Source organism: Pristis pectinata, chromosome 4 (assembly GCF_009764475.1).
Source record: "Pristis pectinata isolate sPriPec2 chromosome 4, sPriPec2.1.pri, whole genome shotgun sequence".
Lineage (NCBI taxonomy): Eukaryota > Metazoa > Chordata > Chondrichthyes > Rhinopristiformes > Pristidae > Pristis > Pristis pectinata.
The window spans coordinates 40,323,249-40,391,134 of NC_067408.1; the positions used below are offsets into that span (position 1 = coordinate 40,323,249).

The 67,886-nt window shown below is 40.4% G+C and overlaps 1 protein-coding gene across 2 annotated transcripts; it reads right to left on the minus strand.

Annotated features, from left to right (window-relative positions):
- Positions 1–9,805: 9,805 nt before the first annotated feature.
- LOC127569848 (uncharacterized protein KIAA0232-like) lies at positions 9,806–57,570 on the minus strand. 2 transcript variants are annotated; one of them, XM_052014824.1, is made up of 6 exons: positions 57,373–57,570; positions 51,164–51,246; positions 22,717–25,753; positions 21,393–21,480; positions 14,921–14,991; positions 9,806–10,412 (listed from the first exon to the last, which is right to left on the minus strand). In XM_052014824.1, exons 3-6 carry the CDS (start codon positions 25,558–25,560, stop codon positions 10,326–10,328), a joined length of 3,090 nt encoding a protein of 1,029 aa, XP_051870784.1. In that variant the 5' UTR covers positions 25,561–25,753; positions 51,164–51,246; positions 57,373–57,570; the 3' UTR covers positions 9,806–10,325. The 2 variants fall into 2 exon arrangements, with proteins under 2 accessions (XP_051870784.1, XP_051870783.1); XM_052014823.1 differs by having other exon boundaries at positions 9,806–12,624.
- Positions 57,571–67,886: the final 10,316 nt, after the last annotated feature.

Sequence of the window (67,886 nt, forward strand, 5' to 3'; positions counted from 1 at the left end):
TATATAAAACAAAAGAATTAGGTGAAGTGCCTAAGCTTCATGTACCAGAAATGTGGAATTAGCTAATCTCAGTCTCTGCAGCTCTGAATGCTACTGTTTCCCTCAGCACAGCAGGGTTCCTGTTTCTGACTTGTGTGATGGTACCAAGCACCTACACATTAATGAAAAAAGGACATAAGTTGTGAGATTCTAGTGCAGGGTTCCTGAGTACGAGTATTGGTATTGGTTTATTACTGTCACTTGTACCGAGGTACAGTGAAAAACTTGTCTTGCATACCGATTGTACAGGTCAATTCATTACACAGTGCAGTTACATTGAGTTAGTACAGAGTGCATCGATGTAGTACAGTTAAAAACAATAACAATACAGAGTAAAGTGTCACAGCTACAGAGGAAGTGCAGTGCAGGTAGACAATAAGGTGCAAGGTCACAACAAGGTAGATTGTGAGGTCAGAGTCCATCTCATCGTATAAGGGAACCGTTCAATAGTCTTATCACAGTGGGATCGAAGCTGTCCTTGAGCCTGGTGGTATGTGTCCTTGGGCTCCTGTATCTTCTGCCTGATGGGAGAGGAGAGAAGAGAGAATGACCTGGGTGGGTGGGATCTTTGATTATGCTGGCGGCTTTGCCGAGGTATTGAGGTGTAGACGGAGTCCATGGAGGGGAGGCTAGCTTCCGTGATGTGCTGAGCTGTGTCTGCAACTCTCTGTAGTTTCTTGCATTCATGGGTAGAGCAGTTGCCATACCAAGCCCTGATGCATCCGGATAGGATGCTTTCTATGGTGCATCGATAAAAATTGGTAAGGGCCAAAGGGGACATGCCAAATTTCTCTGTTAACACATTGACTTGAATAGAAATTCAAGAAAGATCATTTTGTAAGAGCAGAGGTCTTTGAGAGATTTAAAAAATATCATTTCACTTAAATGGGTTTTTGTTCTTTGTATTTGGGACTGTCATTTATAAGGCAAATCAAACTGATATCTATCAAAAGTTAGATATGAACAGGATGGAGGGACTGCTGCAGGTAGCAGTACGTCAGGCAATGCAAACTCTTGGATTGACATCCCAGAGTCTGATATATTGCTGCATTTACTGTTCCCCTATCCTATTTTGCACTTTTAGTTCAGTTTCAATTCACTGCTCTATGCTTCAAAAACAAGTCCAGAAGCTTGATTAGCTGAAGTGAGTTTTCAGGGTAATTTTTGAAAAATAAGTATGCTACATTGGCTGTATTCATAAACTTTCTTTTGGTGATACTGATTAAATGACTCATTGAGAATAGCTGAAATGCTATTATTGGAGGGGAGCCATATATTTCACTAAATAATATTTCAAACTATAAATTTCATGGCATATATTCACAACATGAGTTGGATCTTAATCACACCCAAAAATTGTAACACTACAGCTATTTTCTTTGGGCAACTTCTGTGTATTTAGCAGGTAATAACATGCATTTTGTTATTGTTGAAATATGGTAATGAATGTTTGTATGGAGTGCTGCATATGGTACAATTATTGTCATGGAAGGTTATGTTGTCCAATAGTAAGATACTTTTATAATCACAAGCTTAAGTTATTTAATATAAAACAAAATACTTTGAAGCAATTTAATGCAATACCTAAACTGCATGGTACTTGTAAAGACCCATCAGGTTCATAGGTGTCCTTCAGGGGAGGAGATCTGTTACCCTCATCTGGCTGGTGTGACTCCAGATGCAAAATAATGTGGTTGACTCTTAAATGCCATCTAAAATGGCCTAACAAGCCACTCTGTTCAGGAACCATTCCAAAAGGGCAATAAATGCTGGCCTTGTCAACAATGTCCACTTCTGGAAAGATGAATATATAAGCTGTGGGGCAGGAATTCATGGTTTTGGGCAAGACATTCAGGGAAAGTAAGGAGAGACTTTTTAATGACAGAGTGGTAATGACTTGAACTTGCTGCCTGTGTGGGTGGTGGAAGGGGAGATGACCAATGATTTCTAAAAAAAAATAAAGTAGAAAAATAAATTTGCAAGGTTATTTGGACAGAGTAGGGGAATGGGACTGACTGGATTGCTTTCCAGAGAGCTGGCAGGGACTTAACGGGGCAAGTTTCATTGTACAGTGCTCCACCCAGTGTTTGTATACTTAAACCAGTTTCAAACATTAAGGCTTGTCTGAGGATTTGGATCACAGAGAACAAATATTTGTGGTAGATTGGACATGTCCAATCAAAATAATTGAACTGTTTCATGGTTAATAACTTTAAGCATGTTTCTTTTTAGTGATGCTCTACATTTGATTTAAAGGTTTCAAAAAACTGAAATACTTAATGCAGGAACTTATTATAAATAGGCTAGGCAGTCTTTCAAATATCCATAGAAGTCATGTGCATACACTAGACCTGCACTTGTGCACAATAAACAACATTTAAAAAGTTGATCAATTACAAGTGGAGTAAGTATCCAGATTTTCACAAGTAAGACAATCTGCAGGAAGGCTGTAGTTTGTAGCATGATGAAAATTGCTTCCTAAAGTGCATTTACTGTTTCTGAACAGGAAAGATCCATTATACAAAACAACAACGTTGAATTTGATTTTAGGTTTGTGGATCTTGACAATGTATTGCAATGTGGCTGGAGGAGTTGGGTTTTAAGCAGATTTGCATCAGTTCATGCTTTCTGAACAGTGTTGTTATATTTATAAACACTAAGTGGATGTAATTTGAACAGTCTATACAAAGTATCTCTTAACAAATCTAAAGTATATCAAGGTGTGGAGGTGGATTTCCTTGAAACATTATCCTTTGGGCCAGCAATCTGGTCTTTTCTCTCCTTTGCAGAATACAGAAGGCTTAAGGTCAGCTTACCAAGTTCTGCAATAGTCAGAGGGATGGATAAAGAACTGCAAATGGCAATGGAATTACACTGCTCTGTTTATAATTAACCAACAATGTCAGCTTACTTATTGATACTGAACTTGCATCTTGTACATTGTAGCCAATTATAAAGGAAATGTCCATCAAGTGATAGTGGAATTGTGGTTTATTTCTTAGTGTACAGCTTTTACAAATTGGGGAACAAATACTGTACAAGAAATTAGGAAAAACATTAATATTAATAAATCTGTTTAAAATAATATGTATCTATCTACCTGCCATCAAATCCGTCATGTAGGTTCCCCTCCAAGTCGCATCCCATCCTGGTCATTCATCCATGCTGAGTTTAAATCCTGGAACTACGGCACTATGGGAGTACATTCATCCAGGGACTGCAATGGTTCAAGAAGGTGGTTCATCACCAACTTCTTGAGGGCAGTTAGGGACAGGCTTTCATTCAAAGATATTGGGAACAACTGGTCTAGTCTATGCCAGTTTGGATTGGCATAGATTACCCTTATTAGAAGCTATATTCCTAGAGTATCATCAGTAACTATTAAACGCTATGCTAGAAAAAAAAGACTTACCGTTAAACTTCAGTGAAAGCCAATTTGAAATCATTCACTGGAAATTGTACAGGTTGAAATTGTCAGCTTTCATTAAGGGTTTCGACAATTGCAGATGACGATTCTGTTGTTCCCATTATACAACTTCTAGACCCATCTTTTGTTTCTTGTATCATTGCCACCACCCACTCCCACTTGCATCATCGACCCTTTTCGTCATTTCATCTCTACTGCCTTCCACACTTCCTTATGTCCTTCCATCTTGCCTCCCCACTCCACCAGTTACCTTCTCTGATCTGCAAACTTGTTTAACTTTATCCACTTTTGGTGAAAAGTCTGTGACCGGAAACATAGTTTCTGTTTTTCTCTGCAGATGCTGCCTAACCCGCAGAGCATTTCCAGCAGATTTTGTTTTTATTTTATTTGGATATAATTAATCCAATTATAAGTTTTAATATTTTCAAGTCACACCTCCTGAAAACTGGTTGAAGGTTTTAAATAAATGGCAACCTCTTCCTACAATCCCTAATATTTGGGCAAAAGGATTACAAAACATCAATAACTTTGGTAGTTGGCTCTTTTGGCTCATTTTCACTCATCACACCTCGTATTTACCAGTATATATTCTCTTTGAGCTCTGTCTAATTAATTTTAAAATATTATTGGAAGAATGATACTTGCCATTTTCTACCAGCCTCTGATTAACTGGATATCATTTTTGACATGGTTAGAATATTTGACTTCACGTTCTGGGGCTTTTTTTTCTGTAGGAATAGTCAATCTGCAAGGTTTCCACTTCAATCAGACTATTGATGTTTCATTTAAAATTAGCACAAGACTGCATTTATTTCAAAGGAGCAGAGCTATTTTTCCTGAAACTCTCAGAAGATAAAGCTTTGAAGTTTTGGAAGGAGCACGTAAGGCTTGTTTTCTTTGAAGAACAGATTTCTGCTACTATTGGTTATGTTATGATTTGGTCTAAGTCATAACAATGCCAACAACAGTGGTGCACTACTCAAAGAAATTTAATACTGTTCATGAAACTATAAAGCAAACTTTAAACTTATGACTGGAAATTTAAGAATCTTTCTCTCCACATGCTTTGCAAATGTACAACAGGCCCTCAGTGGAATTGGTTAAAATAATGGTAAAATAGGAAAAATAATTAGTTGTCAAAAATTTGAACCTACAACTAAATGATAAGACTCTTGATGGAATGATGTACTGGAACTTATCAACTCAAACAATCTATTTCCTTCTTTAGAAACTATTTACAGTTTCCATATCTTAATATTTTGGACTTGATTTGCCTTGGCTCTTCCAACAGATTGCTGATGTAACCCATGGCTCTGTCTGAAAACTTGCCCTTTGATTATGATGTGGAAGGCCTTTTAACTATTCTTTGCAAGGCCAGTGATATTCATAAAGGTCAAGGTGGTAATCAGGGTTGGACTAGGTTGTGAATTTATAGAACCTGGTGTAAAAGTTGCTGGCTAACACATTGTCAAAACACAAAATTGTTTGATCCCAATGTGGAAAATTAGCAATTTAATATTGAAGTACCAGAGGGGAACTAGGGTTCTGCAGTGGGTGGAAGGGTATAGGGACTAGGGGTAAACCATGAACATCAGATCCTGGATAGGTAGGGTATATCTGAGGTTCTGATGGTATGGAGCAGTTTTACACGTGTGTGGTAAGGTACCAGTAGAGATGCTCTTCCATTAATTCTCAGAGAACAGGTTCAACATTGATGCCTGTATTTGGATGAACTCATATGGATATTTGGCTGCTTTTATCTTTAGTGATTGAATGCTAATTGGACACTTTCAGTCTGTTCAGCAAAACCTTTGCAGTCATATTTGCCAAAATCCAAAAAAGCAGGGAGCCAAATGGATTCATAATGAGCCAGATTTAGTAAATGCTTGAAGCTTTTGTGAACATCTGTCTAAAAGCAATCATAATTGGGCTCAAAATACTACTTGAAAGGGAGAAAACTGAAATACTTACTAAGGTTTTAGATTCAGGAAATGGTGACTTCAACGTGATGAGATGGGGAGGGTTGAATTTTAACTTTGCAGTACGTTGGGAGGTAGGGATGGTTCACTAATGACCAGGCCCCCTGGGAGCTTCTGATATTTAGTGGTTGCTTTAAAGCCAACATTACCATACTCTCAGTTATGTTGACAGAGTATGAAAACAACCCTCGTGCACCCACTTCAACTCGAATATATAAAAGTGCTTGTCAAAACTAATACTTGAGAAAGCAAACAACTAAAAGGACGAATACCACTATTCCAAGGCAATTCATCACTGTTGCAACACCTTGCCTTAAGTGATAGCAGTAGCTATGTATACTATTATAATTTCCTATTTTAGTTCATCACTCCACCAAGCAACCTACCTTGCTGGTGAACACATCCCTTAGTAGGGTCTCAGAGGGATCAGTGCCAGGATCTCAACTATTTGTAATGTGCTGTATATTGATGATTTAGATTAAGGGACTGAGTGCACTGTAGCCAGATTTGTTGACGATGACACAATAGATGGGTTAACAAGTTGTTAGGCAAACACAAAAAGCCTGCAAAAGGATATGGAAAGGTTAAGTGGGTGGGCAAGAAGTTGGCAATGAAGTATACTATGGGAAAATGTGAGCTTATCCACTTTGGATGGAGGAATAAAAAGCAAATTATTAATTAACTTGAGCAAGACTGCAAAATGTGGTACAAGGTGATCTCGGAGTTGTAATACATAAGATATCTTTATTAGTCACATGTACATTGAAATACACGGTGAAATACATCTTTGTGTGCAGTGTTCTGGGGGCAGCCTGTAAGTGTCGCCACGCTTCTGGCACCAACATAGCATGCCCACAACTTCCTAATCTGTACGTCTTTGGAATGTGGGAGGAAACCGGAGCACCCGGAGGAAACCCACGCAGATACAGGAAGAACGTACAAACTCCTTACAGACAGTGGCTGGATTTGAAACCGGGTCGCTGGCGCTGTAAAGTGTTACGCTAACTGCTACACTACTGCACAGTACATGGAATATAAAAAGTCAGTCTGCAGGTGCAGCAAATAATTCCATTAGCCTTCCTGATTACTTGCTGTACTTGCATACTGCAAAGTGAATGGAGTATTGAAACTTTGCTGGAAGCTGGTAAGACTGCATTAGAACTACTGCATTTTGGTCTCTGTATTTAAGGGAGGATGTGCTTGTATTGGAGCCACTGAAGGTTCACTAGGATTCCTGGGATGAAAGGATTGAAATATAAAGAAATGCTAAGCACATTCCACCTATAGTCATTGGAGGGCAGAAGGAAGAGGTATAATCTTACTGAAAAATAAAGATACTGAGAGGATGTTTCCCATACCGGGAGTATCTAGAGCTTGTGGGCATAGTTTCAGAGATGAGGATAAATATCTTTTCTCAAAGAATCATGGAACTTTGGAATAGTCTATGCTGAAGAGCTGTGGAAGTGTAGTTACTGGATAAATCTAAGATATGGACTATCAGATGTTTAAACTACAAGGGAGTTAAGGTGTATGGGGAGAAACCAGGGAGGTTGCATTGAGGCCAAGACTAGATCAGTCTTCATCTCAATGAATGGTGCAACATGTTCAACTCAAACTGCATATTTATGCAATTACATTCCTCTTCCTCAGTCACCCTCAAGTCCTCCATCCATCCATAGACCACGTGTCATTGCTCTCACTTAAGTCTCTTTTGCTCCTCGGAGGAGAGCAAACAGAAAGAGATAACTGGAAATGCTTCTTCAGCTAACTCTTGGCTCCTAGTGCTGGAACTAAGAAGAGCTTCAGAATGTTTGGTCACTGGAGATCAGTAGTATTTGGTGCTGGATGGGGGAGGGAAGCATCACAGCTACTTAGTGAGAATTTGCAGATTGCAACCAGCAATAAGTAGTGACATCTTAGCAATGGTAATTCTAATCCTTTGTATTTAGCCTTCAAGCATCCCACTGCAGGTGGTGTAATACAAGTCAATGACCGCCTCCCCCCCCCCCCCCCCCCCCCCCCAGAGACCATTCACTTCCTCATTCTGAGCATGCTCAGATGCTCACACTTTAATAGGTGAGTGATGCTGTTACTTGCCCTGGCGAGATCACCAGCAGCTCCAAGTCCAAGGTTTCTGTTCCCAATAATATGGTACATTATGTAGCACAATCAACATATCCTAATCTGCTGTAATTGGTGTTCATTGGGGCAATCCAAAACTAATTCCTCTGTCATTTCTCTCATTGCATGGTGAGGACTCCATCCACTCTTCAAGTGATGGCTGATCTACCTCAGTGTCATTTTCATGCATAGCTCCCATATTTCTTAATGTCCATAAGTTTATTGTGCTGTTTTGAATGGACTCCACTGTGCATCTATGGCTCCCTGGAATTTATCTGACTTGTCTGTTTCCTGAACAGTCTATCATTTATTCTGAGATTCTGATCCCTGGTCTTGGACTCCTCAACCAAGGGAAACATCCTCCCTACCTCCACCCTGTCAAACCAACTGTAGCTCATTTAGTAGGCACTCTTGTCTTCAAGTCAGAAAACCCCAATCACAGAAACATTAGCTGACAACTTAGTGTAGTTTGCAGTGTTAAGGATGCTTTCTTTTAGATGTTAAACTGAACCCCTCCTCCCAATCTGCCATCAGGTGGTTGTAAAATATCCTAAAGCACTGCTTTAGGACTAAGGAAATTGTCCCTGGTATCCTGACCAATATTCATTCCTCAATGTTTATTTACTTATTACCACATTGCTTTTAGTGCAGAGTTTGTGTTCACATTGCCTACTATCCTTTGCATTATAAAATGACTGCACTTTACAAGTACTGGCTATAAAGAACTCTGAAGCAAGGCTATCAACTGGAATCATTCCCTCAGTTTCTTTCCCCTTGAAGATGCTACTTAAGCAACTTTATTTCCAGCATTTTGTTTTCAATTCAGTAAGGCAGAGGTCTGGGCAAATGCTCTGGGGACAGAAATCAAATTACATCACTGTAGTTAAGGTAATGTATTAATTAAAAAACTCTAGTATATTGGAAACTCATGTAGTTCATTAATGTGCTTTGGGAAGGAAATCTGCCATCTGTACCTAGTCCAGCCTGTATGTCATTTCCAGTGTGACATGGTAAGCCATGGTTAAAAGCAATAAATACTAAGCTAGCAATGCCATATCCCATGCTTTATTTTAAGAGTTCCATCTTCTGACAACTTTTAGCAATACAGGAAAAAAAACTTATGCTTAACATGTGCCCAGGACCCATCAGGTCTTTTGTTTTTTTTAAAAAAATGGTCTGAAACTTGCCAACAGTATTAAATAGTTGCAACTTAATTTATTTAGATCACTGGTCTTAAAGGCACAGCAGCTGACAAATTGTCAGTATGCTTCACACCTGACTACCACTGTAAGATGTTTAATGTCACTTCTTTAAAAATGTTCAAAAAGTTGCATTATTCTTTGCCACACCTCATCTGTTCTAGATTTTATACAATGATTGCTTTGAAAATTTTTCTCAGCACGTCCTGTAGTTAGACATAACTGAAGTGCATTGAAATAGAAATTAGCAAGTCTAAATTAGATGAGTGATTGTGAAGCTCTGGGAAGTATATACAAAACTTCCAAGCAATGTAATGTTGCATTTAAAGGACATTTCAATTACCTGTGATCCAAATACCCATGACAGTTTCTTTTGAAAACCTCTTTTGGATGTTGGGGTTGAAATGTCATTGTTGTACCAGCATGGTTGCATTAATTGCTATGGCTTCCACAGAAATTCAAAACATATGTTCCTAAGTGGGCACAAATTGAATACAGAGGATTGCTGATATAATACAGTAAAACACTGATAATCAATTATCTGATTTTTCAGAAATCCCAGTGATTTGACATCTGGCTTACTTGTTAGCTTCGGATACGAGCTGGGTGTGCAGTTGGGGTCCAGAAAGTGGGTAGGCTGGCAGCAGGAGTGGGAGTGCTTGTATGTTTCAGCTTGTTTTGTTTTTTCACTGAGAAAAATATACTATTGTGATATGTAACAAAAAAGTGCTGGGGTATTAATTGTGGTAACCTCCAGGCACCACCAAAGTCTCAAGAGTGCTGGATTATTACATTTTTAACTTAAGTAAAACTTCAAGGTGTATCAATCTCAACTATGAATAAATCAATCAATTATAGATTATACTCCTAGGTGTTTGTTTGTTTTAGGATATTTTCAGCCATATATAATTAGAAGGAAGTGGAAGGAACAGGAGTATTGAGAGATGTACAAAAGCACTTGAGCCAATAATTGTCACAAATACCTTCCAACATCAACTGTAATGAAACTAGTTGCAAATAAAAACAAGATTTACTGAACATTAGTTAACACTGATTTTATTTTGTTATGCAAAATGTTTGACAATGAAACAGTATCCAGTAAAAATGCATTTAATCAAAATTCCACAGAATACAATCAGCACATCCTCTGAAGATATAAAATCAAACACAGATATTGTATGTGCATAATAACTATTACTATAATGGATGATGCAGGTTTTGACTATATTCTGTGGCCCTAAATTACAAAACTAAATTCAGAAAATAACTTTTGGCAAACAAGTTCCTTAGTCAGAGCATTCAAAAGCAGCTAGAAGTTAAAGGAATTTTCTGTACGATGTTTATAAGTAACTTGCTTTATGAAGACTGTTACTATATACTTATGCTGCTTTGCTTAGCTAAGAAAATGCAAGATCAGCTCTATGTGTGTTCAAAAACATTCTGCCATTATTTACCAGCATCTATCTACAACCTTTAGTTACAGTTCTGCCAATATCACACTTATGCAGAATTAGTAAATGCAGATTTCTTGATTTTCCTTCAGATAAAATGCAAGGTCTATTAAGATTTCACTTGGAGATCTTTAAAGAAAACTTGCATCCAGATGTCTTTAATCAATTTAATCAGAAAATTGGTCAGTGATGAAACCTAATATAAATAGAAATGCAAATCAGTCAACTTTCACCATGTCATTTTATAAAGTACTCAAGTACATTGTTAACTACTTTTTATCTTTGAAAACATCTGAAAACTTCACTACCACTTAATCTTAGCACAGCCCCAATGTGTAAATAAATAACAGCTGGCAATTACAGTAAAACTGATACTGTTTAATAGAAATTTACCCTATCCAGACAGGCTCTCTGTTCAAGCCTGGCATTGTGCTGAACTATCTGACCTCTGTGAGGTGGTATAGTATAAATGCTCCAATTGGACTCAGCACCTCAGATCTTGGAAGTGAGAGGGAGGGAAAATAGGTAATCTTACTGACTGAGACTGGAAAGTGCATGTGTGTGCATGTTAGGTTAGGGCACCAATGGATTCAACTGCAAAGTCCTCTAAGGTCAAAAAGCCCAATGACATCATCAAGACTGGTAAAGCTCTTCATGAAAAAGTGTGAAGTGAGAGAAGGTTGTCGGGTCTTGAGGAAGTGTATGAAGTGTGAATCACCAGCATGAGTCAGGGGAAGCCAATCCCCTCCCCCACCCCCCACATTGTTTCCCACAACAGCAAATAACATGCATTTATTTGTATAAAGTATTTACGAAAAATTTAAAAAAATAAAAAGGCACTAAGAAATTGTCACTGAATATGGTTCAATGAAAAAGAAAACTTTTACAACTTGAACCATACAGAATTACTAGTTTATATGCGCATGAAAATGGTCCTTAGGTATGAAGCTATAAGCCTACATTTTCTTCCTTGCTGGAAGACAAATAAGCACCATTAAAAGGATATTAAGAAATAAGTATGGGCACTTGTTTCAGGACAATCACATACTATGTCAGGTTAACAAATTATAATAACCCAAGTACTTAAGTAGGAAGCTATATACGAGTTATACATGCCAAATAATTTAAGCAGTTTAACATTTTGCTACAAACTTTATTGGCAACTCATTATTTGGCAAAGTAGCCACATTATGTATAATGGGCATGGGTTTCAGGTACCCCACTTATGCAATTGTCAATTCTTCTCAAACATTTAATGCCAGTGCATTACAAGGATAGGATGCTGTGAAACTTCCAAGTCCAATTTAATTTAGGTTCATGGCTTCATTAAGCATAGCTACAATAAAACTTAACATATGAGATACTACATTATAAAGTATATTTATCCATGTACTAGTCAGCTACTGAATACAGTATAAAAATATATTACTCAAATATAACCTAGATGAAAATGACAAATGACATAACACAACTAAAAATACTAATACAAAGTAAATATTTTTGGGTTTTACATTTTAGAACCAGCAAATGACTAAAGGATTAAAATAGCTTTTTATTAATTCACTTTTTATTTAGTACTTTTAGAAGTATAAATGGATTAAATACATGACGCTGCAGCAAGTTTTTGCACAAGTGTGAAATATTTATAAATCATAATCTCAACAAGCTAGAATAATTACAGGATGTCTTTTATATAACTGAGAACAGCTGTAATGCACAAAGAATTGTGAGACATTCTGCACGTTTTTTTAAATATATTTGAAGCATCCTGTGGTGCAGCTGTTCAGTGAAAATATATCTGATAATTAATTAATGTAGTTCTTGGACTGCAGAATTATTACAAACACCCTTACCGTGAAGCCCAATCAATCTATTTCTCATAAATATAACTAATTGTACCAGGCAATTTAAACTTTTAAGTCTTTTGCTGGCACTAATAAATAAAATCATATTTTGCCAGAACCTCATCTCCTTAAGAAATTTTATAAGTTGACACAGATTTTATAACTTGTAGTACATACTCTACTTTAAATGTGAGAAACCTTTTTGAATGGATAAACCGGTCTGGACCGACCAGACGACCACAAATACTGTATGCAGCAAAGTGAACTGTCTTTTTTTTCCCATTCAGTGATAGGTATCACACTATTTAGAACTGCATCATTTACAGATTCTCTAAGAAACCATAGTAACCCTGAACAATACAAGGAGTTTCTTTGACCTGAATAGGCAATCCCTTTAATGGAAGCTGTTCTTTCTGGTGGGGAAAAAGTTAAACCAAATTATAATTTAAACAACCAGTTTCTTCTAATGTAGCCCTATGTTTTACAATCCTTCACACTTCTGCAGAGCTTTTGATCTGTTTTCGGATCCTCTGGGCTAACATCTGTTTCATTACACCTTGTAAGCTGGAAGAAAATCAGAATCTGTGAATGTTTCAATGGCATTTCCATCAACAGGAGCAACTTACGGTTTCTCAACCAACATTTTAAAATGTGGTAGAGGTACCAGTTTTAGAAGACAAGCCTTCAGATCATATAATCGTATGCAGCATAGTATATTGTTACTCAGTCCATCAAGCCTAAGCAATGAGCCTGTTTCACTAAACAGCACTTCAGATTTCGATCAAATCCACATGCATTAAACATACAGTAGCATGCAAAAGTTTGGGCACTCCTGGTCAAAATTTCTGTTACTGTGAATGGTTAAGTGAGTAGAAGGTGACCTGATTTCCAAAAGTCATAAAGTTAAAGATGAAACATTCTTTTCAACATTTTAAGCAAGATTAGTGCATTATTTTTGTTTTGTACAATTTTAGAGTGAAAAAAGGAAAGGAGCACTATGCAAAAGTTTGGACACCCCAAGAGATTTGAGCTCTCATAACTTTTACCAAGGTCTCAGACCTTCATTAGCTTGTTAGGGCTATGGCTTGTTCACAGTCATTGTTAGGAAAGGCCAGGTGATGCAAATTTCAAACTTTTATAAGTACCCTGACTCCTCAAACCTTGCCCCAACAATCAGCAGCCATGGGCTCCTCTAAGCAGCTACCTGGCACTCTGAAAATTAAAATAAATGATGCCCACAAAGCAGGAGAAGGCTATAAGAAGATAGCAAAACGTTTTCAGGTAGCAGTTTCCTCAGCCCGTAATGTAATTAAGAAATGGCAGTTAACAGGAATGGTGGAGGTCAAGTTGAGGTCTGGAAGACCAAGAAAACTTTCCGAGAGAACTGCTCGTAGGATTGCTTACAAAGGCAAATCAAAGCCCCCGTTTGACTGCAAAAGACCTTTGGGAAGATTTAGCAGACTCTGGAGTGGTGGTGCACTGTTCTACTGTGCAGTGACATGGAAGAGTCATCAGAAGAAAACCTTTCCTGTGTCCTCACCACAAAATTCAGCATCAGAAGTTTGCAAAGGAACATCCGAACAAGCCTGATGCATTTTGGAAACAAGTCCTGTGGACTGATGAAGTTAAAATAGAACCTTTTGGCTGCAATGAGCAAAGGTATGTTTGGAGAAAAAAGGGTGCAGAATTTCATGGAAAGAACACCTCTCCAACTGTTAAGCATGGGGGTGGATCGATCATGCTTTGGGCTTGTGTTGCAGCCAGTGGCACGGGGAACATTTCACTGGTAGAGGGAAGAATGAATTCAATTAAATACCTGCAAATTCTGGAAGCAAACATCACACCGTCTGTAAAAAAAGCTGAAGGTGAAAAGAAGATGGCTTCTACAACAGGATAACGATCCTAAACACACCTCAAAATCCACAATGGACTACCTCAAGAGGCACAAGCTGAAGGTTGTGCCATGGCCCTCACAGTCCCCTGACCTAAACATCATCGAAAATCTGTGGATAGACCTCAAAAGAGCAGTACGTGCAAGACGGCCCAAGAATCTCACAGAACTAAAAGCCTTTTGCAAGGAAGAATGGGCGAAAATCCCCCAAACAAGAATTGAAAGACTCCTAGCTGGCTACAGAGAGCGTTTACAAGCTGTGATACTTGCCAAAGGGGGTGTTACTAAGTACTGACGATGCAGGGTGCCCAAACTTTTGCTTCGGGCCCTTTTCCTTTTTTATTTTGAAACTGTAAAAGATGGAAATAAAAAAGTAATCTTGCTTAAAATATTAAAGGAATGTGTCATCTTTAACTTTAAGCCTTTTGGAAATCAGGTCATCTTTTACTTGTTTAGCTATTCACAGTAACAGAAATTTTGACCAGGGCTGCCCAAACTTTTGCATGCCACTGTATTATAATTCCCAGCTGGAGTTAATGGACAACAATTGTACTCCACAGAACAGACCCAACAGCAGAATTTCGGTTTCCTCTCAAATGAGAAGCGGGCATTGAATATGTTCTAGATATTCATTGTGGACTGTTGCATATTAACAATGCCATGCAAATGAAAATTAAAGCACAAGGGGACTGTGACAATTTCTGGGTTAAACCCCACCAATCAAGAGACTACTTCTGGTTGTAAACTCTGCAATTCACACATCCAGATATGCATCAAATGACATTATTCCTGTTCATCTCTTTTTAGAGTATTACCCAAGGAATTACATTTTTGAGGTGTGCCTGTCATTGGATGCCACATCTTAATAACACTGCTCCTTCAGCAGATGTCAGCCCAGAGTGAGGTGTGTCATTTTAGGCATAGGATCACAGAAACCAGAAAACTTTCAAAAAAAAGCTTTGGTCTTACCATTTGTTCTTCATGTAGAGAGGACTTGGCATCTTTGGAGGTTGTAGTAATACTGGAATTTCTGCAGCAATCTGAATCAAAAGAAAACAGAAATGAGCTTAGCATACTCCATTCTTCTCTGATTCTCAAGCTTTCTCCTTCCTGTGGATACTGACCTTTGCTGAAGTTCCCTTACCCAAGATTTATGCAGCAAAAAAAAAGCGCTTCTGATGTGAAACTACACACTGAGTACCAATACACTAAGAATTGAAAGCACTCTGTTTAACTCTGAAACACAGCTGGACACTTTTCTTTAAAGAAGAGTCAGAAGCTGGCAACCTTTCAGGTCTTTCTGCAGTCAGCAATAGCAACTCAACCATTTCCCTGCTGAGATTAAACAATTCAATAAAAAAAAGGGGTCCAAATCAGAAATGGGTATGTCTAATGTAGCTTCAGACCAATCTGCAATTATTCACAATGCTTTTGGAGGTAACTATGGACTGAAAAATAATGGGGAAAAAAAAGCTTGGCTCAGTTGATGACAGTACATTCCGAGTTGGAAGGTGCAATTTCAGACATTCTATTATCTGACCTCGTAATCCAGACAGACAGGTGCTGTACCAAGGGAATGTGCCTTATTATAAACACTATTTTTTGGTCAGAAGTTAAACCTTGTCCTTGTTTTATGTAAAATAGATTCTTCAGCAATATTTGAAGAAGGGAATTTCCCAAGAACTTCAGCATTTCCCATGCAAACAATTATTCTCTTTCTGGAAGTTGATGCATTAAACATTGCCTATTTTGTATGTTTCTACTGCAAATGTGACTATACTTCAAAAATAATTCACTGGGAGTGAAAGACTTTAAACTAAGGTCTGTGTACCTCTTTCAATTAATACATGTGTACTTGACTTAAATCTAACAATGCAACTGTAACCTTTTTGTGATATGCTCCTCCTCCTCTCAAGAGTTCTGTTCAAATCAACTCTAGCACTGGCCTGTTGTCTATTATGAGAATGTTTTACCAAAGTCAACCATACAGTATAGGGAGAGAACAAGACCATTCCTGATTTGGCACATTCACGAAGGATTGCTGCAGTAGGTTTCATATTAGAAGAGAAAAAAAGTCAAATTTTCCTTTAGAGACAGAATCCTTTGTTATGAATGGGAAGATTTGTAAATCAGTCTCAATTTGAGGAATATTTAAATTTTGTTATGAATACACATTAAAGTTGTTCTGAAAGATAACTTGATAATTCTATTAGTTCAAGATAATTACAGAGAGAGGACTGGTCTGCAAGTTAATGTCCTAAATTGGAGCAAAGCTAATTTTGATGGTATTAGACAAGACATTGCAAAGGGTAATTGGAAGAGGCTGTTAGCAAGTAAAGGAATATCTGGCAAGTGGGAGGCTTTTAAAAGTGAGATGGGAAGCTTATTCCTGCCAGAGTGAATGGAGAGACTGGAAGAATTAGGGAATCCTGGTTGACGAGGTATTGAGACTGTGCTCAGGAGGAGACATATGTCAAGGATAGGCAGCTGGGGATCAAGCAAGTCCCTTGAGGAGTACAAGGGATGTAGGAGTACACCTAAGGAAATTAGGCAGATAAGTTAAAGAAGAATCCTAATAGAAACTATAAGTATATTAAGAGCAAAAGGGTAACTAGGGTAACTCAGGAAAGAGCCAGTCCCCTTAAAGATCAGTGTGGTGAGCTATGTGTGGAGCCACAGGAGATGGACAAGGTCTTAAATGGCTAATTCTCTTCTGTCTTTACCATGGAAATGGACAAGGAAAGAGAGCAGTGATATCCTGAAGCACATCGACATTACCAAGGAAGAGGAACTGGTGGTCTTGAAATGCATAAAGGTGGATAAATCTTCAGAGCCTTACCAAGTGCATCTCAATGTGTGGGAAGCAAAGGAGATTGCTAGGGCCCTGATAGAGATTCTTCATTAGCCACAGGTGAGATATCAGAAGACTGGAGGATGGCGAATGTTTTGCCTTTATTTAAGATGGGCTGCAAGGACAAGGTAGGTAATTACAGGCCAGTGAGCCTTAAATCAGTGATGCGGAAAGCTACAGGGTTTATTTATATTTGGAAAGGCGAGGACTGATTAGGGATAGTAAGCATGGCTTTGTTCGTGGGAGATCATGTCTCTCAAATTTGATCTTTTATTTTGAGGAGGTGATCAAGAGGATTGATGGTGGATGTTGACTACATGCACTAGCAGGGCCTTTGAAAAGGCCTCACATGACAGGCTGGTCCAGAATGTTAGAATAGATGGGATCCAGGGTGAGATAGTAAATTGGATTGGTGGTAGGAGTCAGAGGGTGCTTGTGGAGGGTAGCTTTTCAGATGGGAGACCTATAACCAGTGGTGTGCCACAGTGGTCAGTGCTGGGTCCTTTATTGTTTGTCATATAAATGATTTGGACGAGAATATAGGTGGCAACCACTTGTATGTTTGCAGATGACATCAAGATTGGTGGTATAGTGGACAGTGAAGAAGGTTGTCTAAGGTTACAAGATCTAGATCAACTAGGAAGGTGAGCAAAGGAATGGCAGATGGAATTTAACTTGAGCAAGGGCAAAGTGATGCATTTTGAGAAGATAAACTGGGCCAAGATATGCAGTGAATGGCAGGGCCCTGGGGAATGTTATTGAACAGTGATAAATTGGGGTACAAGTACATAGTTCTCTGAAAGTGGCCACATGGGTAAACAGAGGTGAAGGCGGCGTATGGTATGCTTGCTTTCAGTGGCTGAGGCACAGAGTAACAGTTGTACAAATGGTTGGTTAGGCTACACTTGGAGTATTACGTGCAGTTTTAGTCGCCGTGCGATAGGAAGGATGTGATTAATCGAGAGAGGGTGAAAAGATTCACAGGAACGTGGCCTGGACTTGAGGGCTTGAGTTATAATGAGATAGGATAGGCAGGGAGTGTTTTCCCCTGGAGTGAAGGAGGCTGAGGGGTGACTTTATAGAGGTTTATAAAATTATGACGAGCGTAGATAAATAGTCACAGTCTTTTTCCCAGAATAGGGGAGGCTAAAACTAGAAGGCATAGATTTAAGGTGAGAGGGGAAAGATTTAAAGGGGATCTGAGGGGCAAATTTTTCCACAGAGAGTGGTGGGTATATGGCACGAGTTGCCACAGGAGATGGTAGAGGCAGATACAATGTTTAAAAGACATTTGGACAGGAACATGGATAGGAAGGTTTAGAGGAAATGGGCCAAATGTAGGCAGAAGGGACTAGCATAGATGGGCATTTTGGTCAGTATGGATGAGTTAGACTGAAGTGGCTGTTTCTGTGCTGTAGAACTCTATAAATCTATTGCCCTTCACTGTTGCAACTCCATTCAACTGAAACCTGAGCTGAGTGGCCCAGGAGGGTTGTCCACTGTTACAAGACCAGTAGCTTTTCCTTGGAAAAGTTAGGTGTAACCTGTACTTGATTTGCATAGAATTTGGCATTGATACTGAATGGATGTTCTGATGCTGGGATTTTTTCAGCACCAGTGAATTCCAAGAACTTGAGTGCAAAATCTTTCTTGATGCTGGTGAAAATTTATACAATTTTGGTGTCACCTGATGCCACATACATTGGTTTTTAGACTTTCAAAAGGGATACAAGAGAAGTATATCAGAATAGATTTATTTAGAAATAGAAACATGACCAGTGTGCAGCAGGTCCTTACAGATTTACATTATGACCATTGCTTTTCTTGTTTATGAACTTTAGGTAAATTACCTTATCTTGAGTATAAGGACTACAGTTTGTGAATGAAACAGAATTTGACAACATACTAAGTAGTGAACAGGATGGGAACAGACTTCAGGATGGTGCAGAATGGCGAACTGAGCAGACACATGGAATCAATGCAGATAAATATGAGTTGCTTGGGAGACACAATAAACTAAATTGTTGAGCGTAGTAAAAGATGTTTACAGTTTTGACAATGGCAGAGCAATTCACTAAGGAAGCTAAACATCTGGGATACTTGGCTTTGTGAACTGGAGCACTAAATACAAAAAGCAAAGTCGTGCTAAATTTTAACAGATTACTGGTTAGTCCTTTGCCAAAGAAATCATCAGTTACGCCTCAGAAGGCTGTTGTGATCTGGATAAGGGTACAGGGTTTACCAGAATAATATCAAGGATGAGAAACTTCAATTACATGGAGGGATGGAGACTCTGATGTTATTTCTCAGAGCAGAGATTCTTAAAGGGAGATCAGATGGAGGTATTCAAAATTATGAAGGGTTTTGACAGAATGAGTACAATGATTTATTTCTTCTGTCCAAGGGGATCAGTAACCAGAAGTCACAGATTTGAAATAATTGGCAAGAGCACAGGCAGTTTTATTTTGTTTTAAACAGAGGATTGTTAAGTTCTGGAATGGACTAAAAAAGTGATGGAATCTGATCCTAACAAGAACTTTCAAAAGGTGACTGGACAAGGAGGAATTTGTAGACTTAAGAGGGAGAAACTTGGGTGTGGGAAATGTTTGGGCAACACTTTCAAAGAGCAAACATGGGCACAGTAGGGCGAAAGAGCTGTTGCGAGACACTTAACATTGAACTTGGTACCAGGTTGTGTCAATAGATACTCTGAATCCTGATTGGTTTTGGTTAGATTTCTTAGGCTTAAAGTTCTTACTTAAAAGGAAACGATGTCGCTATGAATGGGTTTTTGTGAACCATAGCTATACATAGCATGGAAACCGGCCTTTCGGCCTAACCGGTGCGGGCCGATCAAGATTCCCATCTAAGCTAACCCCATTTGCCCACAGAGGCAAGTTAACAAGTTATTCTATCATATTTACACCACAAGGTAACAGTGATCAATTGTAAAAGGACAATTACTGCACATTGAGCAGTATTGTAAACTTTTGTCAAGATATAACATCTCTGCTTTTACTGGATTTTTTTGATGTGCTAATGCTAGGGACATACTTTGAGCCACTCACAAATACTGTACTGTATGACTGGAGCACAGTTGGAACATAAAGATTAAGTGAGGTACCATATTTAAAATAGCAATAGAGCCCCCCCCCCCCACCATTGTGTTTTTTTTCCAAATCTTGATTATCTGTACTTTACCATCTCTATATGGCTCACTTGAAGTGTTTAGGTTACTTGATGGGTCTAACTGACAACGATCAGGGCTTTACTTCCTTTTGTACACTTGTTTCATTCCCCATTGCCAACTAGAGTCGGGTCCTGGGAGAACTGAAAAAGAAACAATGCTTGATACTCTGCATGAAGGAGTCTACTCTCAAAGAATCACACAGTACAGGAGGCAGCCATTGGCCAGTCATGGCTGTGCTGAGATTCACTCTTTTTAGTCCTTTCTCTGTTGTTCTACAAATATTTATCAAATTCTCTCTTTAAAAATCATTGAAACTGCATGTATAATAGTGGTATAATGGTTAAGTTCTAAAGGCCTGGACTTTAATCTGGACAAATCCCACCACTTTCTATGGGGAATTTAAATAGGCTTAATTAATTCCAAATTTATTTACTTATCAGTGACGCTAACCATGAATCCATTGAATTATCAGAAAAATCTTCTCTGGTTCAATAATGCCTGTCAATGAAGAAAATCTGTTATTCTTACCGAGTCTGGTCTGCACGTGACTCGAGACCAATCAATGAAGTTGAATTCTAACTTTTGAAATGGTCTAGCAAGCCACTCAATTCAAAGTGAAATTAGATAATGGATAATAAATGCCGGCCATGTCAGCAACATGCATATGCAGTGAACGAATAAAAGAAATGCAAATAGTTATCTCTGTATGTAATCAAATACTTATTTATTAACCTTACTACCCATATCCTCCCGCTGTCAAAAGTCCTGCCACAGGAAATAAGTTCTCACTACATCAAATCTCAAACATATCCACCAAATTAACTTCTGCTGCAAGAACCTTTGCTTTAAGAATACTAACAGCCTCTCCGCGTAACTGAAATAACTTATCTTTGATACAGTTCTACTACATCTGTAGCATCATTAAGGCCTTAGCTAAAACGTATCACAAAATTGGGCAATATTTCAGCTATTGCCTCATCAGTGTTTTGTAAAGCTTTAATAACTGCTTTGTACTTGGAGCTTCAGTGATACATGATCTTTATTTCTAAAGGTAAAGTTTTTGCAATTAACCTGTCACAAAGTCGTATACCACAAGGTCTCTAGTTCCCGCAGGCTCTTTAAAATGGCACCAGTTATTTTCCATTGCTGCTTTATAATTTATACTATTTTGCATTAAACAACATCTGCCATGAATCCAACCATCTCTCTGGTCTGTTTATCTGTAGTCTATTAATATCCTCCTCACGGTTTTTTTGCATTCCCAAGTTTCTTTTCAATCTCAATCATAATCAGTTGTAATGAGTTGGTAATTATTGATGTACTAGAATTCACGTGCATTTACCCATGAAATGTGTCATATTGAAAAATGAAAAGACTGACCAACCTGCCAAGTTACTAACCTGTATTTTTTGTGGAAAGGTGGCAGTCAAGTGAACAACAGGTTTCTCTGAGACATTCCTGGCATCTTTCTGATTCGGGTAGGGAAGCCTAAATAAACATTTTTGTATGACTTGATTTGGAAAATCTCTAATTAATACATTTAGAAGCATACAAATTTACAACACAGTTAAGAGCTTATTCAGCCGAATGCATCTAAACCACATCTTGCTAGCGCAATTCAGAACTACTCTGCTGTTAGCCTGTCAACGTACTTGAAGTCAAGAAAATCAAGATCCTTGAACTCTGCAAACTCTTCTGCACAGGTTCTTCTATAACACCAATGGCAGATGGTCCTCATGTAGCCAACAAATGGAAATGGTAAATGGTGCCGGACAGTGTTATTTGGAAGTTGAATATAAGATGACTCACTTAGCCAGTGTCCAGTGCTAATTTTGATTGTATTGCAGAGAAGCAGGCGGAAGCTGCTAAAACTCTGCTGCTTCAACTCTAGAATTACCATTCAGATTGTAATCAGATAAATTCTGAAAAATGACTTGTGTTTTATGATGTTGCTCTGCTTGTGAGGTACCCTGTCACTGTTGTTGAAGCAGGGTACCTCACAAGACTAGAAGCAAGTCGACCTCTATGATAGAGGGGAACCAAAGTCCTACAGAGCACTGGTAAATGACCATTCACTTTATCCACGAATGGAATCTGGTGGTCTAGACTGGCTAGGGAAGTTTTCACTTGAGTTGAAAGAATTTATTTTTTGCCATCAATTGATGAGTTGGATATCCTGGTTGCTATACTCTGCACGTTTTGAGCTGCCTCCAAACCTTAGCACCTGCCAAAGTCCGTTTACATTCCAGCTTGGTATGGTCAATGTTCCAAAAAGGTGGCACACACTTAACTGAAAATAAACAATCCAACTGAGATGTAGGAAAATGTCCAGCAGAATGAGGGTTATCCTTCTGAATGCAGGACAAGGCATGTGATTACAGTAGAACAGAGAATGCTTTACACCCCATCTACCTTGCTCGTAAATGGTGCCCCCACTACATTTCAAAGCATAGCAATCCATTTCCTGGTATACTACTACCTTACTTTCACCAACTGAACTTAAAATGAAAATTGTTATTAAAATCTTTCAATTTTTGTGCATTTATTCAATCTGTTGCACAAGCAGAAACATTGTGGATACAGTATATTCTTGATAATTTAGTGGAACTATAGAATACAAAACAAAAATTAATGAATTTAAATTCAGATAATTTTACTCAAAAAAGTATATTGTTAAGCTTCAAATAGGTAACAAGCAATCTTTCAAAAAGATGTTTTACATACCTCTAAGTGACTGCATGAAAAAAAGCAACTTTCCTTACACAGTTCAAGCTCATCTTTGCTTTTTTGTAAATGCTGTAGATCATCTTCCACTTTTATTTTTGTGTTGGAAGCACAAACATTAAGATTTGCAGTTTGCTGAGGCATCTTAGAATCACCATGTTCTGGATGTATTTCTTGTAATCTTCCCTGGAGAAAATTCAGTTTATCTTCATCAGCATCCACTGATATTAAACTGCTTTTATCCAGATCAGTCTCTTTATTGGATTTCATTTCAAATTCCACTTGATGAATCAGCACGTCTTGCTTGGAAATGCTGCTGCATTCGGATTTCTCTTTACTTAGCACAGAAATGGAATGATCACACATCATATTGGATTCATACTGATGCTGGGAAACATTGCATTCTGTGTTTTGAACAGGATTGTCCTGCAATCGTGTAAGAACCACTTCTTTTGTAAATAATTGTTTTGAGGTGGGATAAAGGGTCTGAGCTGCTATGCTCATGTGGTCTTGATGTATTAGATTTTGTAATTTGTCATTGTTGGTTATTATTAAATCTGAACTGACTTGGGGTATAGTGCTGGGTTGTTGGTTCATCTTGTCACTGTCAATTTCCAATGTACTGGTCAGACTAAGCATTTCTGGAACAGGACAACTGAGTTCAAAGGGGAGGAAGGAACTCTCGCTCGGCTCTGTGGAGTCATTTAGATAATCATTTAAATTTCCCCACAAATCTTCAGGTAGGACTATAGAAATGTCATTAATTATGTTTTGCTCTATAGATTCTTCATTACCATTTTGTTGCAGATCACAATTTATCAAGGACTTTTGATCTGCAGTAAAGCTGGTGGGCTGCAATGTACTAGGAGTGGTTGTAGGTTTCGGAAAGGTGTTCTCAGAAGGTGAAAATTCACTCTGTTTTGTGTTACTCATTAAATGTTCAATGCCCCCTGTAACTGAAACATCAGTTTGATCTGAACCAGTTTGCCACTCACTGCAGTGACTTGTGATGTCAACATTTGTAGAATCCAAAATTTGGGTGTTTCCTAGTTTATCCTCCCAGAAATTACTTTCTGATTTTTGGAGAGGGCATTTCTTAAGTTTTGTAATATTCACGTGTTTCATAGGTGTCTCTGTTCCTAAGGAACAACTATGACATTTTTCAGTATTTATCCCATCTTCTGAAAATGCTGCTTTATCTTCCTCTGGTGTAGCTTTCCATATCTCTTCAATTACTCTGGAATTTAAATTATCCTTCTTTTCAGAAAGGTTCTCTTGACAAATTCCAAAAATTGGACTCCATTTTCCTGTTTCAATCTTGTCTGCTTGAGCATTATATTTTGTTATGTCCAATTTTTCTTTCGAAGTCATGACTGGAAGTTCAATCAAAAAGCTGTCGTCTAACTGTAGATACTCACTGCCAGGTAGCAAACTAAGGAGGTCATCCTCTGAGCAAGCAGTTGGGATGCCAGTCGTCATATTTACATTTAGCTCAATGGGAAATGTTACTGAATCAATACTTCTTAAAGTGAAAGGGGACATTCTATTACCAGATTTACACAAAACTGACCAAGAACCACAGTCTTCTCTGTAAATGTTTGAAAAACTGGATTCATTTTGAACGGAGTCCTTATCTTTGGTGGCACTTAACTCTGAAGTTTGAGTCTCTTGTGATGAAGGACTCTCACTTTGTGGATTACTTTCACAAGAAAATACAGCATCATTCTTATTTGTAATAATGGAAAAATATGTTTCTTTTTCACTGGCTTCTGAGCAATCAGGCCAGCCATCATCTTTATCTGATAAAGGAGTAGATTCTTTGCAATATGGTTCAATTCCTGTCTTATTAATTAAAGACGAACCAGTAGTGGATGACAACCACAAATTAACTTGATCAGAGCCAAGCTGATTTGTACAGGATATTGCCATTGGAGAACTTCTTTCCACTCCACCTATTGTTGAGCTATCCTCCCAGATATTCAAAGGTAATCCATCTAGTATTACATTATGTTCCCCTTCAAACTGCATTCGATCTTCATTTTTTCTTCCAATGTTAAGGATTTCATTGCCTTGTTTGAAGTCAAAGCCACAAGAATCCATCAAAGATTGATTAGTATCTTCTTCACAGAAGAGGTCCACTGATTTTTGAAGATTATCCAAAGAATCAGAGTTTGTTTTAGAACAATCTAAAATCTCACTGAGCTCTGTTTTATCAAGTAATGTTGGGATATCAACAAAGTGGCCATCAACAAATGCACCCGTCCAAAGATAATCTTTAGAACAACCATCATCAATACACAGATCTCTAATGGATGCTGGCAACTTTTCTAATAGCTCAGCATCAAATGAAGGGAAACTACTCTTGTAAGCAGTTTCTAATTTACTTTTTAAATTATTAGAGGTTACATTGTCTGAAAGTGGCTCTGTATACCACTGCGGTTCTTCTTTGAACTCCTGCCCACAATCCTTAAACTTTGTCTCAGATGTTGTGTTCAAATCTGCATTTTTTCTACCTCCAACCTTTGAAGACTTTTTCCACCTTTTATTATGTCGTTGTTTATTCAACCCGGTGACTCTGCTTGTATTCTTTCTTAATGAGGGTTTATCAGCAGAGCACAGGTTGGGTCTAACATGACTTTCCTTTTGTGTTCTGTTTCTATCTGCCACCCATCTCTTGCAATGGGTTTGTGGAACTTTAGGAGTTTTAATTTCCTCAGGATTTTCATACAAGTGGTTTTCAGCTTCACTGGAGTCAGAAGAAACAGAACTTGAATGAGTTGGTGCTTGAACAGAATTATCCTGCATTGATTTTGTTTTCTCTAAACCCAAGATACCATGCATCATTTTTTCTTTGAAAAATGACCAGGATTAATTGCACTGAAAAAATAAAACGCCTGTTCCTTATGAAACTTGACGATTTGTTGTTCTATTCTGGTGTATGATCCACTTGGTGACACCTCAGATTTTCCCCAACTCGCTCTTCCTTGTGACAAAGCAAGAATTTTCTCAGCCAGTCGTGGAATTGCTTTATTATAACCTAAAAATAAGCATATAACAAATGTTAAATTTCATATTCAAAATTTAGAACACCTTTTTCAATGGCTTAATAGAGAAATAGATCACTGAGTGGAAAACAAATTGCTTATCTGACTCCTGTTTATTGCCAGTTTAGTTAATCTTATTCTGTTTATCACTGGTTGGAATATTCAGGTGCTGTAATTAGGTCAGAAATTTTAGTCAGAGAGCCATACAGCACAGAAACAGGCCCTTTGGCCCACTGTCTGTGCCAACCATCAAACACCCATTTACACTAATCTCAATTTATTTTCCCAACATTCCCTTCAAACCACACCTCCTCCATGCCCCCAGATTCCACCACTCGCCCTAAAACTAGGAACAATTTACCATAACCAAATAACCTAGTAATCTGCACATCGTTGGGACATGGAGAAATCTAGAGTACCCAAAGGAGACACGTGGTGACAGGGAAAATGAGCAAATTCCACGCAGACAATAGTGGAGATCAGAATCAAACCTGGAGACACAAGAGACTACAGATGCTGGAATCTGGAGCAGTTCAGAAAAACCTGGAGGAACTCAGGTCGGTCAGCATCCGTGGTAGGAAATGGACAGTCGATGGTTTGGGTTGAGACCCTTCATCTGGACTGGTTCTGAGTCCAGATGAAAGGTCTCGACCCAAAATGTCAACTATCCATTTCCCTCCATAGAATCAAACCGGAATCGCTAGTGTTGAGGCAGCAGCTTTCCTAGCTATATCACAGTGCCACCCCAAATTGTTTCCTTGCTGATAAACGCAACCAAAAATGTATCCATGAATGCTGGGTAAGGATAGAATCTGGTTTGGTTGGGAAATAATCACAAGATGAAAACATTTACTGATGGTCACTATTCAGGCACTATACACAAAGCCATTTGCTAGTTTTCCTATTTTTAAAGGTAAATGCAGCCTCTGAAGACAAGGAGCAAAAAGATTCCAGATTCAATCACTTTAAGTTCGCTTTGTTTTTAGGGACGAACATTTTTTTGCCTGTGTCTAATTGTCCCTAAACAGATTGGCTCGATGAACCACTTTAGAAGATATTCCTGTTGGTCTGAAGACACACCAATGAAGAATATTAATGAAACAAGATGGGTTTTTAATGACAATTTGAGTAAGCTAATCTGAATATAAAGCAATACTAAATACCGAAGTTGAAATATGCATGTCAATTTGTATAGTTTACATTCAAATACATGGAATCTTGAAAGAAGTTGAAAGATGATAAATCTTAAATGTGATGTTAAAATTTGTTTGCTTTGGACTCTCCAACCTGTATCCCACTCTCCCAGGCCACTACTGTATCTCTAAACCTCACCCAACTTTTCTGGTTAGGAACTCTGAAAACTTCAGACTTTTCTCACCAACTGTTAGCAATGCAGGGAAAGTCAAGAATCTGAACAGTTGGTGCAATTTCTGTCTATGGTATAAAGCTGTTAAATTCTATACCTATTGAAAGGAAAAGTGCTGACTAGGACTTATAAAGGGGAAAGCAGAATGTCAGCTTTGTCAGGATGGAGTTGTTTAGCTATGTAGGTCATGCTAGATTCACACATACACCAAATCATGTAGCAACATGAGAGCTGAGTGGAACCTGGCCAGGAACCATTGAATGCAGTGACAAAGTTATCTGATATATCCAGGTAAAGGTCAACATATTAAAGGCAGTAATTTAAAACACTTTCACACTGAAGTCAGTGTGATGGAATAAAAATGTTTTCTATTTGTTATAGTGTAAGCGCTGATTTGATGTTCTGCATACAAAATTAATGTAAAATGTCAGTTTGAAACTGTACTAAAGGATTAAATTGTACTGTGCTTAAAATAAATAAAAATGATGTAAAGTGTAGTGAAAACAATGCACCAGAAGGAGATTTTATATCAAGCTTTGCTTATGTTCCTGTCTGGCAGCTAACCAAATGACTAAAACTAAAAAAATCATCTGGTGGCACATGACTGAGAGGGCAACAGACCTACAAGATGACGTAATGAGCAAATATTACATTGCTCATTGTGATTTGATGCCAATGACACAGGCCAGTAATTTTACTGAATGGTGGCATGAAGGAGTGAAGTGATATGGTGCATTTTTAAGCACAAAAATGTGCCCATATAACATGTTGTAGTAACAACAATTAAGATTCTGATAGGATTCAGATCCATTAAGTCTATAATTTACTATACCTCAATTTGGTGTAAAGCAGCTTTACAAACTTCACAAATTAATTTTCTAAAATCATGGTCTCAGCACTACAATACATACCAAGTCTCAATGGTTGGCTCAATTTCCTATGGACTGTTTTTTTAAAATATTTTGGAATTCCATGGCCATAAAACAAAAATCTCACAGGGAACCACACCAGTGTACATGTTGAGGAAGGTTTACAAAAAAAAAACTAAGACTAGCAGCACATGCACTTGACTCAATGGAGCAGAAACCTGTGGGCAGGCTGTTGTGAATGTGCTAAAGGAAAGGATGGCACAGCAGCATGGAGTGAGGCTTGCCTGAGCATCTGTAGTGGGGAGCATTAAGCAGCATAAATCACTGAACCTAGACCCTGCTCACAACTCCACAAGCACACAGGCTGTCAGAACTGACTCCATTTCCTCCTACTCTGGCAGAAGTGAAAAGACTGTTCAGCTTTGTTGCCTAAAGAAAATGAAATGCATTAATTGAACATTTCTAGATAGATAAATCTTTATTGATTGCTAAAGACCCTTTTCAGTACTGTGAAACTGAGAATTGATTTTTTTTCAGATATGCATCACTTCAGAAGTTTGAATAGACATGAGTCCTTCTTACATCCTGATATAATTTCTGTGTTACTGATACATAGGGTGGTGTGGGACATTTTCATAGAAATTCGGATTAAGTTGTCCCAGGAACAACCATCTTTCCCAACACAAATCTGGTCTTGGACTTGTGTCAGATTAAGTTCTTATCTAAGCTTTAATTGTTCTTCCCCAGCTTCACTTCCAGCACTGCATCAGCCTCACTCATTATCTCCTGAGGTTGCTGCTGATCCTAAAACCACTCCAAATCCATAACCCATCAAGGCCTCCAATGACACTTATCTCCCTCTTTACCAGTTATTTCATCTCCTGATTAAGGTACAGCCCTAATTCTCACCCTTTCTTACACCCACTAGGCTACTTACCCTTCTATCTAATCTTTGACTAATGTAGGTTTTGTTTTTACTGGACAGGATGATGTGCATAGCCTTTTGAGTCTGCAGTAGGAGATGAATGTCAAGAGTTCATAACTAAAAGATTTTGGTGAAATAATTAACTCAGTCCTGCTTGGAGGAGTTTTCTAGCTAAGTTAAACATATTATCATAGGCAATACGAACTGCATGAAATCTCTTAAAAATATCCAACTTAAATGCAGCTGTTAGAAGTGCATCATTCTTGAAAATTATAACAGAAGTTATTTTTGCATCACAAGAGTCCACCAGCAACTGATCATTGGAATAAGTAAATAAGCCTCTTTAGAAATAAAGTCACACTGAACAAAAACAGAATGCTTGAACTCAGCAGGTCAAACAGCGTCTGTGGAGGCAAAAGGTGTAAGTCGAATCATCAGGTCGAGATAGGCAGATGGAATCAGATGGGGGGAGGGGGGAAAGGATGAATAAAGGGAGAAGCAGGTTGGCCAGTGAGTGTGTGTGCAGAAGGAGAGTCACACACACTCATACTTCCAGCTAGTTTTCTTCTCCCATTGTCTATCCCTCCTATCCCCTCCATCACACCTGGTTCTATTCACCCATCACCCCCTCCATCTGACTCCACCTATCACCTACCAGCCTCTATCCTACCCCTCCTTCATACAGCTATATACTGGCAATCTTTCCTGTTCCCTCTCAGTTCTGATGCAGCGTCTCAACCTAAAATGTTGACTTATGCTTTTTGTCTCCACAGATGCTGACTGACCCATTGAGTTCTTCCAGCTTTGTTTTTATTCTAGATTCCAGCATCTGTAGTCTATTACTGCATTCTTAATATAGGTCTTTCAATCTGGCACATGTTTCATCAACAAAGTTTTCAAGAACAGCATATTGCAAGGATGAAGGAAATGAGTTACAAGACTAAGTGGACGAGAGCAGAAATAACAGAACACCCAATAAAAAATGGATTTGGCATCTGTAAAACAAATATGGGCAAAAATGAACAAAAATGTAGTTATTTTTCAATACCAATATTATGATTTTATTTTCATCTCATCTGGACTCAACATAAAATAGGTGCTCCAGTATAATAATTGAGAATAAAAGTGTAAAGTCATAGTAGGGCATAAATTAAAGGTAAATTCACTAGTGTAATGCTTGAAGTTTGAAGATTTGATGCTATTATGTTGGAGTCCTATCTCTGATTTACCCTTATTTAAGCATGCCTCCTCACTGACAGTACGACATGTGAATTTACCCATTAACATTTACAAATCAGGACAGTTGAAGAGCTCCAGTCCTAATATACAGAATGGGAACAAACGTAAAATTTGAATGCAGGCGCATTCAGGATTTCTGCTTTTGTTGAAAGTGGAAACAAAGAATAATTTGGGGTAAATACAATAAATGTTTTTAACTTTTATGCAGTATTGATTTTATTTTTACATACAGCTAACATTGAAATTTCATCAGCTGTACAAAAATATCACCACTAAAGACAAAGATCAATATCTATAATCTGAATATATATGGTTGGTACCAAGGAATCAGATCCTGCATTATATATCAGTGGAAAACCTGTTGCAGCAATAAGGAGGTTACTCACTAATACCACCACATTACATATTAAATAACTGAAATGGAAGTTTACAATAACCACACACATCACAAGGAAATTAAAACATCTCAATCAGGAATGCAACTTTCTTGGTTAACAGATTTCTATTTACAAAAAATATGAATGTTCAGATCTAATACAGCCAAGACCAATAAATAAGTCTACTTTCCCTCCCAACTCTACTTCTAATTATGTCACATCTTTGGACATTTTTAATTCCATTTTATAGTTCTTCAATCTCAGATCATTCTCACAGATTTAAGGTTTAAATTACCTGGGATTTCATCATCTTTGCTAATTAGACAGGTCTCTCAGGTAAAACCTTTCCAAAAAATTATAGCTACTGAGTGTCCCTTATTTCAAAGAATGCCACAAGAACCTATAACCCTGTAATTAACCCCTTTCCCTTACCCCAATGAGATTCAGTTGGAGCAATATTGGTAGAAGGTGCAATTATAATATGAAATATGTAAATATGTATTCGCTTAAGTCCACAATATATACTACATATATGGATAGTCTACTACAGAAATAGTACTACCTGGTCTGTTTCTTCAAAATTCTAAATTGACTTAAAGATTTGAAAAGCTACAACTCCCTAAATATTCCTGGAGATGTGCTGGTCCATCTTGGGATACAGTAACTGCCAGCCATTATGGGTTGTCACACTTAAGACTGAAGTAATTACACAATGTGTTTATTTGAAAACCATTTGGCTTCTCCCAGGCTTCAGAGATGACTTAAGTTAAGCTTGGAGCAAGATTTTAATTTTTTGATTTTATAGTCTTACTAATATTGCACAAATTAAAAAGTACACCTAAATATTTAACATAAAACAGAACAGTTTTACTTTTGTTATACCGATCTTTATTAATACTGACTGTTTCTGGTTGTTTGAAACACACTTTAACATAGAACAGTACAGCACAGGAACAAGCCCTTTGGCCCACGATGTCTGCCGACCATGATGCTAATTTTAACTAATCTCATCTGCCTGCATGTGGTCTCTATTTCTCGATTCTCTGCCTGTTCATGTGCCTAAGTGCCTCTTAAACATTGCTACCACACCTGCTTCCACCACTTCCCTTGGCAGCGTGTTCCATGCGCTCTCTGTAAATAAAAACTTTGTTTCATTAATCTTTAAACTTTTCCCATCACTTTAAAGCTCTGCCCTCCAATATTTGACATTTCCACCCTGGGAAAAAGACTCTATCTACCCTATCTATGCCTCTGAACTTTATGGACTTCTATCAGGTCGCCTTCAGCCTCCGACGCTCCAGAAAAAACAAGTTTATCCAACCTCTCATTATTAGCTAATACAACACTCCAAATTTGGCCTAACCCAAGTTTTACATAGTTGCAACACAACTTCCTGACTTTTATCCTTAACACCCCAACCGACGAAGGCAAATATGCTGTATGCCTTCCTTACCATCTTACCTACTTGTGTTGCCATATTCACGGAGCTACGGACTTGTACCCCAAAATCTCTCTGTACAGTGCTCCTGAGGCTCCTACCATTTACTGTATACTTCCCTCTTATGTTTGACCTCCCAAACTGTAACACTTCACACTTGCACAGATTAAAATCCTCCTGCCATTTCTCTGCCACATTCACAGACTGGTCACAGACCACCAATCAGAATAACACCCCACACCGCTACCCTGCATCTTCTACAGCCAAGCCAATTTTGAATCCAATCTACTTCGTCTTCTTGGATCCCATGTGCCTTTATCTTCTGAATCAGCCTACCATGAGGGATCTTTTCAAAAGAACAGAAGAAATAGGAGCAGGTGTAGGCCATCTGGCCTATCAAGCCTACTTCGCCATTCAATAAGATCATGGCTGATCTGGCCATGGACTTGGATCCACCTGTCTGCCTTTTTTCCCCCATACGCCTTAATTCTCTTACTATGCAAAAATCTATCTAACTCTGTCTTAAATAATATTTAATGAGGTAGTGTCTACTGCTTCCCTGGGCAGAGAATTCCACAAATTCATAACTCTTCGGGAAATGCAGTTTCTCCTCATCTCCACCCTAAATCTATTCCCCCAAATCTTGAGGCTATGTCCCAAATTCTAGTCTTACCTACCAGTGGAAACAACCTTCCAGCCTCTATCTTATCTATCCCTTTCATAATTTTATATGTTTCTATAAGATCCTCTCTCATTCTTCTGAATTCCAGCAAGTACAGTCCCAGGCGACTCAACCTCTCCTCATTAGCTAACGCCCTCATTTGCGGAATCAACCTGGTGAACCTCCCCGGCACTGTGTCCAAAGTAGGTATATCTTTCCTCAAGTAAGGAGACCAGTTGCAGCATAACCTCCGTGCTTTTAAATTCAATCCCTCTAGCAATGAAGGCCAACTTGTCTTTTTGATAACTTGTTGCACCTGCAAACCAACCTTTTGCAATTCATGCACAAGCACTCCCAAGTCCCTCTGCACAACAGCATGCTGCAATCTTTCATCACTTAAATAATAATCTGACCTTCTATTTTTCCTTCCAAAGTGGATGACCTTGAATTTACCAACACTGTACTCCACTTGCCAGCCCTTGACCACTCGCTTAACTGATCTGTATCTCTCTGTAGACTCTCCGCATCCTCTGCACAATTTGTTTTTCCACTCAATTTAGTGTCATCAGCAAACTTACATACGCTACACTCGGTCCCCTCTTCCAAGTCGTTAATGTATATTGTGAACAGTTGCGGGCCCAGCATCCCACTCACCACTGATTGCCAACCAGAGAAACACATTTATCCCAACTCTGTTTTCTATTGGTTAACCAATCATCTATCCATGTTAATACATTACCCCCAACTCCATGCATCTTTATCTTATGGATAAGTATTTTATGTGGCACCTTATCAAACACCTTCTGGAAATCCAAGTATACAACATCCAGCTGTTCCCCTCTATCCAGTGTACTCCTTATATCCTCAAGGAACTCCAGTAAGTTTGTCAGAGGACCTGCCCTTCCTGAATCCATGCCGTGTCTGCCTGATGGAACCACTTCTTCCTTAATGATAGCTTCAAACATTTTCCCGACTACAGATGTTAAGCTAACTGGCCTATAGTTACCTGCCTTTTGCCTACATCCTTTTTTAAACAGTGGTGTGACATTCGCTGTCTGTGGCTTGACATTTGCTGTCTTTGCTTTATGTGAAGCTTTACATATAGTCTACATATACAACATCCACTACCCTAGCCTCATCAATCATCTTTGTCACCTCCTCAAAAATGCAGACATGACTTCCCTTGCACAAACCCATGCTGACTATCCCCAATGAGTCCATGTTTTTCCAAATGCAAATAGATCCTATCTGTAAGCATCTTTTCTAATAATTTCTCTACCACTGATGGAGGCTCACCAGCCTATAATTTCCTGGTTTGTCTCTATTGCTCTTCTTAAATAGAGGAACAACATTGGCTATTCTCCAGTCCTCTCACTAAAGATGATAGAAAGATTTGTCTGAAGACCCAGCAATCTCCTCTCTTGCCTCTCTCGATCACATTAGGCCCTTGGGCATGAGCTCCAACACAACCTCCTCCCTCCTTGATATCAATATACCCTAAAATATGAGCATACCCCTCCCTCCCTGATCTCACTATCCTCATATCCTTCTCCCAGTGAATACTATTGCAAAGTACTGGTTTAGTACCTCGCCCATTTCCTCTGGTTCCAGGCATCAATTCCTTTCTTTGTCCTTGAGTTGTCCCACCCTCTCTCTACCTTATAAACTGCCTTCGTATTCTCATTAATCCTACTCGCCAAGGACAATTCATGGCCCCTTTTATCTCTCCTGATTCTCAGTTAAGTTCTCTCCTGCTTCCTTTACATTCCTCAAAGACCCTGTCCGATTTCAGCTTCCTAAATGTTACATGTGGTTCCTTTTTCTTTTTGACTAAATTTGCAACATCTTGTCATCCAAGGTTCACGAACCTTACTATCCTTGTCTTTCTTCCTCACAGGAACATATTGGTCCTAAATTCTGACCAGCTGGCCTTTAAATGACTCCTACATGTCAATGTGGGCATACCTAATAACAACTGTTCCCAATCTACTCTCCCCAGCTCCTACCCAATATTGTTGCAATTAGCTTTTCTGCAATTTAGCACTCCGCCCCTCCCCCACCCGAAGTCCAGTCGTATCCTTTTCCATAATGATCTGAAAACTTACTGAGTTATGATCACTGTTCTCAAAATGCTCTCCCACTGAAACTCCAATTTCCCAGGTCCCTTCCCTGGTTGGATTATCTACACATTGTGTCAAGAAACTCTCCTGGATGCACCTAACAAATTCTGCCTAATCTAAGCCTCTGGCACAAAGGGAGTCCCAGTAAATGTTGAGGAAATTAAAGTCACCCACTACAACTACCCTGTTGCTTTTATATCTTTCCATAATCTACTAACATGTCCTCCTCTATCTTCTGCTGGCTATTGAGAGGTCTTAGGTATAACCCTAGCATAGTGATGGCACCTTTCTTATTCTTGAGTTCTACCATATTGCCTCATTGAATGAGCCCTCCAGGATGTCCTCTCCAAGTGCTGCTGTAACATTCTCCCTTATCAGTACTGCAACTCCTCATCTCCTCTGCATCCCTCTCTATTGCTGGATCCCGGAATGCTGAGCTGTGCATCATGCCCTCCTCTCAACCACGCCTTTGCAACGTCTACAACATTGTAGTTCCATGTACTAATAAAAGCCTCTAAGTACCTTATCTGTGATACTTTTTGCATTGAAATGATTACACTTCTGTCAATCAGCCGCCCTCCTCTCAACCACGCCTTTGCAACGTCTACAACATTGTAGTTCCATGTACTAATAAAAGCCTCTAAGTACCTTATCTGTGATACTTTTTGCATTGAAATGATTACACTTCTGTCAATCAGCCCCACCTTGTTCATTAAACTTGACTTGCATGTCCTTCATTTCAGCCTTATTTGACCCAACCTCTACTTTCCCCTTAAACCCTCTACTTGCTAACCCACCGCGCTGGTTCCCATCCCCCTGCGATAACAATTTTATTTTCACAATCTCACTCGAGGCCAATGTGGTAAAGCTGAAATATCTGGAAGTACTACTGAATAACAGAATTTTTTTACGTTAATTTTATTATGATACTCATGACAGATCAGATTCAACAAAAGATCAAGTTCGAGCCACCTTAAACAGGAGGGCAGGGCCCAAACATAGAAGGGGACGAGGGCATTTCAACCACATGCAATCTCAGGATTTAATTAGGAAAGCTAATTAAAACCCAAGATAATCCACAATTACCTCAGATCTAGGAGCTGAAAAAGTTGGAAAGGTCTTAAAAATGATAAATATCTAGAATTTACAACTGGGAGAGAAAGAATACACCCATTAATTGGTTTTGTCTTTTCTTACTTCTTTAATGAGGCCACCATTCAGCCCACCCAGCCTGCAACAGCTCCCAGCAGAGCAATTCCATCAGTTTCATTTCCCCTCTCCTTAACTCTATTTCCCTGTCCTTCTGCAACCTATTCTTTGTCATGCACATTAACCAACATCACCCCCCCAATTATTTTTGACTTACCTACTCTGGGGTAATTTAAAGCAGCTAATTAACCTACCAGCACAAATTTGTGGCACGGGAGGAAACTGGAGCACCCAGCAGAAACCAATGTGATCATGTAGAGAACATGAATACCCCAGACAGATGGCAGCCAAGGCTAGGACTGAATTAATGTCCCTGGAACCGAGAGGCAGCAGCACTAATTGCTGCACCAGCATATCATCTGGGGTCTTTGGGTGTACATTTTGTAAAGGGAAATTCATCAACTAGGAATGTTTTGCACAGAATATGTTTGATTTCTAGAAGTAGACAAATCAAACATAGTCTGTGCAAAATATTCCTAGTTGATTCTGATGGATCTGTTTCTAGTGCAAACAAAAACATCTGGTTTGCATCAGAATCAGGTGTTATAGATCCAATTTGCTGAGATCACCCCATAATGCAACTTCTCTGATGATGTGAAGCTACATTCATTAAAGTGTTTGATATAAACACGTGAAGCAATAGGTACTGGGACAGTGGAGGTACTGGGACAGTGGAGGTGTTGTTTAGGAAGGTGGCAACTTTGATATTGCAGTATATCATTCTTCATCCAAAGTTGAAAGTTTAGAGGTTCAGACACTACTTCTCTAAAGAAAGCAGAGCAATGTGTTGTAAGACAGTGGAAAACACAAAAAGCATTCATCTCAAACTGGAGATGGCTTATAGAGTGAAGTCTTAGCAGATACAGGAGTTCCAACAACTGGAGCAATTCAAAATCCTAAAAATACGAACTTAAAACATAAATCTGCAAGTGTATACCATAGTACATTTCCAAGGTAGGCAAGAGATAACTTTTCAGAGTATTAGTGAAGCCCAGGGGACATTTCTTAAACTAGTACTTAACAAAAACAGGTGGTATGGAGCCTTTTTAAGAATACAAATATGTCTGAAATTAAATGAAAGCAAAAGTACCATTCTCAAACAAATCTTCATATTGCAATTCTCTTATTAAACGCCATGCAGCTTTTTTTATATATGACACAAAAACACTCTACGTTAACTTAATAGGTTAACCAAGGCCATTCGTTATATTACATAAAATACTGGCATGTTCTGAGCTTTTTTCTGTACATTACTGCAAGGGTACAATGGTTTTATTTTCGGATTCTTTTACACATAATCACTGAACCATAGATTCAATTAAAACTTAAAATACCAATGATGATAACATTCAGTTTTAACAACTGATCTACATAGTTTACCTTGGTTAACTCAATTGAGCAATTAATGGATTACCATGTGCACCGTTATGAGTTATTGTTTTGGTGTATGAAAAGTTAAAAGGAACTAACTGGAAACTAAATATAATTATGCTATTTATTTCACTGAGAGAAAAGACCTTTCCAAATCAGTTAATGCACTACTTGTTTTAGTCATCAAGATATCAAACACTATTATTTAAAAAAAATAATCACTGATCTCTGAGAACTGTTAGAAAAAAAATCAATTGGATCAATTTCAACTGGAATTGAAAATGAAGTTAAACCTAATAATTCTTAAAATGTGTATAATTTTTTCACTTTATTGCCAAGATCAGTTATTATTACTAATAAGAAGTTCTATTTATCATGGTTAAACTTAGCACTGTTTCAATTCGATACTGTATACCAGTTGCTTTTCAAAAAGAAATCAAACTGCAGTCAGCTGACACAGTACACTGATTAAATGTCAAATGAGCAACCTCACTCTAGGTAAAAATAACTCCAGTGTTTATGCCAACCCGAGGTTACACATCTCCATATTTGTCACAAATCAATGGTGTTCTTAGAGCTTATGGTAACAGATAAATGAATCAGAAGGCTTCACCACATTCTATAGCTGGTGAGTGTGTGACAATGGACACATTAGGTTAAGGGTCCCAGCACCACATCCCTCCTCATCTGATAGGAACTATGAGCTGAAAATTTAACATCTGTTTATTTTGGGGATAAAAAGGGACAATGTACTGAAGAAACATGTTTCACAACATGTTTGCTGCTCATGTATGCAATTCAATGCACGATTCTGCTGTTGGCTCTTATTGCTTTAGCTACTTCTCTGGTTTACAAATCCAAATTCTTGTTTTGCTTGTTCTTCTGCCATTCAGTCCATTTCCTGGATCTGTTTATATCTAGACATATGTTGGGTCATTTGTAGTTCCAATTATCTAACTTGTTAGGTGCAATGTCTGCAGATCTTAACTTCTGAAGCTCCCCTCTATCCAAATTTTTTCCATCAAATCCCTTTTAAAGCAATACTTTAGGCCATCCACTTGTTTCCCTAGCTTACACGACTTAAGGAGGACCCCGGAGGGCTAAGATAACCTCCAATTTGTAACAACTAAGTTTGCTCAACTTCATCTCCTACCTTCTTCATACTAACTCCTCATGTGAGCAGTTCAGATGTGTCTCAAAGACTGAGATCATTCATGCACCCATTTCTTTTTTTTTTCCGGCTCCAGACCATGCTCCAGTATCCCAACCACTATTTCCAATCCCCAGTCACATTAGTTTTGCTCCCATCCCTCCCCAACCTTTTAAAAAAAAAATCCCACTTCCTGCTCATAGGTATTCCTATTTAACTCTGGGCTACTCAATTATCCCTTAGCAACACACACAAAATGCTGGAGGAACTCAGTAGGTCAAGCAGCGTCTATGGAGGGAAATAAACAGTCGTTGTTTCGGGTCAAGACTTCATCAGGACTGGAAAGGAAGAGGGCAGAAGCCAGAATAAAAAGGTAGAGAGGGGGGAGGAGCACAAACTGGCAGGTGATAGGTGAGTCCAGGTGAGAGGGAGAAGGTAAGTGGGTGGGGGATGAAAGGGAGTGATGCAAGAAGCTGAGAGGTGATAGGTGGAAGAGGCAGAGGGCTGAAGAATGAATCTGGTAGGAATGGACAGTAGACCATGGGATAAAGGAAGGAGGTGGAAAATAGAAGGGAGGTAGTGGGCAGGTCATGAGGGCGGGGGAGGGGAAAGAGAAGGGGTGAGGGGGTCACAGGAATGAGGGAAAACAAAAGGGGTTGGAGGAGAGGGGAGGGGTTACCAGAAGTTAGAGAAATTGATGTTGATGCCGTCAGGTTGGAGACTACCAAGGCAGAATATGAGGTGTTGCTCCTCCAACCTGCATCTGGCCTCAACATGGCAGTAGAGGCGGCTGTGGATAGACATGTCAGTATGGGAATGGGAAGTGGAATTAAAGTGGCTGACCACTGGGAGATCCTGGTTGTTGCACTGGACGGAGTGAAGGAGCTCGATGAACCAGTTCCCCTCTACTGCCAAAAAGAAACCCTCAGCAACTTCTCTTTCAGCTCCTCCCACTTTCTCCAAACCAAAGGTGTAGCCACGGGTACTCTCATGGGCCCCAGCTATGCCTGCCTTTTCGTCGGCTACATGGAACAGTCCATGTTCCAAGCCTACATCGGTAACGCTAGCCAACTCTTTCTCTGCTACAATGATAACTGCATTGGTGCTGCTTCCTGCACCCATGCTGAGCTCGACAATTTCATCAACTTTGCCTCCAATTTCCACCCCACTCTCAAGTTAACTTGGTCTATCTCTGACACCTCTCTCCCCTTTCTCGATCTCTGTCTCTACCTCTGGAGACAGATTATCCACCAACATCTTTTACAAACCAACTGATTCCTACAGTTACCTTGACTACACTTCTTCCCACCCTGTCACTTGTAAGGATGCTATCCCCTTCTCTCAGTTCCTCTGCCTCCGCCTGTTCCCATGATGAGGCTTTCCATTTCAGGACATCAGAGATGTCCTTTCTTTTCAGTAAATGGGGGTTCCCTTCCACCACCATCAATGCAGCCCTCACCCGTATCTCCTCCATTTCCCTTAAGTCTGCCCTCACCACCCCACCCTGACATAACAGGGGCAGGGTTCCCTTTGTCCTCACCTACCACTCCCGCTTTGTGCATGGATCACTTTCTCTGTGATTCCCTTGTCCAATCATCCTTCTCCACCAATGACTTATCTCTGCAACCGTACAGAGTGTTACACCTGTCCCTACACCAGCATTCAGGGCCCCAGAAAGTCCCTCCAGGTGAGGTCCTGCTTCACCTGTGAATCTGAGGTTGTCACTTATTGCATCTGGTGTGGTCTCCTCGACATTGGTAAGACCCGACTCAGGTTGGGTGACCACTTTGTCGAGCACTTTCGCTCCATCTGCCACAACAGTCAGGATCTCCCAGTGGTCAGCCACTTTAATTCCACTTCCTATTCCCAATACTGACATGTCTATCCACAGCCTCCTCTACTGCCACGTTGAGGCCAGATGCAGGTTGGAGGAACAACACCTCATATTCCATCTTGGTAGTCTCCAACCTGACAGCATCAACATCGATTTCTCTGACTTCCTCGGTTTCTCCCTCTTTTTCCCCCCTTGTGTTTTCCCTCATTCCTGTGGTCCCCTCACCCCTTCTCTTTCCTCTCCCTCATGACCTGCTCACTACCTCCCTCCTATTCCCCACCTCCTTCACTTTATTTCATGGTCTACTGTCCACTCCTACCAGATTCCTTCTTCTTCAGCACTCTGCCTCTTCCACCTATCACCTCTCAGCTTCTTGCATCATTCTCTTTCATCCCCCCGTCCCCACCCACCTACCTTTCCCCTCTCACCTGGACTCACCTATCACCTGCCAGCTTGTGCTCCTCCCCCTCCCCTTTTATTCTGGCTTCTCCCTCTTCCTTTCTAGTCCCGACAAAGGGGCTCGACCTGAAATGCCAACTGTTCATTTTCCTCCATAGATGCTGCCTGACCTACTGAGTTCCTCCAGCATTTTGTGTGTGTTGCTCCAGATTCCAGCATCCACAGAATCTCGTGTCTCAATTATCCCCTGGGCATCCACACTAACGAAACACAGAAAAATATGAACTATATCACATGGAGCATCAACAAGACTACAATTTTACTTGCTCTGGCCTCCAATTTTGAAGGCTTTATCCAGACTTTTGATACTTCCATTCATTTTCTTCACATTATAGTTGGTGTTTGAAACTCTCTCCTCCAAAGCATTATTTTCTCTCCCGTTTTTAATTCAACTTGCCTATTAGTTCTGCATCCTCATGGACTGAATTTAATATTGGTATTATCTTAAATAACCTCCATGCTCACTTCTACAAATTCCAACAGTCTCACATCTTCTCCTGTGACCATTAGTCTTACAATTTTGTGCATCCTCACACAACTTTGTTCTGCCACTGACAATACTCACTGTTGTCCATCTTTACAAGTTACCTCGTCAGTCTCTGGTCTCCTAAAACTCCTAACAGTTATTAGCTTCCACTTCTCTCACTTTTCTGCTCTCTTTTTGAACATTTTCTACATTGAATTCACAACATTAATGAAAGCAATAAATACCTTTACACCAATGCTACTTTCAGCGTAGAGTGAGGTGATGTGGCAGATAATACCGTGGTCTCATAGTACTATCTACATGGGAAAGCAGAGGACTTAAATATAATTCTAATCATTAATCATTTTTTAATGCTAGCTCAGGATTTGGGAGTGGAGTATGCAAGTAGGAGACAGAAAAAAAGAATTGGCATTTAATCAAGTGGTAATGAAAACAGTCCATGACAAGGTAGTTGGTTCACTATGTTTCATTTCAGGTCAGGTTCAGTATAAAACTGGGGGATTACGTTATGTGCAAAGACAATGTGTACTTCTAAAAATCTGAATGTATAACTTGCTAAATTTATGTCCAGATTTCCCTTGTGTCACAATACAAGCTGTCCCTGGATTACGAAGGCCCGACTAATGGATACCCCTATATATGAACGAGCTCCCACAATATTATTAAATTGAAAAGTCTGGTTTCTACGAATGGGAGAACTAGTTTCCTCTCTCTCTCCCTCCACTTTTAGTAATTGTTCTTTCTTGAACATTTAACGAATGGCATCATAATACTGTGGCGGTATTGTTACCATATTGAGTTACATTACAGACAAAATTGACTTATGGATGTCTGTAAAAACAGAACTAGTTTGCCTGTAAGTGCCATACAGGCAAATAAAATCCATACAAAAATAGTGATGACAAACATAATTAGTTAACAGTTTTAAAATCTAAATCTCAATATTCAATTCAAATTTTTTTTCAAACACATACACCATATTTTAAAAAATTCTTAATTGTACTCCATTCATGACTAAGAGAAGACAGAATAAACAGTTCATCTTTTTGAGAAAAATTAATGATCGTTTTAAGAGTCTGACCTGGAAGTTAGCCACACTTCATTGTTGCTCTTTCAAGTAACTAAATCTGAAATACTGTACTCCTAAAAATTGGCAATGAATTCTCAAAAATAAAGCACAGCCCTTTTGGATTCAAGTGGCTTTCCTTCAATTTCCTTGTTGTAGCCTTTGTTACAGTAAAGGGATAGAGTGATAGATGGTTTTTTTCTGATTGGAGCTCTGTAACCTGTGGTGTTCCACAAGGATCAGTGCTGGCTACTCTGTTGTTTGGAATATATGTTAGTGATCTGGGTGAAAAATGTAGGTGGTCTGATTAGTAAACTTGCAGATGACACAAAAATTAGCAGAGTTGTGGATAGTGAGGAAGATTGTCAAAGGATGCAGCAAGGATATAGGTCAGTTGGAAATTTGACTGGAGAAAGGGAATCCAGACAAATGCGAGGTGATGCCTTTTGGGAGGTCAAATGCAAGAGGAAAGTACACAGTAAATGGCAGGACCCTTAGGAGTATTGATATACAATGGGATCTTGGGGTGCAAGTCCATAGCACAAGTGGGTAGGGTGGTAAAGGCGGCTATGGCATACTTGCCTTCATGCGTTGGGGAATTGAGTATGAAAGTTGGGAATTCATGCTGCAGCTGCATAAAACTTTGATTAGGCCACACTTGGAGTATTGTGTGCAGTTCTGGTCGCCACACTATAGGAAGGATGTGGTGGCTTTAATAGAGGGTGCAGAAGAAGTTCACCAGCATATGGCCTGGATTGGAAAGTATCAGCTAGGAGAGGCTGGACAAACTTGGATTTCTCTGGAGCGGCTGAGGGGCGGCGTGATAACAGTATATAAAAAAAACTATGAGAGACATAGATAGGATAGATACCCAGAGTCTTTTCCCCAGTGTGGAAATGTCAAATACTAGGGGCATAGGTTTAAGATGAGAGGGGAAAAATTAAAGGGGATTTGCAAAGGCAAGTTTTTTTGTTAAACACACAGGAAGTGGTAGGTGCCTGGAATATACTGCCAGGGGAAGTGGTAGAAGCAGATACGATAAAAACGTTTAAGTGACATTTAGATGGACACATGAACAGGCAGGGAACAGAGGGATAAAGAGCATGTGCATGCAGATAGGATTAGTTTAGACTGGCATCATGGTTGGTGCAAACACGGTGGGCTGAAGGGCCTGCTCACGTCCTGAACTGTTATAATGCAAAGCCGAGCAGTTATAGAAGGCTTGGGACAATTTGATGGACAGAAATCTTGATCTAATTTGAAGCTGAGTTGATCATAACTATGCTGTGCAGCACCAATAGAACTTTGACTCAGTGATAGAAGAGTTTAAATCGGCACTAAAATAGTAGTGGAATTTCAGATGTATCAAGTCTTCACCTGCTTGACACAAGTTCAAGACCACTATTTCTTAAAAATCTGATTTGCAGCAGGCCTGTTCAAACTATTCTTACAACATTGCTTTTTATAATGGGTCTTAGTTCCAATACAGCCTTCCCTCCCCCAACACAAATTTTAAGTTGCATTCCTGATGTATTTTTGAAGTCTGAAAATTGTAGCACGTGTATGCATTATTGCCCATTGCTTCACACAAATAAACAAACTGAAAGATTATGTAGTTTCACATTTTTCTGCTTCATTTTAGTAGAAAAATTTCAGAAACCTTTTAAATGGAGAGGCAAAAACAAGGGCATGATAAAAATTGAATAAACTTTTGAATCAACTGATTCAAAAAGATACGTTCACTGATGTTCAAAGCTGGTGTGTTTAGAACCTCAGTCATATGATCATTCCTTCAGACAACACAGGGGCTGCTGGACTTTTCTTATTAGAGTCATTTATACATTGATGCAAGAAGAATTTTCACTAGAAGTTACATATACATATAATAGAGGTGAAGATAAAACAACAAAAAAACATCTTAATAACTTTTGGGGCATGAAAAGCTACCCAGCCAACATTGACGTGTGAGGAATTCAAAATACTACTGAATTTCGTAACCACATTGTGTGTAATATTACACTGATTTGCCTTCGTCTTTCACCAGTTCTGCTTTGTCAGGTATTATTTACCCTCTTCAAATCAACAAGCTGCTTGAAATAGTCACAAATGTGCTGGGTCTTGCATGTGATGTTTCACATCACCACCCCCACCCCCTTGTCATTCTGCTGCCATTTCTCTAGCAATATCAACTCCATTTGTTAACCATTTGTATGTTCTGCATTTGATAGCCCAGTTATTTTTGAATATATATAATTGCATCTTTCCTTGCTCTGTTCCTTGTAAGCTATTTGCCTACACTTCCAACATTACCAATATTTTGGTCTGTATAGGTTTGGAAGTTCAGCTGAGGTCAAACAGATGTCATGCCTGTAAACAGTTTAGTTCGGCCTGAGACAATGTCCTGGGAGAGATATGAGAGTAAGCGGTGAGGGCCAGAGACAATGGTTTGAGTGTTCAACTGCAAAATAAAAACCGTGTTACATCAGGAATGGATCAGTTAAGCAGTCTAAAAATACAGATACAGCAGAGGAAAGGTGGACCCTTCCCTTCCCCTCCTCTTTCAGTCTATGGATACATCCAAAATATGAAACTGAAAAAATGTACGTGATAGAGCCAGACGTAGCTTGTTGGAATCTTGAGATGCTTAGGCTACAAATGAGATAGACAAGAGAGGAACAGAAAGGGCAATCCTACAGAGTTGCACAATGGACGAAACTCACTGGGGAAAAAATGATATAGCCAACAATGACTTGGGGTTAGACAGGTTGAAGAGGATCAATATACCACATAAAGAATTGTGTAACTTATGAAATTATTTAGGGACATTTTGGGAAGCGGCAGGATCATACGGGGAGACGAAAAAGAAGCAGGGTGATGAAAGTACTTGAAAAAAATATTAGCAAGCATAAAGTCCACAAGAAAGAACTTTGGTTGTCAGGTTAGGAGTAATTGAGATCAAGGAAGCAAGAGCTGGCTCAAAGAGACAATATGAGCCCAGAGAAGGCACAAGAAGGAAAATGGCAGAACCTAAAGAAAGATGCACATTTGAATGAATCTTGGCTTGATAAGCAAAGATGGACGTGAAACATCAAGGATAGCTGATCTGATGGCATCAATCACCTTTACAAATATTTAGTTTTGGGCATTTTCTGGCAGGGAGGACTGAAAGTGGAAGAATCTCTCAAATATCTAGGGCAGCTTTGTGAGTTTTGTATACAGTGAGAGTTATAAAGTGAGGGATAGTATCTGGTACAACAGATCACAACTCTCCATAATAACCAGATTAGCAGTTTTGATTTTTATTAATGTTTATAAATAACATTCCTCTACAAATGAAGTTGCACACCAGAAACCATTGTTTTAAGCCAGATCTTTAAATGCCAGCCACAACTTATCACACCCACTCCCCACAGCAAACTACCCCACAATATTGTGGATTACACATTTTAGACAGCATATCATAACTCATGTTGAAAATTTTCATCTGTACCACAATCTTGTTGCTTATATTAAAGCAATGCTCAACAAGTTGCCCTCTCTGTGCTGTGAACATGATGTTCTGGTGACATGATGAATAAACTTTAAATGGAATCTGAGAAGTTCCTGGAAAACAGCTGATATTATTACTGGAAAAAAGGTGGTGTTATATGGAGAAGAACCCATATATAGAAGAAATGCAGATAGGAATGCATAAACGAATTCAAATCTGAAATCTTTTCAGTTACACTCACAATTGTAACTCAAGAGCTGAAAAAGTCGCTCAGAACTGGATTGCCTCAGGAGAAAACCAGAATTGTAACTTTGAAAATCCATTTATGTAAGAGTTCAAAAGAAGTTTTATAAAGTAAAAGAACAAAGGAACTAAAAAAGTGCATGTTATCAATAATTCTGGTATGAATACATTAGAAATTAAATTATTACTGCCATTGTAACAATTCCAATATATAAGTACTTGACATTAATGAAAATAAAATTGTTAATGTAAATGGACAGTTAACCTAAAAATAATATTCGGCAGTGGGATCAGGTGAGGACTGAGGCATAATTCAATGGCATGATTAAATTTGTACTTGCTTTCAGATTATTAGAAAGCCTCAAGAGCAAAAATAACATTAAACAAATACATCCAATGTAACCATGCTCCAGTATTTACTGCTGCCATCAAGAGAGTAAGAAAGACTGGAAAGATGATGAAAATAGTTGCCCTCCCACCAAAAGTTTACTGTGGGTATTTTATAACTTTTTTGTTTATGTACTTAAGAGGACTGCCAATAATGGTGATCACTGCAAATTAGTGAAGTGCATTACACTATCTATTATTCCACAATTAAAGTTGGTCTCATTTCAGGGCTATAGTCTGATTGCAAAAATAACCTACTTACCAATTAATGAAAGATACCAGAACAAAAAAAAATTAACTAACATAACACAAAGATGACTTGTGAACTGAAATGTGAGCAAGTGAAATATACCAAGCTTCAGTCACTACTTAAAGTGCTGAACTTGGACCCGATTTTTGACAGTATCAAAGCAGTCAAATTCCTTCAAAGTTATGCAGCTGAAGTTCAATGCTCATCAATTTTAAAGGAGGTAAAAAGCAGAAATGGAACTAACATCAAATGTTTCAAACTGCAAGGTTTGAAAGAAAACTACACTCATGAGATTCACTACTACACCACAAGAGACATAAATGGAATTTAAGCCATTAAGCAGTATTGCAATTATGCATCAAAATTGTAATCTATTGCAGGCAACAATAAGGTGGACTAATCATTTTACTATTCTCAAAGACCAACATAATTATACAATGTTTAACCTTTTAAGGTGGTTGATTAAGAAGGTTGATTGTTCAAACCCCTCTCCAAAGCCAAAGCAGATAACTTAGATTGATACTTCAATGTGGTATGGATAGAGTGCTGCATTGTCAGAGGTATTGTCTTTTCGATGTGCAACTTAACCCAAGCCTTTCAGAAAACAAACAACCTGTAATGTGGACAAGATTTTTCTTCACGCTCAACAATTAAAACTAATGAATCATTTATTTCATTGCATTTTACGGGTTGGATTCTGCTGCATTAAATGTTATCGTATTCCTTATAAATGAGTGACAAAAAAGAAACTGTGCTACTACATCAATAAGAGTTCTTTTTAAAGCAAGTGACACTAATCAGTTCTTGTTGTACTTTATGCCCCTTCCGCAGAACACACTACCCTACAAAGTGGATTTCTAAACTGAACAGATATATTTAACCCTTTGTGGTGCAGAGGAACACCTGCCCATTCACATTGGTGACATTTGGTAGCAGAATGCAGCCAAAAAATAAAATTTTTTAGAAGTCAGTTATTCTTGTGATTTACTTCGGTCAAGCCAGAATGCCTTGTATAAAAAAAAAGCTTAAAAGGCCAGTACACATTTTAGAGAGTGAAGGAAAGATGGTGGGCTTGGACTAAGAAAGCAGGGTGCAAAGGAGAACAAGGTATGAAATAGAATCTTTGTATGTTAGAGCTATAGTGAAGGGCATGCATGAAGAAATGGAATGAGTATGTGCAGCATTTGAGAAGATGCCTAATGTAAGCACAACAAGAATATGAATAAGGCAAAATATTCTATGACCAAAGATTATCATAAATATTAAAAGAAAAAAGTACAAACAGTTCAGAGCATACAAGAGGAGAAATGAAGACACTTTTACAAAGGCAGAGCCAAAGACAACACAAATTTTACATCAGCTACATGTTTTAAAGAGTTGTTCTGCTTTCAGCCAGCCAACAGCAACATAAGTTTGCAACAATTCACTTCAACAGTGGGTCTCACTAACATCAGACAAGCACCTCAATAATCATTTAAAGTTTGGAGTTTGTTGTGAACTGCTAGTAAATGAAGCAAGCAATAAATAGAGCAGCTATTGGAATAAGCATCTTTCACACTTAATTATAGTTTAGGTTAAGAAAGCAACATCTTAATAATATTAAAATTGAAGTTACATGGTATTATAAAAGTTATTCTAGTTCAGAATTTATCAGGGATCTATTAGCAATATTAGAAGTTTACTCATGCAATATATTCTCCACCTATCATGTTTCCTCCAAACTTCATAGGTGTAATGCCAACACCGATGTGAAATCTACACCATAATTATAACCATTAGCTCAAATTTTGTTTTCACAATATAACAACAAATAACAATTGAATAGGTGGGAACTGAACTAAATGAATGACTAAGGATTTATGTAAACAAGAAACTGTTAAAGACTATGCTAGAATTGAACCAATTAAATCATTCAAACAACTTCTGGCTTTCTCTTACATTGCCTTAGTCGTAAGCACACCAAGGTAACCAATGCAGTAGAATGCACGTCAGATCAGATCTTTATTGATCACATGTACATCGAAACACACAGTGAAATGCACCTTTTGCACACAGTGTTCTGTGGGTAGCCCGCAAGTGTCGCCACTCTTCTGGCGCCAACATGCTCAATAACTTAAAAGGAAAAGCCTTCACGTTTGTATAATATTCCAATTCCTCTCAGATACATGCAATTAATGGCTAGCTGGAAGTTCTGTGGTGAAGTGCTAGCTCCAGTGCATGTCAGTGTGTTCTAGACATCTGTGTCTATGCATTGCAGCATGGAAATATGGAACATAGAGGTCAGATTCAGACTCATTGAACATATTGCTCTGCCCTGAACTCATCTCAGTCTGAGTTTCTATAAATTACTGAGCTGAAATGCCATATACACAACATGTCTGTCCTTCAGCTTTACACCAGATCTAGCACAGCCCTATTCTTCTGAATATGGTGGTTGACATTCACTGAAAAAGCCAAGACGTTTGTTTTTTTATCTCCAAGATTTAAAGTAATATGTAAATTATATAAAAGCATTAATAAGTTGAATGTGGCTTTTAATGAATTCAGATTTTTTTAAAAAATTAGATAATTTGTGATGGTTCGTAAATGTCTCTGACCATCAGAGACATTTTAAAAAAAAAGTGGAAAAGGACTTCTGATATAAGCTGTCAGAAAGCCATCAGGGCAGTCCACGGCAGGGCTACGAGTTCTATTGCCGCTCATGGCCTGCTCATGGCCTGCTCCACCTTGTGGAATGGCTGCAGCAGCAGGGCTGGGAAAATGTTGGCGCTGCACAGCTGGATAAAGCAAATACAACTGCAGGCATCCTGCAAGGCATTGGTCAGGCCCAGTGCAGCCCAGCACATTAGGTTTTTACAAAGACCTAACTGCTGTCAGGTTCCTGTGTCTCATTTACTTTAAGAATTACGATAGCTTGGCAACATTGGAGATGTTTAAAGAACTTCATCTGGCAGTCCTACAGGAATGGGGCTGATATTTAGAAGGGCAGGGTATTGAATGTGCGATTTGTTCTGTTGGAAATTCTTAAGGTGTAGCTGCAGTGGCAAAGATCCTGTTGAATGCCAGCATTGCAGAGATGGATGCTGTTAGGAGGGAGTGAGTGAGTGATCATGTAAAGTGGTGTGCTACTGGTAATAATGTCCAGAAGTACTTAGAAGTTACTGCTCTGAGGTAGGAACAATAAACCCAGGTCTGGTTAGGAATATACAGATCTGGAACTTCCCAGACTGTGGAAGCAGAGGTTGGTCAAGAATCTCTTCCAACCTATTCACAGACTCTTTCTTTACATACTTGGATCCCAGCCTTCAGGTATCTTAGGAAAAACAGTCAGTAGAGCCTGAAGAGAAAGTGCCTTGAAGGGAATCTTTAAACCTACCTACAAGTGCATCAATGACAGGTATGTTTCAAATTATATACTTTACTAGGATATAATGAAAGGCTGAGGAAAAAACTGATGGTTATTTCAATTAGGGTTTTGAGAGATTAGACTGCTTTTTCAGTTTATTAACTCTTATAAGTATGGTAACATTTAAATGGATAAAAAATTGTGGGAAATAAAACAATTTCTTTAAGTTGCTCACAGTTTGAGAATTAGAACAGGATATTCGCCTAGAAATTCAATGTTACCCATTTTTGATGTGCAGAGTGAGAACGGACTACATTTTGTCTCAACACCAAATTGGGTATCGTCTAAAAGAAAAAATTGTGAAGTTGGGACATCCTTGCTTTAAGAAAAAATGCTTGTTGTCATTTATTCCTGTTAGGAAATATTAAACGTAAATCTGTGCAATTAAGCAGGTAGCTGCCTCGTCATTTCTGTGTTAACTGATGGGAAACAAGTCATTACTACTTAAGAGTGACGACCATGTAGATGAGGGAAAAGTGTGGGGCACTGGGAGGAGACACGTGGAACAAGATGTGGCAGTTGTGAGTACACAGTGAAATGAAGATATCAATACACAGCTGCTTCTATCTGTGTTCAGCACAGCAGCACTGAGACTTTTAATACATTAAAATGACTGGCAGGGAATTTATAAAGTATAAAAATGATGGCCCAGCAGGGACTCTTTAAATCACACATGATTCACAACTTTCAGTACAAGATGCATCTTATCTGAAGTAAAATTAAAGATTATAAATCACGACTTTTTGATCCAATTTCAACTAGGAAGTAATTAATGGGTTCAACATTAATGATTTCATCTCTCACGAAATACCACAGGGAAATGCTACCTGAGTTAAGATGAACCGTGACAGGATGTGCCCTGTCCAATTTTCCAATTGGCATTACTTCAGTAGGAACTGGGCACAAATGGATTCAGTTTCATCAATTCAACCCAAATGTGGCATAATGAAAATAATATTAAAAAAATATTCAGCCTATAGTTAATGATCTGCTAAAGCCCATACTTTAGGTCAGTGGTATCACATTAAGCTTATTGTCTTGTGGAGCTTAACTTACCAGAACTCCAGTCTAAAAGGTTCACTGTAATATCACATCTATTTTGGCAGGAACTTGAAACTACACAGGATTAAGTCTTTTCCCTAGGAAGAAAGAACACAAAAATATACATAAGGAATTGAATTGGTCTCGTACCTTTTGTCAAATTTATAACTACTTCAACCTTTTGACTACATTCCTAAATAGTATCAAATTTTGAAATTGCAAAATGTACAAAACCGTAGTTTCACTGGTCTAAAATATTGAATCCATTCAATTAATGAGCAAAATAGAGGAAGTGGAGCCAAATGAAATGGGGGATCATTATGACGGAGCAGTTTCTGGTTTTAAACAGTGAATTTCCAAGTGTTTGCTAAAGTTGATAAAATAGTAATTCAGATGCTCAGACTCTATTGATTCATTAAATTACACATGTAAAATTTGACAGGAGAGCCACAGTTGCAACTGTTCACATGATCCCTAAACATAATCTTGCCTGCCTTTTTGGATCTGATCTTTGCACCTTCACCACCACAGTAATAAATAGAATATTGGAAAATATTAATTTTCTTTTCTTATAATAACTAGCATAAAAGAAATTTGTCTCAAGTTCCTAGCACTAAATAAATGCTGAGGTATCAGTTCAAGTTAATAGAACTGAATACCAGGAGGGCAGTAGAATTTAGCAGTTGTTACTCAAATGATGGAAGATGATCAACCCAAAATAACCATTTCTCCATAAACACTACTTGCCCTACTGAGAATTACTAACATTTTTTATTTTAGATTTCTAGCTTTGGCAGTTTTTGCTCTCAAAATAGGCAAAATATTTAGTATCAGTTGATAATAGGTTAAAGAATTACAATGAAAAACAGGCAATATGTGATAAATAATAAGCCACGCAAACAAAACAATACAAACAGCTCCTGACCAAATGATCAGGCAACAAACACATTATAAATGAATGGAACAGTACTTCTGGGCACTGACCCTCTTAATGAAATGACATCATCAGCTAACAGGAGCCCTTTAGGCATCTTTAAAAACTGCAACATCACAATCATTTTGATTAAGTGCATCATTTAGAGGAACACTGTTGTTTGGTGATCACGTACAATATGGTGACTTAATTGTACATTCCACCAAGCACTGGTAGGATTATAAAGATTAGACCCCAACTACCAGACTCTCTGCTAATGAAAAGGGAATCACATGAGCAATTGCTTAACCACCTTCAGCCATGAAACTCAATACCAAGAATGCACCTGTCTGTTTGACTCAAAATGGGTAATATTGTATCTACCAACAAGTGAGGTGTAACTGCCTAATTTCATTAGTGTTACAAGATCCCTCACCAATGCAATTTGGTCTTGAATCATTGGTCAAACTGAAATCAGGGAAATCACAATTTCCAACAACCAAAACAACTATTTTTGTGTTAACATATTTGTTAAGTTTCAGAATTATCACATTAAACATTTTAAATGATTCAGTTTCTGTTTGCTACATTATTGCTTTGCATTTAGTAACATTGCATTGGCTAATCCATTATTTTGACATGCAGTGGAAGAAAAAGTACTCCAAGCAAGAATTTTTATGCAGGTTTATAAACGTTGGAGAAACAGACCCACAGCAAAAGCAAAGTATCAAATATTCAGGGATTTTACTTTCCTCACCTACCCTCAACATATTTTTAAGAATGGCCAATTTCGCCAGAGGACCAAGGCCAGTTGTATTATCTCGAGTGCCACTCGAAGCAACAAATAAGCATCAAAATAGGTTTGGAAGAATGCCAAGGATTTCATGTTTCATTTAGTCACTGTATAACACTAAATCTTTGGGGGAGCATCTTGTTAAAGATCTCAAGGTGGTACCAACATAGCAAGGGATGGTGGGGAAGCATGTGTTATGGAATTTAACACCTTTCCCTTGCTGTTGAGCTCAAACTTCCTCAACGATCAAGATGGGATTTTCAATACCGAGATCCACAGGTTTGGATTTGTGACGTAAAAGACAACATATATTTCTGGATCATAGCACAGATATTACACTTCTGGCAGTCAGAACTATAGTTAGTAGCTTGCCTGTACCTTTGATTACTTCCAATATACACACACAAGCAAGTTCAGAGAAACAAAGGACTGCAGATGCTGGAATCTAGATGAAAAACACTATGATGCTGGAGGAACTCAGCAGGCCAGGCAGCATTGGTGGAGAAAAGCAGGTGGTCACCGTTTCGGGTCAGGACCCTTCTTCAGGACTGAAGGTAGGAAAAGGGGAAGCTCATAGGAGGGAAAAGCAGAGCAGTGATAGGTGGACAAAAGAGGTGAGGCGGAGTGGGCACAAGGTAGATGCAGGTAAGCGATGGCGATAGGCAGGAGCGGGGGAGGAGGGGCGAGCAGATCCACCGGTGGGGGTCAAAGGTGAGGAAAAAAAGGGGGCAGAGAAAAAAAAGATAGGAAAGAAAAGAGGCGAAGCAGCATGGTTGGGGGGAGGGGGGGGTTGTGGGGATTACTTAAAGTGGGAGAATTCAATGTTCACACCGTTAAGCTGCAAGGTTCCAAGATGGAAAATGAGGTGCTGTTCCTCCAGTCTGCGTTTGGAATTCTCCTGGCAGTGGAGGAGGCCGAGGACTGACATATCTGCGATGGAGTGGGACGGGGAGTTGACATGACTTGCAATGGGGAAATGCAGATCGCGGTTACGGACAGAGCACAGGTGTTCTGCAAAACAGTCACCTAGTCTGCGTGTGGTTTCGTCAATGTAGAGGAGGCCACACTTGGAGCACCGAATGCAGTAGATGATATTAAGGGAGAAAAATTTACCTGCACCTCCAAGCATTTACCTGCTTGGAGAAGTCCAAGCGCAAACTGGAGGAACAGCACCTAATTTGCCATCTTGGAACCTTGCAGCCTAATGGCATGAACATCGAATATTCCCACTTTAAGTAATCCCCCCAACCCATAACTTTTCTTCCTTTTCCTAGCCACCCTCTCTTTTTTCCTCACCTTTGACCAATCCTCCGGTGGATCCGCTCTCCCCTCCTCCCCACACCTGCCTATCACTATCTCTTACCTGCATCTACCTAGCACCACCTTGTGCCCACCTCGCCTCCCCTCTTTTGTTCACCTATCACTGCTCTGCTTTTCCCTCCTATATATTGGGCTTCCCCTTTTCCTATCTTCAGTCCTGAAGAAGGGTCCTGATCTGAAACATTGACCACCTGCTTTTGTCCACGGATGCTGCCTGGCCTGCTGAGTTCCTCCAGCATCGTTAGTGTTTTTCATCGAGCAACTTCAGGAGACCAGATGAGTCAGAGAAGATTTTAAAAGGACTTTTGAAAGGAACTGCAGAGGACTTATGCCAGAGTTATTATACCTTAGCTGTGTCTTTCCAGGACATATCGCTAAAACTGCTTGAGTTTTGTGGTTTTTGAAAAAATAGAAAACATGCGTCAGCCATTCAGCTCCTTTCCATCATTTAGCATAATCATGGCTGATAATCCACCTTAGTACCCTGTTCCCAACTTCTTCTTTTATTAAGAAATATAGCTACATCCTTCTTTAATAGAGTTAATGACTTGGCCTTCATTGCCTTCTGTGGCAGAGAATTCTATAGGCTTACCACCCTCTGGATGAAAGAATTTCTCCTGATCTCTGTTCTGTGGCATACCCCATATACTGAAGCTGTAACACCTGGTTCTGGACTCTCTAGCCACTGGGACCTCCTCCTTGTATCTACTTCGTCTAATCCCATCAGAATTTTTTTTTGGTTTCTATGAGCTCCTATTCTACAATACTCCACTGAATATAGGTGTAACTGACCAAATCTTTCCTCATACATCAATCTTGCAGTTCCAAGAATCAGTCTGGCAAAACTTCATAATGCTTTCTCCACAGGAAGGCCACCTTTCCTCAGGTAATGAGATCAAAACTGTGCACAAAACTCCAGATGGATTCTCATGAAGAACATATAAACTTCAGGTCATCCTTGTCCTTTACTCAAATCCTCTTGAAATAAATACCAATATTCCGTTTGCCTTCCTCACTGCTTGCTGCATTAGGAAGGCTTGCTTGTAACGAATGGAGTCTTGTAGCACGTTTCCTTTTCCCCAACCTATCACCATTCAGTTAATAATTTCTTTCTGCTTTTAGAACCAAAGTGAATAACCTCATACTCATCCATGTTAAGCTGCAACTGCCATGCACTGGCCCACTCACCCAACTTGTAAAGATCACACTGGAGTCTTTTTGCATCCTCTCACAGTTCACACTCTACACAGCTTTATGCCGTTCATAAACTTGGAAATGTCACATTTAGTTCCCTCATCCAAATCATTGATACATTTTGTGAGTAGGTGGGACCCAAGCATTGGTCCCTGCTTCCCAGGAAAAAGATCTGTTATTCCTAGAAACACAAGAGACCACAGATGTTGGAATCTGGAGCAGCACATGAAAAGCTGGAGGAACTCAGCAGGTCAGGCAGCACCTATGGAGGAAAATGGACAGTTGATGTTTCACGTCAAGACTCTTCATCTGGACTGCCGGTCCAGTCCAGGTGAAGGGTTTTGACCTGAAATGTCAACTGTCCATTTCCCTCCATAGATGTTGCCTGACCTGCTGAGTTCCTCCAGCACTGTGTGTTGCTGTTATTCCCACTCAGTTTCCTGTCTGTCTGTCAACCAATTCTCAAGCCACGCCAATATATTATCCTCAATCCCATACATTTTAATTTTGCACATTAACCTCATATTCTGGCTTTCTGAAGCCCAAATATACCACATCCACTGGTTCTCCTTTTTTCTATTCTACTAGTTACATTCTCAAAAACTCCAGTAGATTTGTCAAGCATGACTTCTCTTTCACAAATCCATGCTGTCTACGTCCAATCCAGTTTGCTACATAGACCACCAACACAACTGCACCAGATGTCAATTTGATCCACCATTGCTATTTTTATTGGCTTGACAAACTGCATTGATCTGGGGACTTAGTAAGAGTAAGCAAGCTACAAGGTTTTCTGTAGTTTTGCTGCCAACTAATTTTCTTGCCAATTCTAGTAAGAAAATGAAGAAATAACAATATAAAAGAACTTCAAGAATCACTACACTCATGTGAGCAATTAGTACTGTAATTTTGCTTTGCTTACGAGATTTATTGATCAGCCATCCATTTCCTAATGACTTTATTAGAGTTCTTTTGAAGGATTTGATGTGCGTCAAATTTGGATAATCCAGAAAAAAATAGGCTGGCTATATTCAATTGAATTACATATATTATTCTGTATATTCCAAAGATTTTTCTACTTGGGAAGAGGGGAAAATAAATTTTCCACACAACAGAAAAAAAAATCAAAGATCAATTTCCTATTCTGGGAAGACAAATCATTCATCAATTCTCTGCAACTCGCTGCTGATTTCACACTTGCTGCAAAAGGTAGGAAGCCACAGTGAAGGACCAAACCAATTTGAAGAGTTAAATCAATCGATCAGAAATAAGTGACTTCAAGGATGTAACTTGAAACAGGTAAGGAATTTTAGTTCAACCAAGGGGAGTGGGGAGAAAGGTGGAATAGTAGTACAAATGGTTGAAATCCAATAGCTTAAAGCAGTAATAAGGGAAAGTGGAGACGTCCTCCTCCTCCTGATCCCTTTAACAGGACCCACTGAGTGACCAACAATTCCCGTGACAACAATCTTCGTGCGTCGGCTTTTAAAGCAGAGAAGGATCATTAGAGGGATGCAAGTTAATGTTTGCGGGGTGCGGCTGCACAATAGACCGGAGAGGGGTGGCAGCGGCTGACAAACTTTTAAAAATATTTATCGGGGAGGGGGAAGCTGCCGGGAAGGCCGCGTATCCCACCACCTCCGCCCCGTGTGGCTGGGGCCGACCGAGGCAGACGTGCGGACGGGATGCGGCGCCACACACTGACCCCTAGCGCCCGGCCCTACGCCCCCGGCCCCACCACGCAAATCCCAGGCAGCTTCAATCCCTGCATGGCCCGGGGCCCAGCCTCCCACTCCCCCCCCCCCCCCCCCGGGTCAGTCGGCCCACCGTCCACCGAGACCGTTATCCCTCCGCCCGCTCCCTCGCCGGCGGGGCGCGTCAAACCGCCGGCTAACCGCGGCGCCACTCCCCTCCCTCCCCAATCAAAGGCCTGCGGGCTGACAGGCGGGCGCTGAATGCCGCCGCCGCCGGGCTGGGCCTGGCTCCCCCCCGGCCCCCGCTCACCCAGCGGCGGTGCTGCGGCTCCCGCTCCCCGTCGGCCTCGCTGCTTCCTCCGGCTCGTGTCCGTTTCGAACGCGCGGATCCGGGAATCGTGCGGCGCGGCGGGGGGAATCGTCTGGCGCCGCACGTCACAATGCACTGGACTCCTCCGCCAATGGCGCGGCGCGGCCAGGCTGCCTGACGACCCACCTACCCCGTGAACATTCCATCGGACGAGGCACGTGAGGGGCGGCAGCGCCTTGCTCCGCTGGGGGGGGGGGGGGACGTGTGTGGCTGGGGCAACTTCTCCACACCCCGGCACAAAGGGATGGCTACTGAATACCCTAACCCTCCACATCAGAGAGTCCAGCTGGAAATATTGCATCTGGAAATACTGCGTTGGTTTCTCAACCGGTATACGATATGCACGCCCCGAAGGAAGGCATTTAATGTTTTTCTTACATCGAATGCAATAAATTGCAAAGTATCACCATAACTATTTTTAGGAGGGAGGGAGTTTCAGAGGAAAAAGCAAATTGCTGTGGATTGCGCAAACCAACTTTCTAGGGAACGATGATTAAAGAGTGTTACTTTTTACGGAAAGACGGGGTTGTATGACGCCCAATCGGGTACAGGGAGGTTACTACCTCGAATTAGGATAATTTAAAAAAACTACAGTTGCTGGAAATCTAACTCAGCAGGTCAGGCCGCCTTTGTGGGAAGAGAAACAAAGCCAACGTTTCAAGTCAAAACATGAGGGTAATTTGTTTTACTTTCCAAACATTCTCACGGTAATTACTTATCCCACTACATTACAACCACAGTCAAGTCATTCCTCCAACATCAATGTTTTTTATTTTATATTTTCAGCATCTACAGTTTTTTTGCATTTCAGTATATTTCATTACCTTGCTATATCTATGACACCTCAGTTACTCAGTAGGAAAGAGTTCCACATTCTTACCGCGCTCCAGCTAATGTTTCTTAGCAATCATCTTATATTTATGACCCCTGGTTCTGTTTACATCAGTTTTTTAAATTATGCTACTGTCGTAACTACTGTTCAAATCTTTTCAAAATCATTTAATGTTACGTGGTATTTCAGTCTTTTATTGGCAAAAGTAGGTAAACACTTATACAAGTTTCCCTTAAAATTAATTAAGTTTACTTATGCACATCTCATTTGCAAATATCATGGCTTCATTTTGTGCCTCTTTCCTTCATTGAACTTGCTAGGAAATTCTTGTATCCATACCACACTCCAGCACTTTTTCCAAGGTGCCATTCTTGCTTTTAACACTTGAACAATGACACAGTAGGCTAATCACTAAGGGAGAGAGTGCAATATCAACCCAGCATTCATGTATTTCCATTTATAAGTAGCATTCATTTAACAGTGATCAGGAATGAGAATGCTGCTCGACTTAACTGAATTTAACCAAGGGTAGGAAATCACTTGCTACTGCTAACCAAAGCAAAGTCAGCACAAACCAAGAAGTAAACCTGTGATTTGCATGACAATGTGCCTTCCATCATAATCCAGGATAGTATTCACCTGAACAAAAGGTGAGTTAATGAAAGCCAGCATTATATTTTATTTAGTTGGAGAACATAGCAACAGTGGAAAGCAACTAGAGAGGTGGTGGGATTGGCCAAGGTGTCATCGATGCACATGAAACCTTTCGTGTTTCTGGGTCATGTCAAGGAGGGGGCTAAAGAATATATACTTTGGGAAATCCCAGAGCTTTCATCGATGGTAATAAGTAAACCCATACATGCATTTGTCACTCAGATAGCTTACCACCTGTAGACTCCATTTTTAACCTGCTAAGTTGCACATTAACTTTGCCATGAAATTTACTCAGTTATGCCAGATGAATAAAACTATATATAGCAATAGAGCCCTTTTCATACCCTGACAATCCTTAGCCTCCTATACCCCATCTCAATGCTGTCCATCAATATCAAAAGGTCTATCTTACTAACAGTTCTCTGTATCCCTTCACCATTAGAATTGTTTTCCAACATTCAGCATTGAATGAAAAGAAACTGCCTCTACCTAAATATTAAGAAACTATTCTCTTTGGTTCTAGTCACAAACCCTGTTAATTTGCCACTCTCTCTCCGATATCTGTTTGAATCAGAGCCAGAGAAGGTTCACAATCGTGGTGTTATATTTGGCTCTGATATATTGCCCGTCTCTACTAATATTCTTGTGAAACCCTTTGTTACTTCCAGATTATTCCAACACACTGCTGGCTAGCCTCCCTTGCTTAGTCATCTAAAGCTGTTCCTGGTCACATGACATCTTGATTTTAAAATTCTTGTCCTCATTTTCAAACCATTCCCTACTCCTACATTCTCTGTCAAGCTTGCAACCGACTCCTCCAATTCTGGAGTCTCAATCATCTCAAATTGCTCTCCAATCAGCTGCTGAACTTTCTCCTGCTAAGGACTTAACCTCAAATTCTTCCTCTACAGCCTCTCTCACATCCTCTCTTGCCATAGGAGACTATTCAGCCCATTGTCTATATTGGTTCTCACATCAATCCCATTCCCCCACATTTCCCTGTGATCTATTCTTTGTCATATGTCCATCAATGTTACTTTGATTTTATCCAACACCCACCTAAACTAGCAGGAATTTACAGTAACCAATTAACCTACCAACCAGCATGTCTTTGAGGCATGGGAGGGCACTGGAGCACCTCTGGAAAATCCACATGGTCACAGGGTGAATGTACAAATTCCACACTGACAGCACCAGAAGTCAGAATTGAAGCTGGGTTGCTGGAGCTGCAGCACAACAGCAGAGCCTGTGCACCAGTGTTACCTTAAACGCAGTGCTCCTTAACCCTACCTCTCCAAATAAGGTTTGATCATCTATAACACCTTAAGATTCATTGTCAAATTTTGTTTGATCACACTCCTAAATGTTAATGACACTATATAAATGCATGTTGTTGATATTATTAATGCTGTTTATAATCATTAATACAATCAAACTCTCTGGTCCAGTTCAGTAATTTTAACTGTGTGACCACTTTGCTTCTGATGGGAATTTGATGAATGATGTACGATTTGTTTTGCCTTCACCCAATCCAATCTCCTTCCAACTCTATAACTGCACCACATGCGACTCTAATTCACTCAGTTCAATTCACCTAGTTTCTCAGTTGTTCCACTTCCTTTTCTTAAACCCCAAAATTGTATTGGTGAAGGATATGCAGCTTGTAGATCCAGTGATTTATGGTGCATAAAAAACAAGCATAAAGTGTGGGAAATTGACTTATAATTCATCCCACAGGATTCCCGGTCAGATTCAACTTAACATTTCCATTGCAATTTAGGTGGGATTAATGGAATGTGCTGCTCAAATATTAAAGCTGTCAATGATTTATCTCAGTAAGACATATAAATGACTTTGCAATACCCAATGCAGTTTGCAGTTTAGCTGCAGTTCACCAGGACTCCCGATATAAATTTTGCTTTACAAGAATTCGTTATTGCCTTTCTACTTTTTACAGGGTCTGCTGCTCCCTTCTCTTGCCTCTACATTCCATTATATCTGCAAAGTGCTCCACCTAGTGATTGCTCTATAAACAACAAAAACTTTGAAGTTAAATTTAAACATTTCGGACTGATACAGTATTCCATCGAATGAGCATTAGATTGGAAAAATATACTGCTGTTTCCTCATTTCTGATTGATAACTAGCTGCTGTGCAAACAAATTTGGGAATGGAGAAGGTCTGGCAGTGGGGATTTTGGTTGCAGACAAGATCTTACATCAAAGCCATTAAAGTCATCTCACCATCAGCAGGGAGTTAAAAATCAGATTATCAATGACTTACAGGACATTAAATTTATTGTTTTGTGGCAGCAATAGTGAGGTAACTTTATTGAAATATTCAAGATCCTGAGGGGGTATTGACAGGATTAATGGAGATGGATCATGGGAGAAACTAGAACTAGCGGTCACCAATTAAGATGGGGGTGAGGTGAATTTTTTTCTCATAGGGTCATAAGTCTTTGGAACTCTTCCTCAAAGGGCAGTGGAAGCAGAATTGTTGTATAAGACACAGGTAGATAGTTTTTTTTGACAAGCAAGGGAGTGAAAAGTTACCAAACGTAGGCAGGATTTGTGTTTGAAGTTACGATCAGATTAGCCACACTGAACTGACGGTGAAAGACGACGTGTGATTATCTGTGAAACAAACAATCTTCAAGACTGCATTAAGCATGGGACTTTAAAAGTATTTCCTTCTTTCAATTTGGCCAACTGAATAGTAATGTCTACTGTAACATCATATAATTTCATACATCTCAATAAATTGATACTCCTGTTGATTATGTTATAAACCTGAGCAATGCTTGTGCAAGGATACCTGGTTGATACTTTCCAATACTAATCAGTGTATGCAGTGAGTCACCAAATAGAATTGTGATTCTGTATGAGCAATCATGATGCAAATAAAAAGCTGAACATCAACTGAAACAGTGCTACCTCACCAACTGCAAAAACCCAGTATATCTGAGTAATTCTGCATCACATAAGAGTCTGAAGATGAGAAGACAAGAGGTAAAGTCAGTGAACCTCTGTTCTAACACTGTGACTCCAATACCACTCACGCTTGTCTGAGATGGGAAAGCACCACTTACAGAATAGATAAACAAAGTAGTGCTGAGTGACAGTTGAAGAATTATCCCTGGTTGCCTTAAACCAATGAACAAGAAAATCTTGTACATCCCCCTTGGAAATGGAGCACTAGACATCTGGAAACCTGGAATCAGACAAGTAACAGCTAACATAGGATGCGGGTCACCCTTTACCTGGTTTCACTGAAGTACAATGACTAATTCAAAATATTGATTAAAAATCCAATATATTAACACAGAAGATCAAATAACAATACTTTCTGATAACTTGTAAATAAAAGTGAGTGAAGTGATCCTGGTCCAGGTTGTGTTAGAATAGCTACAGTTGATGTCAGTATCTAGGAATTTAAGAACATTACAAATGTTGTTATACATCGACGGATGACATTTATGACATCATCATTGTTAAGTACATGGCATGTATATCAACAGACAAGATACACATCTAAAGACTGTAATTACAGGATAACAAACAACAGTAAGAAACTGATGTCTTCATAAGTGGATAGGAGGAAGTGTAGCGGCTGCTACTGCGATGCGAGAATAAAGACACGAGTCTGCAAGCTGTAGAACAAGACTGATTTATTTACCTGCCTTTTAAGCAGTGCGGTTCCCGCCCTCCGAAAATGGAAATGACGTACGTGCTACGTCGTCAAAACTTCTCGTGCGTGCGGGTTCTCCCTCGTCACTCGGGGAAGACGAAGGCCCATCGCCATCTTGGGCCTCGCCGCTCCGATGATGCACACCCCGACCGCCGAGCCGGTTCGCTTGCGTGGATGATGAGTCGCCACACAACCCCCACCGTCCCCCCCCCCCCCGCAGAACCGGCGATACGGTCCCCAAAGTTCACGGGCTGTGCTAGCCGTTGCTTGGGTGGTCGGCCTCTGCGTTGCGGTGTTGGGACCTTGACCGGTTGTTGTAGGTCTAAATGGGCTGGTTTGAGGCAGTCTGTCGTGAAGACTTCTTCCTTGCCCCCAATGTCCAAAATAAAGGTGGACCCATTATTTCTGACGACCCAGAATGGCCCCTGGTATGGTCGTTGCAACGGTGCCCATGGTGTGCCCCTGCAAACAAAAACGAACTTACAGTCTCGTAGTTCCTTGGGCACACAGGATGGGGACTGACCATGTCGCGAAGTGGGAATCGGTGCCAAGCTGCCGAGCCTCTCGCGCAGTCTTCCTAGGACTGCCGCGGGTTGTTCCTCTTGCCCCCTAAGGCGGGTATGAACTCCCCTGGGACGACCAGCGGCGCACCGTACACGAGTTCAGCTGATGAAGCGTGGAGATCTTCCTTGGGGGCAGTGCATATGCTGAGCAGGACCCAAGGAAGTTCGTCGACCCAGTTAGGACCTTTCAGGCGGGCCATCAGGGCTGATTTCAGATGGCGGTGGAAACGTTCTACCAACCTGTTTGACTGAGGGTGGTAGGCCGTGGTGGTGTGCAGCTGCGTTCCTAGCATGTCCGCTAGTGCAGACCATAGGCTGGAGGTAAACTGGGCGCCTCTGTCTTAAGTGGTGGGCCAGAACACCAAAGCGTGAGACCCAAGCTGTGAGCAGCGCCCAGGCGCAGAAATCGATCGTGATGTCTGAAAGAGGTGTTGCCCCTGGCCCCCTCATGAACTGGTCCATGATGGTAAGGAGGTACCGCGCTCCTCTTGAAACAGGCAGGGGGCCAACGAGGTCAACGTGAATGTGGTCGAACCTTCTACGGGTAGGCTCGAACTGCTGTGGCGGGACCTTGGTGTGTCGTTGGATTTTTGATGTCTGGCAGTGCGGACAAGTCTTGGCCCACTCACTGACCTGTTTGCGCAGGCCGTGCCAGACGAACTTGCTGGTGACTAGTCGGACAGTCGATCTGATGGATGGGTGTGCCAACCCGTGTACTGAGTTGAAAACGCGTTTCCGCCAGGCTGCAGCAACTATAGGGCAGGGCTGACCTGTTGCGACGTCGCACAGGAGGGTCCCGTTGACCTGGGCCAATTATGAAATCTTGGAACTGCAGGCCTGAGACTGCGGTTCTGTAGCTGGGCAGCTCGTCGTTGGCTTGCTGTGCGTCAGCCAGGGCCGCGTAGTCTACACCCAGGGACAGGCTGTGGATGGTCGGTTTGGGGACCGCGTCAGCAACGACATTGTCCTTTCCGGAGACATGTTGGATATCCGTTGTAAACTCGGAAGTGTAGGACAAATGTCGCTGCTGGCGGGCTGACCAGGGATTGGAGACCTTAGAGAAGGTGAAAGACAATGGCTTGTGGTCAGTGAAAGCGGTGAAAGGCCTGTCTTCTAAAAAGTACCGGAAATGCCGGATCGCCAGGTACAGCACTAGTATTTCTCAATCAAAGGTGCTGTATTTAAGTTCGGGTGGCCTAAGGTGCCTGCTGAAAAACGCCAAGGGTTGCCAACAGCCTTCAATTGGTTGTTCCAGTACCCCACCGACCGCGGTGTAAGATGGGTCCACCGTGAGGGTGGTTGCGATATCTGTCCTGGGGTGTACCAGCATCGCGGCATCTGCTAGGGCTTCTTTGGCCTTAACGAAGGCAGCCGCGGCCTCGTCGTTCCAGACGATGTCCTTGCCCTTGCCAGACATCAGTGAGAACAAAAGGCGCATGATACGAGCTGCTGCAGGGATAAAACGATGGTAAAAGTTGACCATCCCAACGAACTCCTGCAGGCCTTTGACCGTGTTGGGACGGGCAAAATGGCGGATAGCGTCTACCTTTGTGGGTAGGGGTGTTGCCTCCTTGCTGGTGATTCTGTGGCCGAGAAAATCGATAGAGTCGAGGCCGAATTGGCACTTGGCTGGGTTGATAGTGAGGCCGAAATCACTGAGGCAGGAGTACAGTTGGCGGAGGTGGGAAAGGTGTTCTTGGCGGTTACGGCTGGTGATGAGAATGTCATCTAAATAAATAAACACAAAGTCCAGGTCGTGGCCTACCGCATTCATCAGCCGCTGTAAGGTCTGCACGGCGTTCTTAAGGCTGAATGGCATTCGAAGGAATTTGAAGAGGCCGAACGGAGTGATGAGTGCAGTTTTGGGGACGTCGTCAGGGTGGACAGGGATTTGGTGGTATTCCCCAGACAAGGTCCACCTTGGAGAAAATGTGGGCCCCGTGTAGGTTTGCCGTGAAGTCCTGGATATGAGGGACGGGGTAGTGGTCTGGGTTGGTGGCATTGTTCAGCCCGCAGTAGTCATTGCAAGGCCTCCACCCGCCGGTGGCTTTGGGGACCATGTGCAGGGGGGAGGCCCAGTGGCTGTCTGACCTGCGAACGATCCCCAGCTCCTCCATGCAGCGGAACTCCTCCTTCGCCAGGCAGAGCTTGTCTGGAGGTAATCGTCGTGCTTGGGCGTGAAGGGGTGGCCCTGTCGTAGTGATGTGATGTCGCACCCCGTGTTTGGGCATCGAATTCGTGAACTGAGGTGCCAGAACCGATGGGAACTCAGCTAGGAGCTTGGTGAACTCGTTGCCAGACAGGGAAATGGAGTCCAGGCGTGGGGCTGGTAGGCTAGCTTCTCCCAGAGAGTAAGTTTGGAAGGTTCTGGAGTGCAGTAGCCGTTTCCCTCGTAGGTCGACTAACAGGTTGTGGGCCCGGAGGAAGTCGGCTCCCAAGAGTGGCTGGGCGACAGTGGCAAGGGTAAAGTTCCAGGTAAAATGGCTTTCGTCGAATTGTAATTGGATTGTACGGGTACCGAAAGTTCGTATCATTGTGCCGTTTGCGGCTTTGAGGGTGGGTCCCTGTTGCTTGCTGCGAGTGTTGTGGCCGGTCGGAGGTAAAACACTGACCTCTGCTCCAGTATCGACAAGGAAACGACGTCCGGACTGCTCGTCCCAAACGAATAGGAGGCTGTGTTGGTGGCCAGCCGCCGTAGCCATTAGCGCTGACTGGCCCTGGCGTTTCCCTGAAACTTGCAGGGTGGGCGGCATCGATGGGCCTCCGCGTCCCACCTCTGATGGTAGAAATACAGCTGGTCGTCAATGTCATCATCTGTGTTTCTGGGGTGTGGTCACTCGGCTGCTGGGACTGGTTTAGGTAGGCATTGGGCACGCGGCCTGGCGATTTGGCCGATGGATGAACCGCTCTCGCGTTTGGCCCTCCACAGGGCATCTGCCTGGGTGGCTACCTCACGTGGGTTGCAGAAGTCGGCGTCGGCCAACAGCAGGTGAATGTCATCAGGCAGCTGTTCGAGGAAGGTCTGCTCGACCATCAGGCAGGGCTTGTGTCCCTCAGCCAAGGCCAGCATCTTGTTCATCAGGGCCGATGGAAATCTGTCCCTCAGGCTGTCGAGATGAAGCAGGTGGGCAGCGTGCTCACGATGGGAGAGGCCGAAGGTCCGAATGAGAAGGGGCTTGAAAGCCGGGTACTCATCTTCCTCCAGAGGAGACTGGATGAAGTTTCCGACCTGGGCGGCTGTCTCCTGGTCCAGGGAGCTGACCACGTGGTAGTACCGTGTGGAGTCGGAGGTGATCTGCCGGAGTTGGAACTGGGCTTCGGCCTGGTTGAACCACACGCGGGGCCGAAGCATCCAAATGGTGGGCAGCTTGAGTGCCACTGCATTGTCAGTCATTGTGTGGGTCCAAAATCTGTTTGGACCGTCAGGGTCACCAATGTAGTGGCTGCTACTGCGATGTAAGAAATAAAGACACGAGTCTGCAAGCTGTAGAACAAGATTGATTTATTTACCCGCCTTGCGCGGGCCTTTTAAGTGGCGCGGTTCCCGTCCTCCGAAAACAGAAATGACGTACGTGCTACATCATCAAAACTTTTCACACGCACAGGTTCTCCCCCGTTGCTTGGGGAAGACGAAAGCCCAGTGCCATCTTGGGCCTCGCTGCTCCGATGACACGCGCCCCAACCGCCGAGCCGGTTCGCTTGTGCGGATGGTGAGTCGCCACAGAAGTTACATATTTTAACATTCTAGCAAAGAATGAGCATAGGTCACGCTTGGGAAACCACTACCTTTTGAGATGAAAGAAGAAGTGGCATAATAAAATCAACTTGCAAATAAAAGTCATTATATTTCAAATTCCAAAAGATCTTTGTACGTAATTTGGATGTGATCTTTTCTTCCTCGCAGTCTTCCAGGGCTGTTTTTAACTAAATAGTTGCTCATCATTGATATTCTATGTTGTGATGAGCAATCGGTATTCACTGCGAGTTTTTTAACCCTGCCCAAATAGATTACTGTTTAAGCGATTGTGGCAAGGAAACTGAATCTAACAAGTGCTAGACAAAATTGGCAGCAAATATTATGCCCAAGTTTTGTAATAATACTTGAATATTTCACATCTTTATGCTTTAATCAAGATGAACAGTGTTTTTTTTGGCCAGGCAATCAATGTTGGTATTAAGCACATTGTTAGGTATTACACAAGAAACTTGGTATTGGTATTGGTTTATTAGTCACTTGTACTGAGGTACAGTGAAAAGCTTGTCTTACTAACTGATCGTACAGGTCAATTCATTACACAGTGCAGTTACATTGAGTTAGTACAGAGTACATTGATGTAGTACAGGTAAAAACAATAACAGTATAGAGTAAAGTGTCACAGCTACGGAGAAAGTGCAGTGCAATAAGGTGCAAGGTCACAACAAGGTAGATCGTGAGGTCATAGTCCATCTCATTGTATAAGGGAACCGTTCAATAGTCTTATCACAGTGGGTAGAAGCTGTCCTTAAGTCTGGTGGTACGTGCCCTCAGGCTCCTGTATCTTCTACCCAATGGAAGAGGAGAGAAGAGAGAATGTCCCGGGTGGGTGGGGTCTTTGATTATGCTGGCTGCTACACCAATACAACGAGAGGTAAAGACAGAGTCCAAGGAGGGGAGGCTGGTGTCCGTGATGCGCTGGGCTGTGTCCACAACTCTGCAGCTTCTTGCAGTCTTGGGC

What these genes read in the sequence shown, in the direction of transcription:
- LOC127569848 (XM_052014823.1), bottom strand. Translation starts at nt 25,560, where the DNA reads ATGATGCATGGTATCTTGGGTTTAGAGAAAACAAAATCAATGCAGGAT. An exon ending in CCTTTCCACAAAAAATACAG is followed by an intron (nt 14,992 to 21,392) that starts GTTAGTAACTTG and finishes CTTTTGATTCAG; the next exon opens with ATTGCTGCAGAAATTCCAGT. An exon ending in CTCTACATGAAGAACAAATG is followed by an intron (nt 12,625 to 14,920) that starts GTAAGACCAAAG and finishes ATTTTCTTCCAG; the next exon opens with CTTACAAGGTGTAATGAAAC.